This window comes from Ranitomeya imitator, chromosome 5, assembly GCF_032444005.1.
Source record: "Ranitomeya imitator isolate aRanImi1 chromosome 5, aRanImi1.pri, whole genome shotgun sequence".
Taxonomy (NCBI): domain Eukaryota; kingdom Metazoa; phylum Chordata; class Amphibia; order Anura; family Dendrobatidae; genus Ranitomeya; species Ranitomeya imitator.
Genome location: NC_091286.1, coordinates 583,370,200 through 583,441,725, shown reverse-complemented (window position 1 = coordinate 583,441,725; position 71,526 = coordinate 583,370,200). Strand labels below are relative to the sequence as shown.

General features: G+C 46.8%; 2 protein-coding genes across 4 annotated transcripts; one reads left to right on the top strand and one right to left on the bottom strand.

Moving 5' to 3' along the window:
- Positions 1-19,589: 19,589 nt before the first annotated feature.
- Positions 19,590-33,515, bottom strand: WDR53 (WD repeat domain 53). 3 transcript variants are annotated; one of them, XM_069727909.1, is made up of 3 exons: positions 33,385-33,515; positions 27,992-28,485; positions 19,590-20,646 (listed from the first exon to the last, which is right to left on the bottom strand). In XM_069727909.1, the coding sequence occupies exons 2-3, from the start codon at positions 28,469-28,471 to the stop codon at positions 20,065-20,067; spliced, it is 1,062 nt and encodes a 353-aa protein (XP_069584010.1). In that variant the 5' UTR covers positions 28,472-28,485; positions 33,385-33,515; the 3' UTR covers positions 19,590-20,064. The 3 variants fall into 3 exon arrangements, with proteins under 3 accessions (XP_069584010.1, XP_069584008.1, XP_069584009.1); XM_069727907.1 differs by lacking the exon at positions 33,385-33,515 and adding an exon at positions 32,832-32,959; XM_069727908.1 differs by lacking the exon at positions 33,385-33,515 and adding an exon at positions 32,667-32,839.
- Positions 33,170-61,036, top strand: FBXO45 (F-box protein 45). Its single transcript, XM_069727910.1, has 3 exons — positions 33,170-33,552; positions 51,512-51,868; positions 59,252-61,036. The coding sequence occupies exons 1-3, from the start codon at positions 33,268-33,270 to the stop codon at positions 59,435-59,437; spliced, it is 828 nt and encodes a 275-aa protein (XP_069584011.1). The 5' UTR covers positions 33,170-33,267; the 3' UTR covers positions 59,438-61,036.
- Positions 61,037-71,526: the final 10,490 nt, after the last annotated feature.

The window sequence follows — 71,526 nt, the reverse complement described above, 5'->3', positions numbered from 1 at the left end:
GAACAATAAGGGAGGAAGGGGCAAGAGTTCTGTTGATAGACCCATTTTGGCCCAAAATGACATGGTTTTCATGGCTCAGGGCAATGTTAATTACAGACCCTTGGATTCTGCCTCAGACCAAGGACCTGCTGTCTCAGGGACCGTTTTTCCATCCTCAGGTAAAGGGCATGAACTTGACATTTTGGAATTTGAGAGGCAGTTACTAAATCTGAGAGGGTTTTCTAGTGGGTTAGTAGATACCCTCATGAAGAGTAGAAAGCCTTCTACTACCAAAATTTATGTCAGGGTCTGGAGAAAATTTCTTGAGTTCCATACAACACAATTTTCTTCGGAGGTGCCTATATTTTCAATACTAGAGTTCTTGCAAAAAGGACTAGAGTTGGGGCTCTCTGTAAATACTCTGAAAGTTCAGATTTCAGCTTTAGGAGCCCTCTTCAGTTATGATGTTGCAGGTGATAGGTGGATATCCCGTTTTATATCTGCATGTGAACGGTCAAAACCAATAAATATACCACAGGTGCCTCAGTGGGATCTATCTTTGGTCCTGGATGCATTGACACAGAGTCTGTTTGAGCCTCTTCATACAGCCTCATTAAAGAACATCTCGTTGAAAGCGATATTATTAGTAGCATTGGTATCGGCTAGAAGAGTGAGCGATCTACAGACCTTGTCAATAGATCCTCCATTTTTATCTGTAACACCTGATAGGATAGTTTTGAAAACGGACCCATGTTATCTCCCTAAGGTAGCCACTAGTTTTCATATATCCCAGGAAATCTTATTACCTACTTTTTATAAAGACCACTCGACTCCAGAAGAAGTAAGACTTCATACCCTAGATGTTAAAAGGACTATTCTGGCCTATTTAGAGAGAACTAGGGACTGGAGGAAGAGTAGGGCCCTCTTTGTGTCTTTCCAGGGTAAAACCAAGGGATCCAGAGTCACAAAGAACACGTCTCGCTGGATCAGAGAGGCCATAATCTTGGCGTATAAAGCTAAATGAAGAGATCCTCCAATGCATGTGGGGGCACATTCTACAAGGGCCGAACGTGCCAATAGACAGAAAGAGCAGAAAGGGCGAACGTGCCAATAGACCTTATATGTAAGACCGCAACTTGGGCTTCGCCTGGTACCTTTTATAGGCACTATAGATTAGACCTACAGTTAGGGCCAGAAATATTTGGACAGTGACACAATTTTCGCGAGTTGGGCTCTGCATGCCACCACATTGGATTTGAAATGAAACCTCTACAACAGAATTCAAGTGCAGATTGTAACGTTTAATTTGAAGGGTTGAACAAAAATATCTGATAGAAAATGTAGGAATTGTACACATTTCTTTACAAACACTCCACATTTTAGGAGGTCAAAAGTAATTGGACAAATAAACATAACCCAAACAAAATATTTTTATTTTCAATATTTTGTTGCAAATCCTTTGGAGGCAATCACTGCCTTAAGTCTGGAACCCATGGACATCACCAAACGCTGGGTTTCCTCCTTCTTAATGCTTTGCCAGGCCTTTACAGCCGCAGCCTTCAGGTCTTGCTTGTTTGTGGGTCTTTCCGTCTTAAGTCTGGATTTGAGCAAGTGAAATGCATGCTCAATTGGGTTTAGATCTGGAGATTGACTTGGCCATTGCAGAATGTTCCACTTTTTGGCACTCATGAACTCCTGGGTAGCTTTGGCTGTATGCTTGGGGTCATTGTCCATCTGTACTATGAAGCGCCGTCCAATCAACTTTGCAGCATTTGGCTGAATCTGGGCTGAAAGTATATCCCGGTACACTTCAGAATTCATCCGGCTACTCTTGTCTGCTCTTATGTCATCAATAAACACAAGTGACCCAGTGCCATTGAAAGCCATGCATGCCCATGCCATCACGTTGCCTCCACCATGTTTTACAGAGGATGTGGTGTGCCTTGGATCATGTGCCGTTCCCTTTCTTCTCCAAACTTTTTTCTTCCCATCATTCTGGTACAGGTTGATCTTTGTCTCATCTGTCCATAGAATACTTTTCCAGAACTGAGCTGGCTTCTTGAGGTGTTTTTCTGCAAATTTAACTCTGGCCTGTCTATTTTTGGTATTGATGAATGGTTTGCATCTAGATGTGAACCCTTTGTATTTACTGTCATGGAGTCTTCTCTTTACTGTTGACTTAGAGACAGATACACCTACTTCACTCAGAGTGTTCTGGACTTCAGTTGATGTTGTGAACGGGTTCTTCTTCACCAAATTAAGTATGCGGCGATCATCCACCACTGTTGTCATCCGTGGACGCCCAGGCCTTTTTGAGTTCCCAAGCTCACCAGTCAATTCCTTTTTTCTCAGAATGTACCCAACTGTTGATTTTGCTACTCCAAGCATGTCTGCTATCTCTCTGATGGATTTTTTCTTTTTTTTCAGCCTCAGGATGTTCTGCTTCACCTCAATTGAGAGTTCCTTTGACCGCATGTTGTCTGCTCACAGCAACAGCTTCCAAATGCAAAACCACACACCTGGAATCCACCCCTGACCTTTTAACTACTTCATTGATTACAGGTTAACGAGGGAGACGCCTTCAGAGTTAATTGCAGCCCTTAGAGTCCATTGTCCAATTACTTTTGGTCCCTTGAAAAAGAGGACGCTATGCATTACAGAGCTATAATTCCTAAACCCTTTCTCCGATTTGGATGTGGAAACTATCATATTGCAGCTGGGAGTGTGCACTTTCAGCCCATATTATATATATAATTGTATTTCTGAACATGTTTTTGTAAACAGCTAAAATAACAAAACTTGTGTCACTGTCCAAATATTTCTGGCCCTAACTGTATCTGCTGCTTCTGATCTAACTTTTGGGGTTTCGGTTCTTGACTCAGTTAACCCACCCAATCTAGTCTCTGTAAATCTCTCTAGTGGGTGCTGTCATGGCGAATAGAAAATACCGGATTATTCACCGGTAATGCTCTTTTATAGAGCCCACGACAGCACCCATTCACATCCCTCCCTTTTCTTTATATAAATGCACGTGGTGCCTTTGTGGTGAGGTGTAAATATTAGAAAGATATAGTATAAGGTTGTAAATATGTATATATACCTGAGCCTATTAACTAAAACCTGGCGGCGGTTCCTCCTATTCTCTGTAAAACAACTGAGGAGCGAGGGGGGCTGCCCCTTTTATCTCTATGTAGGTTTCCTGTTCCTAGGGGCGGATCCCCTCTCTCTCTAGTGGGTGCTGTCGTGGGCTCTATAAAAGAGCATTACCGGTGAGTAATCCGGTATTTTTACAACACCCTTTATTTTTAGGGACCACATCACATTTGACGTCATTTTGAGGGGTCTATATGATAGAAAATAACCAAGTGTGACACCATTCTAAAAACTGCACCCCCCTCAAGGTGCTCAAAACCACATTCAAGAAGATTATTCTCCCTTCAGGTGTTTCACAGGAATTTTTGGAATGTTTAACCCCTTCCCGACCCATGACGCCACGTAGGCGTCATGAAAGTCAGTGCCAATCCGACCTATGACGCCTATGTGGCGTCATGGAAAGATCGCGTCCCTGCAGATCGGGTGAAAGGGTTAACTCCCATTTCACCCGATCTGCAGGGACAGGGGGAGTGGTAGTTTAGCCCGGGGGGGGGGGGGGGTGGCTTCACCCCCCCGTGGCTACGATCGCTCTGATTGGCTGTTGAAAGTGAAACTGCCAATCAGAGGGATTTGTAATATTTCACCTATTATAACTGGTGAAATATTACAATCCAGCCATGGCCGATGCTGCAATATCATCGGCCATGGCTGGAAACACTAATGTGCCCCCACCCCACCGATCGCCCACCCAGCCCTCCGATCTGTCCGGTACACTGCTCCGGCTCCCCTCCGTCCTGTGCTCAGCTCCCCCCGTGCTCCAATCACCCTCCCCGTGCTCCAATCACCCCCCCTGCACTCCGATCCACCCCCCCCGTGCTCCGTTCCACCCCCGTGCTCCGTTCCACCCCCGTGCTCCGTTCCACCCCCCCGTGCTCCGTTCCACCCCCCGGTGCTCCGTTCCACCCCCCCGTGCTCCGTTCCACCCCCCCGTGCTCCGTTCCACCCCCCCGTGCTCCGTTCCACCCCTCCCGCGCTCCGATCCACCCCCCCGCGCTCCGATCCACCCCATCATACTTACCGATCCTGCCGGGGTCCGTCCGTCTTCTCCCTGGGCGCCGCCATCTTCCAAAATGGCGGGCACATGCGCAGTGCGCCCGCCGAATCTGCCGGCCGGCAGATTCGTTCCAAAGTGCATTTTGATCACTGAGATATAATCTATCTCAGTGATCAAAATAAAAAAAATAATAAATGACCCCCCATCCCCCTTTGTCACCCCCATAGGTAGGGACAATAAAAAAAATAAAGTATTTTTTTTTTCCACTAATGTTAGAATAGGGTTAGGGGTAGGGGTAGGGTTAGTGGTAGGGTTTCGGTATGTGCACACGTATTCTGGTCCTCTGCGGATTTTTCCGCTGCAGATTTGATAAATCCGCAGTGCTAAACCGCTGCGGATTTATGGCGGATTTACCGCGTTTTTTCTGCGCATTTCACTGCGGTTTTACAACTGCGATTTTCTATTTGAGCAGTTGTAAAACCGCTGCGGAATCTGCACAAAGAAGTCACATGCTGCGGAATGTAAACCGCTGCGTTTCCGTGCAGTTTTTCCGCAGCATGTGTACAGCGATTTTTGTTTCCCATAGGTTTACATTGAACTGTAAACTCATGGGAAACTGCTGCGGATCCGCAGCGTTTTCCGCAGCGTGTGCACATACCTTTAGAATTAGGCTATGTGCACACGGTGCGGATTTGGCTGCGGATCCGCAGCGGAATGGCCACTGCGGATTCGCAGCAGTGTTCCATCAGGTTTACAGTCCCATGTAAACCTATGGAAAACCAAATCCGCTGTGCCCATGGTGCGGAAAATACCGCGCGGAAACGCTGCGTTGTATTTTCCGCAGCATGTCAATTCTTTGTGTGGATTCCGCAGCGTTTTACACCTGTTCCTCAATAGGAATCCACAGGTGAAATCCGCACAAAAAATACTGGAAATCCGCAGGTAAAACGCAGTGCCTTTTACCCGCGGATTTTTCAAAAATGATGCTGAAAAATCTCACACGAATCCGCAACGTGGGCACATAGCCTTAGGGTTAGGGTTGGAATTAGGGTTGTGGTTAGGGTTGGAATTAGGGTTGTGGTTAGGGTTGTGATTAGGGTTATGGCTACAGTTGGGATTAGGGTTAGGGGTGTGTTGGGGTTAGTGTTGGAGGTAGAATTGAGGGGTTACCACTGTTTAGGCACATCAAGGGTCTCCAAACGCAACATGGCGCCACCATTGATTCCAGCCAATCTCGTATTCAAAAAGTCAAATGGTGCTCCCTCAATTCCGAGCCCCGACGTGTGCCCAAACAGTGGTTTACCCCCACATATGGGGTACCAGCATACTCAGGATAAACTGCGCAACAATTACTGGGGTCCAATTGTCACGATATGGTATGAAATATCATAAGTAGTTCTCTTGCTAGCCTGCATGGGCTAAGCCCCCTTCTTGGAGTCACAGTTTGTAGCTGCGTAGTGGATGCTTTCCTGAAACGGAAAGTACTTGCAAGCAGCATAATACAAAGAATAGCAGGTTTACCCAGAATCCTTTGCAGTAGGCGGAGCTATGCAAATCATCTCTTTCCACCCCTGTCTAATCCACAGCGCTTGGAACCGCCAAGCGTGCAATGCTGCGGATTAGTTTCTAAATTTACACAGCCAACCAATTCCTACCTGTGGACACGTGTTTCGGGCTTTAGGCCCTCATCAGCACAGGGCTGGAATTGGTTGGCTGTATGGAGTGGGGCTCGGTGAGCAAGCGATACATACATGCTAGCCACCTTAGGGAGAGACCCAAGTTGTGCTAAATGTAGCGGGACGAAAGAGACCGAAAAGCCCTCTACTCAAAGGAAATACATAGTGGATGCTTTCCTGAAACGGAAAGTACTTGCAAGCAGCATAATACAAAGAATAGCAGGTTTACCCAGAATCCTTTGCAGTAGGCGGAGCTATGCAAATCATCTCTTTCCACCCGTCTAATCCACAGCGCTTGGAACCGCCAAGCGTGCAATGTTGCGGATTAGTTTCTAAATTTACACAGCCAACCAATTCCTACCTGTGGACACGTGTTTCGGGCTTTAGGCCCTCATCAGCACAGGGCTGGAATTGGTTGGCTGTATGGAATGGGGCTCGGTGAGCAAGCGATACATACATGCTAGCCACCTTAGGGAGAGACCCAAGTTGGGCTAAATGTAGCGGGACGAAAGAGACCGAAAAGCCCTCTACTCAAAGGAAATACATAGTGGATGCTTTCCTGAAACGGAAAGTACTTGCAAGCAGCATAATACAAAGAATAGCAGAATTTCCACAGGGGTGGAAAGAGATGATTTGCATAGCTCCGCCTACTGCAAAGGATTCTGGGTAAACCTGCTATTCTTTGTATTATGCTGCTTGCAAGTACTTTCCGTTTCAGGAAAGCATCCACTATGTATTTCCTTTGAGTAGAGGGCTTTTCGGTCTCTTTCGTCCCGCTACATTTAGCCCAACTTGGGTCTCTCCCTAAGGTGGCTAGCATGTATGTATCGCTTGCTCACCGAGCCCCACTCCATACAGCCAACCAATTCCAGCCCTGTGCTGATGAGGGCCTAAAGCCCGAAACACGTGTCCACAGGTAGGAATTGGTTGGCTGTGTAAATTTAGAAACTAATCCGCAGCATTGCACGCTTGGCGGTTCCAAGCGCTGTGGATTAGACAGGGGTGGAAAGAGATGATTTGCATAGCTCCGCCTACTGCAAAGGATTCTGGGTAAACCTGCTATTCTTTGTATTATGCTGCTTGCAAGTACTTTCCGTTTCAGGAAAGCATCCACTATGTATTTCCTTTGAGTAGAGGGCTTTTCGGTCTCTTTCGTCCCGCTACATTTAGCCCAACTTGGGTCTCTCCCTAAGGTGGCTAGCATGTATGTAGTTTGTAGCTGCAAATTCCTGGCTTTCCTTCTCTGAGAGTATGGGGGAAGAGAGGTTTTATTGCCGCATGGAATTTACAACTGGCATTTCCTGTGTAAGCTCTTGTTCAGCTATAAGGGAAGTAGAAACTTCAAGAATCCATGAAAGATTCTTTGTTTAGTTTTTGTTAGATATTAGGCAAACGATTTAAGCTAGGAACATGAAAATATATATTCGTAGTCTCACTCAGTGTATCTACACATCCCATGAAACTCGGGTTTCTAACTCCATCTGGTAAAGAAGTAGGGTTTTCTCTGGAAAAATGTATCCCAGATAGGACATATTTGATCTCATTAGAATGCTCACGTTAATCCGAGATGAATTATGAGTATGTTAGGACTCTGACATGTTTTGTAGTGAAGTTATAGAAATCAGAGGAAATAGTTTAAAGTTTACTCAGAATGTAGAGAGAGGAGGGTCTGGATAAGCCAGCCCTTCTGTGATGTCAAAGCCTTAAGGTATTAAGTTTGTGGCAGGCTCCCCAGCTCGCTCTGCTGATGTCTCCTTCTGGACTGCTTGTCTTCTGAAGCCAGCAGCACGTCCAAATGAGCTGGGACATATGGAAAAACTCCACTAGCCTGGATGCCTGTCATGCTTTAAACATGTGAGTGTTGCTTTTCTCATTTATTCCCTTTATGTTATAATTACCCATGTACATATTTGCAATTGTCTCATTTGTAACTTCTTTATAAAATATTTTTGATAACGCACTGCCTAATTTTTAATGGGATATACCATTATATGTTAGTTCTTCTCCATGCTCTAAAAACCGTACCCTAAGTCTTCTGAAGGGAAAACGCTACTGTTACTGTTGAGTTGGGTTAGCTTCGGACCCGTTTAATCGAAGCTGGTGGCAGCGAAAGTGTGCTGACTGTTGGATTATGCTGAAGCAACTGCGGGTTTGATAATTATTGTTCCTGCCTGAGTGGGAGTAGTTATCGCGTCGCTGCAGCGTGCCCAATAGCCAGTACATAGCAGGCAGCCTTTCTGGCGACTAATTACCCAGGGTGCAGTACCTAATCTGACCTGAGAGTAAGGGGGGGCGCCAGAGAGCTGCAAGTGTTAAGTGGAACTGTAAGCAGGATATACATAAATCCCTGCAGTTCGTGGTATATAGAAAAGCAGTGGGATACCTAGAATAAGCCCCTGCTGTAAACTAAGAGGTCAATAGCCTTGTGTGTGGTTTTTCATCACATCGTGGAGTGGAGGGATAACTAAGATAAGCCCCCCTGCACATGTGATAGCCGTCTGTTGGCCTAAAGTCACCTCAATCCGTGACGTAAGGGTGACGGTCACGGTGTGAATCCTGACCCATTGATGACAGCGGTCAGGGGAATCGTGACACCAATTTCTCCTGTTACCCTTGTGAAAATAAAAAAATGCTTGCTGAAACATCATTTTTGAGGAAAGAAAAATTATTTTTTATTTTCACGGCTCTGCGTTGTAAACGTCTGTGAAGCACTTGGGGGATCAAAGTGCTCACCACGTATCTAGATAAGTTCCTTGGGGGGTCTAGTTTCTAAAATGGGGTCACTTGTGGGGGGTTTCTACTGTTTAGGCACACCAGGGGCTCTGCAAACGCAATGTGACGCCCGCAGACTATTCCATCAAAGTCTGCATTTCAAAAGTCACTACTTCCCTTCCGAGCCCCGGCATGTGCCCAAACAGTAGTTTACCCCCACATATGGGGTATCAGCGTACTCAGGAGAAACTGGACAACAAATATTGGGGTCAAATTTCTCCTGTTACCCTTGTGAAAATTAAAAAATTCTGGGCTAAATAATTATTTTTGAGGAAAGAAAACGTATTTATTATTTTCACGGCTCTGCGTTATAAACTTCTGTGAAGCACTTGGGGGTTCAAAGTCCTCACCACACATCTAGATTAGTTCCTTTGGGGGTCTAGTTTCCATAATGGGGTCATTTCTGGGGGATCTCCAATGTTTAGGCACATAGGAGCTCTCCAAACGTGACATGGTGTCCGCTAATGATTGGAGCTAATTTTCCATTTAAAAAGCCAAATGGCGTGCCTTCCCTTCCGAGCACTGCCGTGCGCCCAAACAGTGGTTTACCCCCACATATGGGGTATCAGCGTACTCAGGACAAACTGGACAACAACATCTGGGGTCCAATTTCTCCTATTACCCTTGGCAAAATAGGAAATTCCAGGCTAAAAAAATCATTTTTGAGGAAAGAAAAATTATTTTGTATTTTCATGGCTCTGCGTTATAAACTGTGAAGCACCTGGGGGTTTAAAGTGCTCAATATGCATCTAGATAAGTTCCTTGGGGGGGGGGGTCTAGTTTCCAAAATGGGGTCACTTGTGGGGGAGCGCCAATGTTTAGGTACACAGGGGCTCTCCAAACGTGACATGGTGTCCGCTAAAGAGTGGAGCCAATTTTTCATTCAAAAAGTCAAATGGCGCTCCTTCCCTTCCGAGCCCTGCCGTGTGCCTAAACAGTGGTTTACCCCCACATATGAGGTATCGGCGTACTCGGGAGAAATTGCCCAACAAATTTTATGATCCAATTTATCCTATTGCCCATGCAAAAATGAAAAAATTGAGGCGAAAAGAATTTTTTTGTGAAAAAAAAAGTACTTTTTCATTTTTACAGATCAATTTATGAAGCACCTGAGGGTTTAAAGTGCTCACTATGCATCTAGATAAGTTCCTTGGGGGGTCTAGTTTCCAAAATGGGGTCACTTGTGGGGGAGCGCCAATGTTTAGGCACACAGGGGCTCTCCAAACGTGACATGGTGTCCGCTAAAGAGTGGAGACAATTTTTCATTCAAAAAGTCAAATGGCGCTCCTTCCCTTCCAAGCCCTGCCGTGCGCCCAAACAGTGGTTTACCCCCACATATGAGGTATCAGCGTACTCAGGACAAATTGGACAACAACTTTCGTGGTTCAGTTTCTCCTTTTACCATTGGGAAAATAAAAAAATTGTTGCTAAAAGAATTTTTGTGACTAAAAAGTTAAATGTTCATTTTTTCCTTCCATGTTGCTTCTGCTGCTGTGAAGCACCTGAACGGTTAATAAACTTCTTGAATGTGGTTTTGAGTACCACGAGGGGTGCAGTTTTTAGAATGGTGTCACTTTTGGGTATTTTCAGCCATATAGACCCCTTAAACTGACTTCAAATGTGAGGTGGTCCCTAAAAAAATGGTTTTGTAAATTTCGTTGTAAAAATGAGAAATCGCTGGTCAAATTTTAACCCTTTTAACTTCCTAGCAAAAAAAAAATTTTGTTTCCAAAATTGTGCTGATGTAAAGTATACATGTGGGAAATGTTATTTATTAACTATTTTGTGTCACATAACTCTCTGGTTTAACAGAATAAAAATTCAAAATGTGAAAATTGTGAAATTTTCAAAATTTTCGCCAAATTTCCGTTTTTATCACAAATAAACGCAGAATTTATTGACCTAAATTTACCACTAACATGAAGCCCAATATGTCACGAAAAAAAACAATCTCAGAACCGCTAGGATCCGTTGAAGCGTTCCTGAGTTATTACCTCATAAAGGGACACTGGTCAGAATTGCAAAAAACGGCAAGGTCTTTAAGGTCAAACTAGGCTGGGTCATGAAGGGGTTAAATAAAAATGAACATTTAACTTTTTTTCACACAAAATTTACTTCAGCTCCAATTTGTTTTATTTTACCAAGGGTAACTGGAGAAAATAGACGCCAAAAGTTGTTGTGCAATTTGTCCTGAGTATGCAGATACCCCATATGTGGGGGTAAACCACTGTTTGGGCGCATGGCAGAGCTCGGAAGGGAAGGAGCACCGTTTGACTTTTCAATGCAAAATTGACAGGAATTGAGATGGTACGCCATGTTGCGTTTGGAGAGCCGCTGATGTGCCTAAACATTGAAACCCCCCACAAATGACACCATTTTGGAAAGTAGACCCCCTAAGGAACTTATCTAGATGTGATATGAGAATTTTGAACCCTCAAGTGTTTCACTACAGTTTACAACGCAGAGCCGTGAAAATAAAAAATTTTTTTTTTTTTTTCACAAAAATCATTTTTTAGCCCTCAGTTTTGTATTTTCCCAAGGGTAACAGGAGAAATTGGACCCCAAAAGTTGTCGTCCAATTTGTACTGAATACGGTGATACCCCATATGTGGGGGGGGAACAGAGCAGAGCTCGGAAGGGAAGGAGCGCCATTTGGAATGCAGACTTAGATGGATTGGTCTGCAGGTGTCACATTGCATTTGCAGAGCCCCTGATGTACTTAAACAGTAGAAACCCCCAACAAGTGACCCCATATTGGAAACAAGACCCTCCCAAGGAACTTATCTAGATGTGTTGTGAGAACTTTGAACCCCCAAGTGTTTCACTAGTTTATAACGCAGAGCAGTGAAAATAAAAATCATTTTTTCCACACTAAAAGGGTTTTTTATCCCCCCAAAATTTTATTTTCCCAAGGGTAATGAGAAATTCGACCCAAAAGTTGTTGTCCAATTTGTCCTGAGTACGCTGATACCCCATATGTTGGGGTAAACTCCTGTTTGGGTGCACGGGAGAGCTCGGAAGGGAAAGAGCACTGTTTTCCTTTTTCAACGCAGAATTGGCTGGAATTGAGATCGGACGCCATGTCGCGTTTGGAGAGCCCTTGATGTGCCTAAACAGTGGAAACCCCCAATTCTAACTGAAACCCTAACCCAAACACACCCCTAACCCAAACACACCCCTAACTCTAACCATAACCCAAACATGCCCCTAACCCTAATCCCAACCACACCCCTAACCCCAATCCCAACCCTAACCATCCGCCTAAGTCCAACACACCCTTAACAGTAATCCCAACCATAACCTTAACCACACCCCTAGTCCCAACCGTAAATGTAATCCAAACCCCAACCCTAACTTTAGCCCCAACCCTAACTTTAGCCCTGTCCCTAACCCTAACTTTAGCCCCAACCCTAACTGTAGCCCTAACCCTAGCCCCAACATTAACCCTAACCCTAGCCCCAACCCTAACCCTAGCCCTTATGGGAAAATGGAAATACATTTTTTTTTATTGTATTATTTTTCCCTAACTAAGGGGGTAATGAGGGGGGGGAGTTTATGATTGGCAGCCGTCACACACTAAAAGACGCTTTTATTGCAAAAAAATAGTTTTTGCGTTTCCACATTTTGAGAGCTATAATTTTTCCCTGTTTTGGTCCACAGAGTCATGTGAGGTCTTGTTTTTTGTGGGACGAGTTGACGTTTTTATTGGTACCATTTTCGGGCACGTGACATTTTTTGATCCCTTTTTATTCCGATTTTTGTGAGGCAGAATGATCAAAAACCAGCTATTCATGAATTTCTTTTTGGGGGAGCGTTTAAACTGTTTTATGTTTGGTAAAATTGATAAAGCAGTTTTATTCTTCGGGTCAGTACGATTACAGCGATACCTCATTTATATTTTTTTATGTTTTGGTGCTTTTATACGATAAAAACTTTTATAGAAAAAATAATTATTTTTGCATCGCTTTATTCTGAAGACTACAACTTTTTTATTTTCTCGCTGATGATGCTGTATGGCGGGTCGTTTTTTGCGGGACAAGATGACGTTTTCAGTGGTACCATGGTTATTTATATCCGTATTTTTTATCGCGTGTTATTCCACATTTTGTTCGGCAGTATGATAATCAAACATGATTGCAGTGTTTGCTTGGGTTAATGTGCCAGGAGTGGTCCGTGACAGTGCCAGATGTCAGCTGAGATAGTTAGCTGACACCCGGTGGCGATCGGCTGCGCTACCCTCCCCCCCTCCCCCGTGAGCGCAGCCGATCTCATATGACGTACTATCTTGTCACTGGGAATTAAGTCCCAGGTCACCTCGACGGGATAGTACATCATATGGGATTAAGGGGTTAAAGGGAGTATGTCACCACATTTAACCTATCTGAACTATTAATATGGGCAGACAGGTTATAGACTGCTGAAAAAAATAGTCCTGTGTGTCATGTACCAGATGCCTTGTTGTTGAGAAATCATCTTTAATCACTATATATAAATGACCTCTTCCAGGCTCTGGGGAGGATATTACTTGGAAGATAACTCTGCCTCCAGAGGTGATTTTACATGATGCAATATAGCAGAGCTCAGAGTGCAGCAAAGAATGCGTTTGTAAGAAGACAATGTTAATTTCTCCTGTTCTGTGTAAAATAAGCTCTGGAGGCAGAGTTATCATCCAATCAGCGTCCTCACCAGAACCTGTAACAGCTAATTTACATATAAGACGTGGATTTCTCTGGAATAAGACATCAAATGGCAGATATCAATGTATCATTATATTCAGCTTCCCATGACCTGCGTGCCCATTTAGACGGCTTAGGGGGGTGGATCCTAATGACAGTTTCCCTTTAACCCATTACAGCTCGGTCAGACTAAAACAGCAGCTTAATTACTGTATTCGTTTAAAATGGGCCCATGGTAGTTTTAGGTTCATTCCCACAGCGTATTTTAGTTGCACAAAAAACGCAGCATCTTACAGTTACCGCCAAGTGGATGGGATTTATAGAAATCGCCTACCCACTGTACTTTTAAATTAGTCTTAGGGTAAACTGACCTGCGGTGCAAGTTTAAAATCCGCAACGTGTCAATGTCTCTCGCGGGTATGCTGTGTTTTATGTGAGGGTTTTCCTCATAAAATTGCATTCAATGCAGAAAATCTACAGGTAAAAAAATTATTTTTAGCACTTTTCTGCTGCCGAAACACAGTAAAAACCACATGTTGTCTACAGTTTTGTCAAAGCCAAATACCAGGAAGTATCAAAAACAAAGCAGCTTTATTTAAAACATGACACCTAAGGAGAGACAAAAACTGCAGCGTCAAAAATGCGATAAACACGCAAGTGGAAAAAAAAACACACAAAAATACAATATGAAAAGCGATGAAAAAACACAAGGAACCCAATAGCTGCAGAAATGCTTTAGGAAATCTGCATCAAAAATGCAACTACTCATTGTGGAAACAGGCTTGAAAGGAAAAAAAAAAAAAAAACACTCAACTACTGGTCCCTGCTTTGTCTCCATTTTGCTGGCGTCCCCAATACCAGTCTCATGACATCTTTTCCTGGAGGAGGGGTCAGGTGAATGCTTCAGTCCATTACCAGCCACTGATTGGCTGCCGTGGTCACATTCCATCTGAGTCCAAAGCTATTTAACCCCTTCCCGACCCATGACGCCACGTAGGCGTCATGAAAGTCGGTGCCAATCCGACCCATGACGCCTATGTGGCGTCATGGAAAGATCGCGTCCCTGCAGGCCGGGTGAAAGGGTTAACTCCCATTTCACCCGATCTGCAGGGACAGGGGGAGTGGTAGTTTAGCCCGGGGGGGTGGCTTCACCCCCTCGTGGCTACGATCGCTCTGATTGGCTGTTGAAAGTGAAACTGCCAATCAGAGCGATTTGTAATATTTCACCTATTATAACTGGTGAAATATTACAATCCAGCCATGGCCGATGCTGAAATATCATCGGCCATGGCTGGAAATACTAATGTGCCCCCACCCCACCCCTCCGATCGCCCCCCCAGCCCTCCGATCTGCCCCGCTAACCTCCGTGCTCTTGTCCGCTCACCCCCGTGCTCCAATCACCCCCCCGTGCTCCAATCACCCCCCCTGCACTCCGATCCACCCCCCCGGTGCTCCGTTCCACCCCCCCGTGCTCCGTTCCAGCCCCCCCGTGCTCCGTTCCACGCCCCCCCGTGCTCCGTTCCACCCCTCCCGCGCTCCGATTCCCCCCCCCCGTGCTCCGATCCCCCCCCCCCCCGTGGTCCCCCCCACCCCATCATACTTACCGATCCAGCCGGGGTCCCGTCCGTCTTCTCCCTGGGCGCCGCCATCTTCCAAAATGGCGGGCGCATGCGCAGTGCGCCCGCCGAATCTGCCGGCCGGCAGATTCGTTCCAAAGTGCATTTTGATCACTGAGATAGATTATTTCTCAGTGATCAAAATAAAAAAAAAATAATAAATGACCCCCCCCCCCCCCCCCTTTGTCACCCCCATAGGTAGGGACAATAAAAAAATAAAGAATTTTTTTTTTTCCACTAATGTTAGAATAGGGTTAGGGGTAGGGTTAGGGTTAGGGTTTCGGTATGTGCACACGTATTCTGGTCCTCTGCGGATTTTTCCGCTGCGGATTTGATAAATCCGCAGTGCTAAACCGCTGCGGATTTATGGCGGATTTACCGCGTTTTTTTCTGCGCATTTCACTGCGGTTTTACAACTGCGATTTTCTATTGGAGCAGTTGTAAAACCGCTGCGGAATCCGCACAAAGAAGTGACATGCTGCGGAATGTAAACCGCTGCGTTTCCGTGCAGTTTTTCCGCAGCATGTGTACAGCGATTTTTGTTTCCCGTAGGTTTACATTGAACTGTAAACTCATGGGAAACTGCTGCGGATCCGCAGCGTTTTCCGCAGCGTGTGCACATACCTTTAGAATTAGGCTATGTGCACACGGTGCGGATTTGGCTGCGGATCTGCAGCGGATTGGCCGCTGCGGATTCGCAGCAGTGTTCCATCAGGTTTACAGTACCATGTAAACCTATGGAAAACCAAATCCGCTGTGCCCATGGTGCGGAAAATACCGCGCGGAAACGCTGTGTTGTATTTTCCACAGCATGTCAATTCTTTGTGCGGATTCCGCAGCGTTTTACACCTGTTCCTCAATAGGAATCCGCAGGTGAAATCCGCACAAAAAACACTGGAAATCCGCGGAAAATCCGCAGGTAAAACGCAGTGCCTTTTACCCGCGGATTTTTCAAAAATGGTGCGGAAATATCTCACACGAATCCGCAACGTGGGCACATAGCCTTAGGGTTAGGGTTGGAATTAGGGTTGTGGTTAGGGGTGTGTTGGGGTTAGGGTTGGGATTAGGGTTACGGGTGTGTTGGGGTTAGGGTTGTGATTAGGGTTATGGCTACAGTTGGGATTAGGGTTAGGGGTGTGAGGGGGTTAGTGTTGGAGGTAGAATTGAGGGGTTACCACTGTTTAGGCACATCAGGGGTCTCCAAACGCAACATGGCGCCACCATTGATTCCAGCCAATCTCGTATTCAAAAAGTCAAATGGTGCTCCCTCACTTCCGAGCCCTGACGTGTGCCCAAACAGTGGTTTACCCCCACATATGGGGTACCAGCATACTCAGGACAAACTGCGCAACAATTACTGGGGTCCAATTTCTCCTGTTACCCTTGTGAATCTAAAAAAATGCTTGCTAAAACATAATTTTTGAGGAAAGAAAAATGATTTTTTATTTTCACGGCTCTGCGTTGTAAACGTCTGTGAAGCACTTGGGGGTTCAAAGTGCTCACCACATATCTAGATAAGTTCCTTGGGGGGTCTAGTTTCTAAAATGGGGTCACTTGTGGGGGTTTCTACTGTTTAGGCACACCAGGGGCTCTGCAAACGCAACGTGACACCCGCAGAGCATTCCATCAAAGTCTGCATTTCAAAACGTCACTACTTCAATTCCAAGCCCCGGCATGTGCCCAAACAGTAGTTTACCCCCACATATGGGGTATCACCGTACTCAGGAGAAACTGGACAACAAATATTGGGGTCAAATTTCTCCTGTTACCCTTGGGAAAATTAAAAAATTCTGGGCTAAATAATTATTTTTGAGGAAAGAAAACGTATTTACTATTTTCACGGCTCTGCATCATAAACTTCTATGAAGCGCTTGGGGGTTCAAAGTGCTCACCACACATCTAGATAAGTTCCTTTCGGGGTCTAGTTTCCAAAATGGGGTCACTTGTGGGGGGTTTCTACTGTTTAGCCACATCAGGGGCTCTGCAAACGCAACGTGACGCCCACAGAGCATTCCATCAAAGTCTGCATTTCAAAACGTCACTACTTCACTTCCGAGCCTCGGCATGTGCCCAAACAGTGGTTTACCCCCACATATGGGGTATCAGCGTACTCAGGAGAAATTGGACAACAACTTTTGGGGTCCAATTTCTTCTGTAACTCTTGGGAAAATAAAAAATTCTGGGCTAAATAATTATTTTTGAGGAAAGAAAACGTATTTATTATTTTCACGGCTCTGCATTATAAACTTCTATGAAGCACTTGGGGGTTCAAAGTGCTCACCACACATCTAGATAAGTTCCTTTGGGGGTCTAGTTTCCAAAATGGGGTCACTTGTGGGGGGTTTCTACTGTTAAGCCACATCAGGGGCTCTGCAAACGCAACGTGACGCCCACAGAGCATTCCATCAAAGTCTGCATTTCAAAACGTCACTACTTCACTTCCGAGCCCCGGCATGTGCCCAAACAGTCATTTACCCCCACATATGGGGTATCAGCGTACTCAGGAGAAACTGGACAACAACTTTTGGGGTCAAATTTCTCCTGTTACCCTTGGGAAAATAAAAAATTGCAGGCTAAAAGATCATTTTTGAGAAAAAATTTTTTTTTTATTTTCATGGCTCTGCGTTATAAACTTCTGTGAAGCACTTGGGGGTTCAAAGTCCTCACCACACATCTAGATTAGTTCCTTTGGGGGTCTAGTTTCTAAAATGGGGTCATTTCTGGGGGATCTCCAATGTTTAGGCACACAGGGGCTCTCCAAACGTGACATGGTGTCCGCTAATGATTGGAGCTAATTTTCCATTTAAAAAGCCAAATGGCGTGCCATCCCTTCCGAGCCCTGCCGTGCGCCCAAACAGTGGTTTACCCCCACATATGGGGTATCAGCGTACTCAGGACAAACTGGACAACAATATTTGTGGTCCAATTTCTCCTATTATCCTTGGCAAAATAGGAAATTCCAGGCTAAAAAATCATTTTTGAGGAAAGAAAAATTATTTTTTATTTTCATGGCTCTGCGTTATAAACTTCTGTGAAGCACCTGGGGGTTTAAAGTGCTCAATATGCATCTAGATAAGTTCATTGGGGGGTCTAGTTTCCAAAATGGGGTCACTTGTGGGGGAGCTCCAATGTTTAGGCACACAGGGGCTCTCCAAACGCGACATGGTGTCCGCTAACAATTGGAGCTAATTTTCCATTCAAAAAGTCAAATGGCGCGCCTTCCCTTCCGAGCCTTACCATGTGCCCAAACAGTGGTTTACCCCCACATATGAGGTATCGACGTACTCGGGAGAAATTGCCCAACAAATTTTATGATCCATTTTATCCTACTGCCCATGTGAAAATGAAAAAATTGAGGCGAAAAGAATTTTTTTGTGAAAAAAAAGTACTTTTTCATTTTTACAGATCAATTTGTGAAGCACCTGAGGGTTTAAAGTGCTCACTAGGCATCTAAATAAGTTCCTTGGGGGGTCTAGTTTCCAAAATGGGGTCACTTGTGGGGGAGCGCCAATGTTTAGGCACACAGGAGCTATCCAAACGCGACATGGTGTCCGCTAACGATGGAAATAATTTTTCATTCAAAAAGTCAAATGGCGCTCCTTCCCTTCCGAGCCTTACCATGTGCCCAAACAGTGGTTTACCCCCACATGTGAGGTATTGGTGTACTCAGGACAAATTGGACAACAACTTTCGTGGTTCAGTTTCTCCTTTTACCATTGGGAAAATAAAAAAATTGTTGCTAAAAGATAATTTTTGTGACTAAAAATTTAAATGTTCATTTTTTCCTTCCATGTTGCTTCTGCTGCTGTGAAGCACCTGAAGGGTTAATAATCTTCTTGAATGTGGTTTTGAGTACCTTGAGGGGTGCAGTTTTTAGAATGGTGTCACTTTTGGGTATTTTCAGCCATATAGACCCCTCAAACTGACTTCAAATGTGAGGTGGTCCCTAAAAAAAATGGTTTTGTAAATTTCGTTGTAAAAATGACAAATCGCTGGTCAAATTTTAACCCTTATAACTTCCTAACAAAAAAAAATTTTGTTTCCAAAATTGTGCTGATGTAAAGTAAACATGTGAGAAATGTTATTTATTAACTATTTTGTGTCACATATCTCTCTGGTTTAACAGAATAAAAATTCAAAATGTGAAAATTGCGAAATTTTCAAAATTTTCGCCAAATTTCCGTTTTTATCACAAATAAACGCAGAATTTATTGACCTAAATTTACCACTAACATGAAGCCCAATATGTCACGAAAAAACAATCTCAGAACCGCTAGGATCCGTTGAAGCGTTCCTGAGTTATTACCTCATAAAGGGACACTGGTCAGAATTGCAAAAAACGGCAAGGTCTTTAAGGTCAAAATAGGCTGGGTCATGAAGGGGTTAATCTGCATCAGCTGGAATTTGGCCACTGATTGGCTGGGGTAATGTGGGAGACCACCTGATCCTCGTGAAAGAAGAGGAAACCCAATAGTTTTCTGGGGTGAAACTACTTTGAAAAATAACCAATCCCAGCCAGCTCTATCAAGATGGGTGGAGCAATGGGAGGGAATGGATGTGGTGGCGCTAAATAGATCAAAAGTTACACTACTTTAATGACGTAACATACACCAGAATTGTTACTCCAGTTGCTGATTGGGGGTGAATTTCTGTTGCGGCGCACACCACTGAGAAGATGCACCAAATTCACCAGGTGGCGTGTGCCTCCAATAATTGGTGCATCTTACCCCATCAAGCCCCTTTATTAAGACTTGTATGGACAACATCAGCCTTAATAATTCCAGCACCGGCCCTTGTCCATTAACATTGCACATTACTGGAGGACAACTTGTGTCTATAGTGCGGGGATAGAATGTCATTATAATCACGGGCTACCGTTCTCGTGCAGAAAAAATAGAACATTTTATAAGGCACTGGCGAGTCGCATGCATGGTTTGATGTAATTTGGGTGCATACGTCTTTTGCTAATAAGTCTCCAAGGGATTATCCGGCGCCTCTTCTGTATTGGTAGGCGAGAGCCGATGTTGCGTTGACGACTGACTGACAGGTAGTAGCAGATCTCAGGCACCTTTCCAACTAGCTACAAAAGAACACATGCACAAAACCTGGCAACGGGCTAATGATGCGACACCGGTGTCTCTCCTGATGCAGAAGGTAGAGGTGCTGGATAACCCCTTATAATGTGCAGCCTCAGCTAACTAGAGCTCCCCAAGCGGATACACGGATATGGCATTGCTAGGGTCTGCGACCAGAACCACTTTTGACCCCTGGAGTTCAGCTCCAAGAATCCAGTTCACTTTTTCTCCGTGCTCAATGCATAGACTACAACCAACTCTTGAAGACGCCTCGGCCATTTGTTTCACTTTCACCTTGGATGCAGACTTTTTCGAGTGGTGAGGTTTTTGCGGTTTTTGAGGTTGAGCGGTCTCTTTTTCCAGATTCCAGACACATATTCTGCCATCATTGCCTCCAGAGAGTAGCAAAGTCGATCCAGGGTCTTGTCCTATAAAACTGATTTGGGAGACACCTTGGGTGTGAGCCTTAAAACACAGCTCTTCCTCAAAACGATGTCCGGTTATCCGAAATGATCGGATTTTTCCGTCCTCGGCCCCGCAGCAGAACACATTGCCACAGTTGGATACGGAAAGTGAATGAGCCAGCGGTGGATTAAAGAGCTGACCGGGAGACTGCTGGAGATCCAGATCTTCTTCATCTTGCGCCAAGTGTTGCAGGTTGGTTAGCCATAGGGGTCTCGCTTTCTGCACACTCCAGAGCATCACCTACAGATGACAGAACATGACATGAATGTTTCTAGTATTCTTCCTTTCACCACGTAGTAAACAGAGCAGATCCCATTTTGAATAATATGAAACATCAACTCAAACATTATCGTCAACACATTTGCAAATATCACAGGGTTACAGTATGTCAGCCATAAAGTGCCATGCAAAAGAGGAAATTCCTGGATCTACAGTTTGGTCCCGTGTAACATCCGTTATTGACCGCTGAAGTAACATTTCGCTAGGAGGAACTGTAATGGCAGTCCCGTTTTGTGGAAAGCAGAAAAATCCAGCTCACAGATGAAATCCAAAAAAAGAGATTTTTGTGTACTCACCATAAAATTTCTTTCTCTTAGCCGCTAATCGGGGGGACACAGGACCATGGGTGTTATGCTGCTGTCCACTAGGAGGCGACACTATGCATAATCTGAAAAAGATTAACTGTGGCTCCTCCTCTGCAGTATACACCCCTGGACGGCGTCAGCCTTCTCCAGTTTTGTGCAAAAGCATTAGGAGGAACGCTAGATGAATAACATAACCATGCCTTTAAGAAGGCCACTATGTACGAGCTCAAAGAACAATATAAGAACTCAACAGTAACAACAAGGGCAAAAGGGTGGGAGCGGTGTCCCCCAATTAGAGGCCAAGAGAAAGAGATTTTACGGTGCGTACACAAAAATCTCCTTTACTCTGTCGCCTCATTGGGGACACAAGACCATGGGACGTCCCAAAGCAGTCCCTGGGTGGGAAGCAATGGACGAATATTGTGCAGACAGCCCCCTAAACTTGGGGCACCGCCGCCTGCAGAACCCGTCTACCCAGGCTCACGTCGGCTGAGGACTGGGTATGAACTCTGTAGTGTTTAGTAAACGTGTGAAGGCTAGTCCAAGTGGCCGCCTTACACACTTGTTGTGCCGAAGCCTGGTGCCGCATGGCCCAGGAGGCCCCTACCGCCTGTGTAGAGTGTGCCGAAATACCGGCTGGAAGAGAATTCTTAAGGGCCTCTTGTATGGTGGATTTGATCCACCTGGCAAGGGTAGCTTTGGAAGCTGGCAGACCCTTGCGGCTGCCTTCCGGAAAAAGGAAAAGAGAATCAGACTCCGGAAGGGCGCAGTCCTAGACACATATATATGCAATGCCCTGACAAGGTCAAGCGTATGCAGAGCCTTCTCCATTCTATGAACCTGGACCAGACAAAGGGAAGGCAGAGATGTTTCCTCATTGAGGTGGAAGTTGGACACAACTTTTGGAAGGAAGGATGGGACCGTACAGAGGACTACCTTGTCCTGGTGAAAAACCAGAAAAGGCCATCTGCAGGAGAGTGCTGTCAGTTCAGACACCCTGCGTAGCGAGTTGATTGCCTCCAGGAAAACTACCTTCTGGGATAGAAGGCGAAGCGGGACCTCCTTAAGAGGTTCGAAGGGTGGTTCCTGCATTGCTGTCAGGACCAGGTTGAGGTCCCACGTTTCTAGTGGTCGTCTTTAGGGGGGAACAAGACGACCACTAATCGGGAAACCCCCTGAAGAAATGTCGTTACTTGCGACTTGGTAGCAATGCACCTTTGAAAAAGCACTGAGAGGGCTGACACCTGGCTCTTAAGCGAGCCCAGGGACAACCTGGCCTCCAGACCCGATTGAAGAAAACCAAGTAGTTTGGGGAGGGAATAAGGGAATGGGGTCTGGCCATGAGATTTGCACAAGGTAAAGAAAGCTTTCCAGGTACGGTAATAAATCTTGGCACAGGCTGGCTTCCGTGCCCTGATCATGGTCCTAATGACGTCCAGCGAGAGCCCTGCCTGGGTTGGGACCCAGGTTTCAAGGGCCGCGCCATCAAATTGAGGACCCCTGAGTTCTGGTGGTAGAACAAGCCTTGTGATAAAAGGTCCGGGCGGTCGGTGAGGCGCCAGGGGGCGTCTGCTGTAAGTTGTACGATGTCGGCGTACCATGTACGTCTGGGCCAGTCCAGTGCGATTAGGATGGTTGGAACTCCCTCTTGCTTGATCTTCCTCACCACTCTGGATATCAGGGGGAGAGGTGGAAAAATGTACAGAAGCTGGAACTGGGTCCAGTCCTGAACCAGAGCGTCTGCTCCGAGCGACCGCGGATCGTGTGTTCTGGCCATGAAGTTGGAGACCTTGGCATTGAAGTGGGATGCCATTAGGTCCACATCCAGGGTCCCCCAAAATTTTGGGATGGAGAGACCACTCTCCCGAGTCTATTCCTTGTCGGCTGAGGGAGTCTGCTTCCCAGTTGTCCACACCCGGAATGTGGACCGCTGAGAGAACCGACCCTGTGTCCTCCGCCCAGTGGAGGATGTGTGACACTTCTCGCATCGCCTGGGTACTTCGGGTGCCCCCTTGGTGATTTACATATGCCACAGCCGTGGCATTGTCCGACTGTATTCTGATGTGAGAAACTGCCAGTAAGTGATGGAAGGCCCTCAATGCCAGGAGGATGGCACGAATTTCCAGGATGTTGATGGGCATGGTCGCTTCCAATGGGGACCACTTGCCCTGTGCCCTGTGGTGTAGGTGCACCGCACCCCAACCCGTCAGGCTCGCATCGGTGGTCAGAACCTTCCATCGACCTGTGAGAAAGGATTTCCCCTTTGCAAGCGAGGGTGGCTTGAGCCACCAGTGCAGGGACCTCCTGGTTGACGACGTTAGTCGGAACTCCCTGTCGAGAGAGAAAGAGTTCTTGTCCCAGGAATTGATGATGGCTAGTTGGAGAGGCCTAAGGTGAAACTGGGCAAATAGGACCGCTTCTATTGCTGCCCCCATCCTGCCGAGGACTCTCATGGCAAACCGGAAAGATCGTGGGGATTTGCAGAGGAGGGTGCGAACTCTTAGGCGCAGAGCCAGTGCCTTGTCCTTGGGAAGGAGGACTAGACCCATGGAGGTGTTGAATAGCATTCCCAGGAAGGTCAGAGACTGACTCGGGGTTGGTGATGACTTTTGTAGGTTGACTAACTAGCCCATGCGACTCAGAGTGTCAGTTGTGATTGAGACGCTGAGCTCGCAGTCCTTGAAGGTGGGAGCCTTGATGAGTAGATTGTCCAGGTATGGAACGACTATAATGCAGGACATCCATGGTAGCTGCCATGACTTTGGTGAAAACTCTGGGAGCCGTAGCGAGTCCGAACAGGAGAGCCACGAACTGGTAGTGGTCCTGGTTGATTGCGAACCTGAGAAAACTCTGATGGGCGGGTGCAATACGTATATGCAGGTATGCGTCTTGTATGTCTATGGAGGCGAGATATTCTCCCTTCTCCATGGATGCAATGATGGACCGAAGGGACTCCATGCGGAAGTGACGGACCTGTACATATTTGTTGAACTGTTTTAGGTCTAGTATGGGCCATACGCTGCCTCATTTCTTGGGAACTACGAATAGATTGGAGTAGAACCCTCGGAAGCGCTCGGCCGTGGTGACCGGTACTATGACTCCTGCTTGAAAAAGCGAGGAGACCGCTTGGTGGAAGGCACGAGCCTTGGCTGGTGGTTTTGGGGGACAGAGAGGAAGAATCGGTCCGGTGGGTTGGAGGTGAACTCTATCTTGTATCCGGAAGACACTAGTTCCCTGACCCACCTGTCTTCTGTAATAGGCAGCCAGACTTGATGAAAGAGCAAAAGTCGGCCGCCTACGGGTGTGGTGTCTTCCGGAGTCCGTGAGTCATGATGAGGAGAAAGTCTGAGATTTTTCTCCCCTGGGCTTAGACTGGCCTGCTTTTGACTGCCAGGTCTTGTCCGACCTTTGTGTTTAACGTGAGTTGTCTCTGCATGGGGAACGGTTACGATTTTGTGCTGACGCGAGACGCACCAAACCGAGGAGTTCCGAAAGGATCGGAATATAGTTTGGTTACGCTTCTTGTAAGTGCGTTTAGGTTTCAGTTGGGGAAGAGAGGTACTCTTACCCCCGGTGGTGTTGGATATCATCGTGTCCAACTGTTCACCGAAAAGTCTCCCACTGAGGTAGGGGAGGTGCGTGAGGGACTTCTTTGAGGCTGCGTACGCTTTCCATTCCTGCAGCCAGAGGATACACCGAATTGTGATGGCGTTTGATGCTATCCCCGCTACACCCCTTGCTGAATCCAGAGCCGCATGAAGCATGTAATCTGCTGCAACTGCTATTTGAACCGCTTGGTCCGACAGCTCAGGAGCGGATGCTTGGAGACCAGCTTGTAAATTTTTGGGCCAGACCAGAATCGCCTTGGCAGCCCAAACTGAAGCGAACGCGGGAACCAGGGATGCCCCTGCAGCCTCGAATATTGAACGAGCCATGAATTCTACCTGCCGGTCTGCTGCGTCCCTGAGGGTTGAGCTATCTGGCAGTGAAAGGAGGGTCTGTGCTGCCAGCCTAGAGACTGGGGGGTCTACTTCGGGTGGATCTGTCCATTCCTTGGTGTCCTTCTGTGGAAAGGCCTCCAGATATTTGCGATTAGTAAATTTTTTCTCAGGCTGTGAGAGCTGCTTTTTAAGGATCGCCTTAAACTTTGCCTTCCGAATCCTGTGTATCACTGAGGCGTCCCCTGCTGGGTGAGCAGGGGCGGAGGCCTTCTCTGGTCAGGGATTGCGGAGATCTGCATTGTCTGCCCCTGGAAGGGGATGGTCTGGATGACCTGGAACTACGGTGTCTCTCCCTAGAAGGGGATGACCGTGTGCTATGGGATGACGCAGATGAACTTGACCTATGGGTCTGCTTGCGTCCTGACCTAGACGTGGACTGCGTCATAGATTGCGACATCTGAGTGACCCATTCCGGCGTGGCATTAGGCACCGAAGCTTTGGCAGGGGCTTCTTGGGGCTCTGACACAGTAGTCTGGATGCAGTCCTAGCAGTGCGGGTACGTGCTGCCACTGGGGAGAGCGGTCCTGCAGGCTGTGCAGAATGCTTAATAGCAGTCCTGCCTGGTTCTGTTGGACCTTGAGCCTGGCATAGTGCACAGAGAGCAGAAGGGCTGGCTATGCAGAGGACCCTACAGGGGTGGCTATGCAGAGAAACCTATAGGGGGTCTTATAGGAATATGGATTCACAGCCGAGTAAAAAAAAAACCCAGCTGTGATCTTACCCCACCAGTTTGCCCCTAGGTCCAGCGCCGAAGATCCAAAGTCCTGTGCCCCCGGAGACTGGCTGGCCTGGTCCTGCTGACCGGGAGATGCAGGGTTAATCTTGTCCTGCAGCAGAAATGGCCGCCGAGAAGAAGAGGAAGGGGGAGAAGGGGGCGGAGAGCTGGAAAAGGGCGGCAAAACTGTGAAAAAACGCGCCTTTCTGTCTCGATCCGCCCCCTGTATGACACTGTAGAGTGTCATATTTGTCATCCGGGGGGCGGAGAAGTGGCGGTGGCTTCAGCTAGGCCGTAGCCGTGGCCTAAATTAGATGCCTGGTGCCCAGAAAGGCTCCAGGCCGGCGCAGAAGTCCGGGAGGGGGTTGGATGTGAGCCGGACTTTTCCCATACCCCCGGATTTAAAGGCAGGATAGCGGTGGGGCTATAAGTGGAAGGGGGGCCCTGTTAGGGGTCCCCCTGAGGCACTATAGAGCTGGTGCTGCCACAGAGACAGGGGCGCAGGGAGCCCTGTGTCTCTATTGTGCCATGCCTGCCTGCACTCCCCCCCGGCCCCGACAGAAGCCCGCAGCTGGGCTGGGGTCCCTGGATGCAGCAGCAGTGTGCTGGCCCATGCTGGGAGCTGCAGAGTGCTGCCTGTACAGGCCCTACCTGAGGCGTCTCAACTTCATGCCCCCAGAGGCAGATTAGGGAGGGTGCTGCTGTCATCATCAGGGGGCTTTATCCTCGCCTCAACCTCAACCCAGAAACCAAAAGGAATTGGGGAAGGAGGGGGGTCTCGACTTCGAACCAGCACCTGAGGGACTGGGGAAGGAGCGACATGTGGAACAGCCATCTCGACTTCAACCGGGTACCCCCGTAATAGGGGGCCGAGGAAGGAGCCATACCGGGAGTCTCACAGGAGACCCACTTTTCTTCATCTGTAATCCCGTCGGAAAAAAACGGAGTAAAAAAAAAAAAGTTTTAGGTGTGCCTCCTATGCGACACTAAGCAAAAACTGGAGAAGGCTGACGCCGTCCAGGGGTGTGTACTGCAGAGGAGGAGCCACGGTTAATCTTTTTCAGATTATGCATAGTGTCGGCTCCTAGTGGACAGCAGCATAACACCCATGGTCCTGTGTCCCCCAATGAGGTGACAGAGTAAAGTGGATTTTATTATCCAATGTACATGAAGCAAAGATTAAAATTGTGTGTTCACAGAAAAGAGAGTACAGGCATCTTTTGACGCATTTCGAGCAACATTTGTTCTTTGTCAAATGTGAATGTCGCTCGAAACGCGTCACAGGATGCGTGTACTCTCTTTTCTGAAAACACACAATTTTTATCTTTGCTTCATGTACCTTGGAAAATAAAATGCACTTTTTTGGACTTCATGTGAGCTGGATTTTTCTGTTTTCTTCATTGGATGTTGCACCCTGCCCAGGTGCTTTCCGTGCTCCAGAAGTGTGGAATTGCAGGTGATGAGCTGGATTTTCTACTGTGATTTTGACAGTCCCCTTTTGCAGAATACGTTGTCACAGACGAGCAAAGAGTGTACACTATGTGCCGATTTCCTCATACACAGCACCTTCTTTCACAAAGGTAATATATCTCGGGTAATATGACCCCCCGCTGATCAGCAATTTGCTCCAAATTCATGAAGCACCCTGATTGGGAGTCCTGGAAGTAATTTAGAGGGTGCAGCAATATATACTGGCTCTAGGAGGAATATCACCATGACAGTCCGGCAAATTTATGAGTTAAATGCAGTCTGCCAGCACAAAACGACTGATCAAACCAAGCACATGTGCTCAGCGAGCCAAAGCAGGTCAGGGCAAATTTCCACCTACATGTTTTCCATCATCGCCCTCGTCTGCCTCCTATAAATCCAGAGCTGTCCATCAAGTAATAGGGAAGCAGGGATAGATGGAAAACAAATAGGCGAGAAGGTGCGCTGAACTGTTTGGCCATGTCCAAGGTGCACGGATTGCTCGAGCTTGATTTGAAGAGTCATTATGAGCTCACAGCCTCCTGTTAACATTAAAGCAATATTATTCCTTTAGCCAAGGACTAAAAAAAAACAAAACACCATCATTGTCAATCTTTGGAAAATAAAAGAGGGTGACAGTCCGAAAAAAAAAATTGCTGTAGGTTCCATAGTCCAACTCCAGACAGTAGTCTGCCAGACTAGAAGAACACACCATTTTTACATCTGCATCAATACCTCACAGGTTCAGACCTGACTGTCATGTCTTCAGGAAATAATTTGGACTCAAATATCAAAGAGGAGTCCGGAAAATAACTCACCTGCATGTCAAGCCCACATGAGACAAGACTCTGTGGCCGGTGGGGTCTGAAGGTAACTGCGGAGCATATATTAGTATGCCTCTGAAGGGTTCTGCAGACCTTCTTACTCTGCAGGTCAAGGACTTTCACGGTGCCAGAGTCGTCAGCGGCCGCTAGGAGGTTGTCCGTCTCATTGACGGAAATACAGTTGATCTCTTCCTTGTTGACGGTGAAGGTCTCCACTGGTTCTCCCAACGCTCTGGTGTCCAGCACGGTGATCGTCTCCCCATGAGCAGCATAAACCTTAGCGAAAGAAACTGTGGAAAACGCTAGACTCGTCACATCGTCATCTCCCTTCAGACGCACTGTGCTGATGGGAATTCCCTGCTGGTTCCAGATGGTAAGTTCCCCACTCTCGGCCCCAGAAGCAATCACTCCATCCTTGCTGATGGCCAAACTCAGCACAGGGTTGGCATGACCAGAGTCCCACTTTGCCGCCATTATTCCACTTGCAGCTAAGAGAATAAAAGTTTACAAAGTAAACATCATGTAATGATATCATTAAGTCTTTCATGCATGTTCACCAGGAGAAAAGTTTCTCTTAAGAGTACAGGTTAGCTGGCATCGGAGTCGGCTTCATTGTAAGGGAAAGTGACATTAGAAAGTGACCGATTGTTTCAATCAGGTTTGTTTGTTTGTTCAAGTAATCTTTGTTACGATAGAAAATGATTACCGTAACCCCGCAATCTTCACACTGGCCACTGAGGACATTTTAGACTCCTACTTCCTGAACTTTCAGAAAGAGTTTTCAACAGGCTCTTTATCTTCAGAGACAGGATTACAATGAAAGGTTAAAAAAAAATCATAGCAAAAAAAAAAAATGCAGCCATACTTGCCAACACCTGGTCATAATACTTTTACAACTTTGTAAAAACATTGTAAAGTCGTAAAAGCAAAAAATTAAAATTTGCTTACATCACCATATTCATATATCCGTCCATTTTTCCATCAATGGAGCTAAGTGAGGGCTTGTTTCTTGCGTGGCTGAGCTGATGTTTTTATTGATACCATTTTGGGTTATTGCATTTTTTTTTGTAATGTTCCAGCATCCAAAAAAGATAAAATAATTCTGGTGTTTTTATTTACCTTCTCTTTACAGCATTTACCAGTCGGGTTAATTATTATTTTTTGATAGATCGGACTTTTACAAACACATCGGGATGACAAAAAATAGACCTATATCTATAGTTGAAAAAGGAGGTGGAGAGTGTCATTTTATATATTTTTTATACATATTTTTAAAAATATGTATTTTTTAAATTTATTTTTAGTCCCCTTTGGGGACTTGATTGTACAAGTAGTCTGTCACTTATATACTGCAATACCATAGTGTTACAGCTTCTCATGAAGGGCAGCTATAAGCGGGTCTTCACAGAAGTACCATAATGGCAAGCAGAGGCGACCCAAGCAGACCCTGCTGCCATAGCAACCCATCAGTGCCCAGCAATCATGTTGTGTGAGGGGGCCAATAACTGAGTTGAATGGCATGTTACGCACTGCAAATGCCACTACCAGAGATTGAAAGCAGCATTTAAAAGGTTCCCAGCAGCGAACCGAGCCCACGACAGCGTATGCGGCCAATAAAGCAGACTGTAACCTTACAGTCCTTGTCAGATTACAGAGCTGTGAGATAGCAGAGCCCAGTTTTGTATCATTACAAACACTTCCAGATCTCATCTCACAGCAGTCAGTGTGGAGGGAGGGTTAGAGCTGACAGCACTGGGTGAGGAGATCTGGAAGTGTCTTTGAGGTCACGTTCACACGCTCAGTATTTGGTCAGTATTTCACATCAGTATTTGTAAGCCAAAACCAGGAGATGAATACAGAAGTGGTGACGTGTTTCTATTATACATTTCTTCAGATTGTTCTACTCCTGGTTTTAGCTTACACATATTGAGGTAAAAAAACTCACCAAATACTGAACGTGGCCTCATAATTCAAACTCAGCTCTGCTGCATCTTTACCCAGAAGCTGCATGCCATCAGTGAGGACGGTGTGTTCTTTTTCTCCCGTGTTGCTGCTTCCTTATAATTGGTCATCCTCATGCAGGAGAAGGAGACCACACCCCTAGTGACATTTCTGGTAACGCCCAGTTAAAACGATCACAAATTATAACCTAAACATTACACGCTAATATCTGAGCAATGCAGAGGAGAAATTACTATTTTTAAAAGTCGTGTTATTCAGCTCTGCGGCCGCAATTCCATGACGTGGACAGTTATTCATGCTTGAACTGATGTACGTCCACTTTAAGGAGAGTGTTAAACTGGCATAGCAGACTTATTAGCCATGCAACGCTCTACTGGGAAGGAATATATGCAAATAACCTTGTCACAAAGCAGAACAGGCTCTTTGGAAGCCTCTTTCACATCGCAACAATCCCCTTTATGGTTTTCATGTGTTAAACCTGTGTGAAGGTATATGTAGTGTAGGTACTATACTCCCCCGGACCACACAGGGGTCTATGTGTGAGCAGGAAGTTGCTATTAGGGAACAGAAGGACATACACCTGGGACAAGGATCACACCGCAATGCTCAGACTGGCCGGTGGCCCTCCAGACAGCAGCACTGAAACATAGGTTGTCGGCCAGTCCGAGCACCGCATTGTGACCATCGTCCAAGTATATGGCCACGTTGTGACCCTCGTCCCAGGTGTATGGCCGCGTTTTACTTAACTATATACGAGTTGGCGACTCTAGGTTCAGCACCTGTTCACACTTAGTCTATGTTTGGATGTGCCGGTCAGGTTTTTGAAATGTATTCTCTAGCCTTCTGATCGTGCACTCCGCCTCCTAGCCACAGGTGTTTTAATTACAGCAGGTCCAATACCCCTCCACAGAGAGAGAGAATTTTAGTCTAGGAAGAGGTTTCACATGTACCCACTCAGATGTAGACGTTTATTCTCAGCGAGGTAAGGCAAGTGTAGGACCTGGTATAAGAGAGATGCCGTAAAGGGGCTACCAGGTACACATAAATTTGGCCATTTTTATGCGCTAAACGCTCTCATTTTTCATATTTCTAGTGCAGCAATGCAGCTCAAATTACGTGTTTCAAGTTTGCATGTTTCAGCGCTGCAGTGTGCTGCCTTATTTACTTAACTATGGCCGCGTTGTGACCCTCGTCCCAGGTATATGGCCGGGTTGTGACCCTCGTCCCAGGTATATGGCCGGGTTGTGACCCTCGTCCCAGGTGTATGGCCGCGCTGTGACCCTCGTCCCAGGTATATGGCCGCGTTGTGACCCTCGTCCCAGGTATATGGCCGCGTTGTGGCCCTCGTCCCAGGTATATGGCCGCGTTGTGGCCCTCGACCCAGGTATATGGCCGCGTTGTGGCCCTCGTCCCAGGTATATGGCCGCGTTGTGACCCTCGTCCCAGATATATGGCCGCGTTGTGGCCCTCGTCCCCGGTATATGGCCGCGTTGTGACCCTCGTCCCAGGTATATGGCCGCGTTGTGGCCCTCGTCCCAGGTATATGGCCGCGTTGTGACCCTCGTCCCCGGTATATGGCCGCGTTGTGGCCCTCGTCCCAGGTATATGGCCGCGTTGTGGCCCTCGTCCCAGGTATATGGCCGCGTTGTGGCCCTCGTCCCAGGTATATGGCCGCGTTGTGACCCTCGTCCCCGGTATATGGCCGCGTTGTGACCCTCGTCCCAGGTATATGGCCGCGTTGTGACCCTCGTCCCCGGTATATGGCCGCGTTGTGACCCTCGTCCCAGGTATATGGCCGCGTTGTGACCCTCGTCCCAGGTATATGGCCGCGTTGTGACCCTCGTCCCAGGTATATGGCCGCGTTGTGACCCTCGTCCCAGGTATAAGGCCGCGTTGTGACCCTCGTCCCAGGTATATGGCCGCGTTGTGACCCTCGTCCCAGGTATATGGCCGCGTTGTGACCCTCGTCCCCGGTATATGGCCGCGTTGTGACCCTCGTCCCAGGTATAAGGCCGCGTTGTGACCCTCGTCCCAGGTATATGGCCGCGTTGTGACCCTCGTCCCAGGTATATGGCCGCGTTGTGACCCTCGTCCCAGGTATATGGCCGCGTTGTGACCCTCGTCCCAGGTATATGGCCGCGTTGTGACCCTCGTCCCAGGTATATGGCCGCGTTGTGGCCCTCGTCCCAGGTATATGGCCGCGTTGTGGCCCTCGTCCCAGGTATATGGCCGCGTTGTGGCCCTCGTCCCAGGTATATGGCCGCGTTGTGGCCCTCGTCCCAGGTATATGGCCGCGTTGTGGCCCTCGTCCCAGGTATATGGCCGCGTTGTGGCCCTCGTCCCAGGTATATGGCCGCGTTGTGACCCTCGTCCCCGGTATATGGCCGCGTTGTGACCCTCGTCCCAGGTATATGGCCGTCTGACTCTTTACTTACAATGTAACCCTACAGTCTCCGGCTGACGTTTTTTATGCAGCACCCTGGGGTCATTAATAAAGGGGATGTTCGCTAGTGCACAACCACTTTAAAATTGAAATAGCTCAGAGATAACAGCAGCTGCTGCGCATGCGCTGGGGCCACCTGGAGTGGTCACGTGCAGGTGTGACATGCCTCCGCATGCAGCCTGTGTACTCCAGCTGCTCCACATTTCTCCGCTCTACCTCCGGACCTGCCGTGTGATCGCTATAGAGCTCCCCCACTATACCTACACTGCACACCGGGGCTTCACTATTCCAGTGTAACACAAGGTGGAGCACACGGACACTTTACCGGACAAGGCGGAAGAACAGCAGCAACACGGCAAGCCCCAGCATGCACTGCTGCCCTGAAGTACGTGATAGGGGCACTGCCCCGGCCCGTGTGACAGCACGCACCTCACTCTGCACAGTCCGCGGCGCCTGCCTCACTCATAGAAGAGCGACCACAAACGATAGGCCATAGTCTTCCAGCAAAAGTAAAAAGCCGCACTCCGATTGGCTACAGTGATGTAACTCACTGAATGCGGGGCGTGGTTATTAATTGAGGCGCATGCGCGGCTGAGCTTCTCGCTGTGATTGGGCCCCGCACTGTCATAAGGAGGCAGGCTCTACCTGTGATTGGTGCAGGCCAACAGGGTGGAGACAGAACAGGAAGACTGCTGGAGCCCGCGGTTATCGCACACGTGATTGGATCGCCTTCTATTTATTTTTGTGCCCGCCGCCGCTGATTGGCTAGTGATTACGTGATGCAGCAGGATGTTGCTGCTCGGCGCTGGGTGATGAGGGAGGGTGGCGGGGTCTGAGTAGCCGGTAACCGGGAAAAACGGAGGGAATGGCTGCGGCCGCCGCTCCCTCTGCGGCTCCCGCCGTGCCTCCTCCTCCACCACCGCCTCCTGCCGCGGGCTCCGGGAGATTACCCAGCCGGGTGCTGGAGCTGGTCTTCTCCTACCTTGACCTGTCAGACCTCCGGAGCTGCGGCCTGGTCTGTAAACACTGGCATCGCTGCCTGCACGGGGACGAGAATAACGAAGTGTGGCGGAGCCTGTGCCTGCGGACCGTCAGCGAGGAGGCGCTGCGCACCGACGTCCTGTGCAACCTGCCCACGTACAAGGCGAAGGTGAGCGGAGCCTCCCAGCCAATCACATCACTGCTCTTATGTCTGAGGCGGGTGTGGAGATGTCAGTGGCCAGCTGATTGGTGGCTGCAGTCTCTGCATGTTTCCAGTGTGGCCTCCATTCATTCCCTGCTGCTCAGTGTGATTGGTGCAGAACATGGCCCCTTTATTGGGAGGACCCTCCTGGGCGGATCCCCTCTGCAGGTGACGCTGACATTAGATGCCTGGACAGCTGCAGAACATGGCCCCGTTATTGGGAGGGCCCCTCCTGGGCGGATCCCCTCTGCAGGTGACACTGACATTAGATGCCTGCACAGCTGCAGAACATGGCCCCGTTATTGGGGGGCCCCTCCTGGGCGGATCCCCTCTGCAGGTGACACTGACATTAGATGCCTGGACAGCTGCAGAACATGGCCCGCTATTGGGAGGCTCCTCCTGGGCGGATCCCCTCTGCAGGTGACACTGACATTAGATGCCTGCACAGCTGCAGAACATGGCCCCGTTATTGGGGGGCCCCTCCTGGGCGGATCCCCTCTGCAGGTGACGCTTACATTAGATGCCTGGACAGCTGCAGAACATGGCCCGCTATTGGGAGGTCTCTCCTGGGCGGATCCCCTCTGCAGGTGACACTGACATTAGATGCCTGCACAGCTGCAGAACATGGCCCGCTATTGGGGGGCCCCTCCTGGGCGGATCCCCTCTGCAGGTGACGCTGACATTAGACGCCTGCACAGCTGCAGAACATGGCCCGCTATTGGGAGGTCTCTCCTGGGCGGATCCCCTCTGCAGGTGACACTGACATTAGATGCCTGCACAGCTGCAGAACATGGCCCGCTATTGGGGGGCCCCTCCTGGGCGGATCCCCTCTGCAGGTGACGCTGACATTAGATGCCTGCACAGCTGCAGAACATCGGCACCGTTATTGGGAGGCCCCTCCTGGGCGGATCCCCTCTGCAGGTGACGCTGACATTAGATGCCTGCACAGCTGCAGAACATGGCCCGCTATTGGGGGGCCCCTCCTGGGCGGATCCCCTCTGCAGGTGACGCTGACATTAGATGCCTGCACAGCTGCAGAACATCGGCACCGTTATTGGGAGGCCCCTCCTGGGCGGATCCCCTCTGCAGGTGACGCTGACATTAGATGCCTGCACAGCTGCAGAACATGGCCCGCTATTGGGGGGCCCCTCCTGGGCGGATCCCCTCTGCAGGTGACGCTGACATTAGATGCCTGCACAGCTGCAGAACATCGGCACCGTTATTGGGAGGCCCCTCCTGGGCGGATCCCCTCTGCAGGTGACGCTGACATTAGATGCCTGGACAGCTGCAGAACATGGCCCGCTATTGGGGGGCCCCTCCTGGGCGGATCCCCTCTGCAGGTGACGCTGACATTAGATGCCTGCACAGCTGCAGAACATGGCCCGCTATTGGGGGGTCCCTCCTGGGCGGATCCCCTCTGCAGGTGACGCTGACATTAGATGCCTGCACAGCTGCAGAACATGGCCCCGCTATTGGGAGGCTCCTCCTGGGCGGATCCCCTCTGCAGGTGACGCTGACATTAGATGCCTGCACAGCTGCAGAACATGGCCCCGCTATTGGGAGGCTCCTCCTGGGCGGATCCCCTCTGCAGGTGACGCTGACATTAGATGCCTACACAGCTGCAGAACATGGCCCCTTTATTGGGGGGCCCCTCCTGGGCGGATCCCCTCTGCAGGTGACGCTGACATTAGATGCCTGCACAGCTAGGTGTCCTACTCCAACCCTTCACCATGCAACGGGTGTGGGGTCCGTACAGTCATCGGAGAGCCGTGCTGATCCTCTCCCTTTCACCTTGTGACGCGGATCCGGCCTTCGCTCTCCTGTTATTCCCCTGACCATTCCGTTGTTTCTTCTTAATCCTACTATAACGTTCCAGCATTTTGGCTTTTTATTTAGTGCTACTTATGGTCTTTACCAAGCAGGCGGAGCTCGCAGGATTCTCTGGGGTGTGGATTGTTTGCTTTGCATTACTACTCAAGCCACACCCACTTGGTAAAGACCATAAAACTAGCACACATTAAAAATGTCCATCTGTGTCTCTACAGCAGGTCCAGAACCTGAATAGTCAGGTGCAGTGAGAACAGGAGCGGGGAACAGACACTTATGACCGGGCGACCGCTCTGCTTTAAAGCCTTTTTCCCCTTCCCTGCATTGCTGAGATGGGCTTTTGAATGTTCCTGTGCCCATCATGCAGATGTCCCTTAAACCAAAGGGGCGTTGACAGTCTTCATTGGGGCGTTTTGTTCCCTTGTACGATATAGCCCAATCATAATTGGCGGCATTGTACAGGGAGAAAAGAGCAGCCGTCCCCAGGGAAGGCCCAAACCGTCATCTGGTAAGACCCGTAGATCAGGGGTGTCAAACTGCATTCCTCGAGGGCCGCAAACCGTGCAGGTCTTCAAGATTTCCGTAGCTTTGCACAAGGTGCTTGAATCATTCTCTGTGCAGGTGATTAAATTATCACCTGTGCAATACAAGGAAATCCGAAAAACATGACCTGTTTGCGGCCCTTGAGGAATGCAGTTTGACACCCCTGCCATAGATCTCACTGCTGACACCAAATTCTCCGGTGCCCCCCGCTGCAGATCTCTCCTGATGCTGCAGGAGTGAGACGTAGTTAAGGGGGAACACTTAAAGGGTTTGTCCATTACTAGGTCAGCCCCTTTTCTATCTGAATATTCGCCTCTGTGAAATTTAAAAAAGAGCGAGTGCTGACATTGCTGGAATGGCTCCGTCCCTGGAGGAGAGTAGAAGTGTGTGGTTTTTCTTTTTTTATAAATCTCCACAAGGGCAAACCTTCAGATGGAGAAGTGGCTGTCCTAGTAGTGGGCAACCCCCTTAAATCTCGCCAGACCACTCTGAAAATGCTTGTCTTGTCCTTCTGCCCCACCACTACAATGTTCTGCATTAACCCCTTCACGATGTATTTCTGGCGTTTTATTTTTTTCTCACAATGCCGTTTAGCAATCAGGTTAATCTTTTTTTTTTTTTTTTTTTTTTTTTTTTTTATTGATCGGGCGATTCTGAACGTGGCGATACCAAATATGTGTAGGTTCGTTTTTTTTTTTTTTTTTTTTTTTTTTTTACTTGAATGGGGAAATGGGGGGTGATTTAAACTTTTGTTTTTTTTTTTTTTTTTCATATTTTTTAAAACATTTTTTAACCCCTTCATGACCCAGCCTATTTTGACCTTAAAGACCTTGCCGTTTTTTGCAATTCTGACCAGTGTCCCTTTATGAGGTAATAACTCAGGAACGCTTCAATGGATCCTAGCGGTTCTGAGATTGTATTTTCGTGACATATTGGGCTTCGTGTTAGTGGTAAATTTAGGTCAATAAATTCTGTATTTATTTGTGATAAAAACGGAAATTTGGCGAAAATTTTGAAAATTTCGCAATTTTCACATTTTGAATTTTTATTCTGTTAAACCAGAGAGGTATGTGACACAAAATAGTTAATAAATAACATTTCCCACACGTCTACTTTACATCAGCACAATTTTGGAAACAAAATTTTTTTTTGCTAGGAAGTTATAAGGGTTAAAATTTGACCAGCGATTTCTCATTTTTACAACGAAATTTACAAAACCATTTTTTTTAGGTACCACGTCACATTTGAAGTCAGTTTGAGGGGTCTATATGGCTGAAAATACCCAAAAGTGACACCATTCTAAAAACTGCACCCCTCAAGGTGCACAAAACCACATTCCAGAAGTTTATTAACCCTTCAGGTGCTTCACAGCAGCAGAAGCAACATGGAAGGAAAAAATGAACATTTAACTTTTTCTATTCGCCACGACAGCACCCACTAGAGAGAGGGGATCCGCCCCTAGGAACAGGAAACCTACAGAGAGATAAAAGGGGCGGCCCCCCCTCGCTCCTCAGTTGGTTTCCTGTTCCTAGAAGGGAACCCACAGAGAAAAACTCTATGGCTAAGAAGAGGAAGACCTGCCTGGGCTACCGCCTGTATCGACTCTGCTGAGCGACAGGGGTCCCAGAGCAGGTAGACAGTGTCGGGGGAATGTTCCTGCGGGCTCCCCCCTCATCTGGTGCGGCTAACAGGGAAGCCTGAAGGTACCAACGGTCTCCCTGCTGGGACACCGTTGGGTAAGTGCTAATGAAAGGCACGGCGCAGTGTGGATACCTGTGGTAGTGCCCTCCTGAGTGGAGCTGAGCAGCGGTGTGGTGTCCCTGGGCGGAATCTTCCCTCCGGTCCCTCCAGAGGTAAGAGGCGACATGGTGGGAAGCAGCGCTGAGAGCGCTTCCGGTTTGCAGAGACGCGGGCGCATGCGCAGTAGCGTCGGCGTCCCATGGAAGGAAGCTTGAACTTCCGGGGTCGCGGTGTCAGAGTACCATTTCCGGGGGAACCGCCATATTGGATTCCCCCATGCGATCCCAGCGTCTGGATGCCGGACTTGTGAGTAAAAAAAAAAAAAAAAAACAGGATGGGGATGTATGCAGGAGTGGCTACACTATAAAAGTCAGGATGAAAGTGCAGTCAGTGTGCATTATGTCATCCCAAGAGGAGGTCCGTGTGCACTCCATGGAAGAGCCACTAGTACCTAGTAGCGAAACCAGGAAAAACAGCAGTGGACACTTTAAGTTAAGTGACTCCACTGATAAATCGGGAAGAAAATCATCCCGTTCCACATCCCAAACTAAGACAACCCCGCAGCCGGTAAAATTAATACGCTGGGTGAGTGTAAGCATACTTCACTGAAGTATATATTGATTCCTTTGCTTGTATTATTTTAGGCAAAAAGGACGGGAAAGAGTAAGCACAAACAATGTGCTATATGTACCGAACCCCTGCCTGACTCCTATACTAAGAGTCTATGTCAGGCATGTATAGATAACACCTTACGGCAGGAGGAATCGGTGAAAATGAACGAGATACGGCTCATAATTAGGGAAGAACTTCAGTCGTTAGGAGGCGGTTCTTCCTCGATTAATACCGAGAAAAAGAAAAGAGTATCCTCACCTAGAGCTGACACGTCAGCAGAGAGTGGGGAGGTCGACTCTGAGGTCTCTCAACTGTCTGATTCTTCAGGGGAAGAAGACTTTGTTTGCTTTCCAACTGAAGGCATAAACAACTTGGTTAAATCGGTGAGAAATACGATGGGGGTATCGGAGTCAAAAGAACCCCAAACACCACAGGAAATCATGTTTGCTGGTCTTTCCCAACGGAAAGGCCACGTGTTTCCAATAAACCAGGCCATAAAGGACCTCGTTAAGAAGGAATGGGGTAAAGGTCAAAAAGGTTTTGTACCAATACCCTGTAAGAGGCGCTACCCATTTGATGACGAAGATTTAAGTACATGGACCAAAATACCAAAGGTCGATGCTGCAGTTGCATCTACATCTCGCCGGTTCTCCTTGCCCGTGGAAGATGCAGGTTCCTTAACAGATCCCATGGACCGAAAATCAGATGCGCTCCTTAAAAAATCGTGGGAGGCCTGTGTCACGGCATTCAAACCGGCAATTGCAGCCACATGTACTGGCAGATCAATGTTAGTCTGGCTGGATCAGCTGGAGCAAAATATTAAAAATGGTGTATCCAGGGAGAAGTTACGAGCGTCTATCCCTTTGATTAAGGGTGCGGCTGCCTTTATATCGGATGCCTCTATTGACTCCCTACGACTGGCGGCCAGAACAGCTAATATCTCCAACACGGCTAGGCGGGCTTTATGGCTAAAAAACTGGAAAGGAGATGCCCAATCTAGATCCAAATTATGTGCCATACCCTGTCAGGGTGAGTACCTGTTTGGAACAGTCCTTGACGATATACTCAAGAAGGCAGGTGAAAGGAAAAAAGGATTCCCTAATCCCTTTGTTCCATCTTACAGAAGGGCCTTCAGGAAGCCACCATTCGGAAAGAAGGGAGGCTTCAGAGACAGATGGAACAATAAGGATTTTAAACAAAAAGGAAACCTGTTTAATAAACGTCCATTCAAGCCAGCCGACAAATTCCAGTAATTATATTCCTCCAGTGGGTGGAAGATTAAAACAGTTTAGGCAACAATGGGAAGAGATAACAATAAATACTTGGGCCATTAAATTAATATCTTCAGGCCTCACATTAGACTTTATTAGAACTCCACCGGACTCTTTCCTCCTTACCACCTTAAGATCCAGGCCTCAGCAAGAGGCACTTGAAACAGAGGTTAAAACCCTCCTACGCAAACAAGTCCTAGTGGAAGTCCCATCTTCCCAGAGGGGGAGGGGATTTTATTCTCCCTTGTTTCTGATTAATAAGCCGGATGGCTCTTTCAGAACCATAATTAATTTAAGAAAGCTGAACTCCTTTATAAGGCCTAAAACATTCAAAATGGAATCCATTCGTTCAGCCATAAAGAATTTATTTCCAAACTGTTACATGGTAGTATTGGATCTTAAGGATGCTTACTATCATATTCCTATACATCATTTATTCCAGCAGTTCCTTCGGGTAGCAGTCTGTATAGAGGGACAAATTCGTCATCTACAATATAAGGCGATGCCCTTCGGATTATCCATGGCCCCAAGGGTTTTCACAAAATTGCTATTGGAAGTTATGTCTTTCCTAAGAGTAAAAGATACTTTAGTCATTCCATATCTAGATGACCTATTGATTGTGGGTAAAGACCCCCTACAGTGTGAGCAGAGGTTACGGGAAGTAGTGGTTTCCTTACAATCCCTGGGGTGGCTGGTTAATTGGGAAAAATCTAGACTTCAGCCGGTTAAGTGTCAGAAATTCCTAGGGCTCCTTCTAGATTCAGCTGACCAGATTTGTAAGCTGCCTGAGGATAAGAAAATCTCAATAGTTGATAAGGTATCTTTAGCAATAGAAAATCGTAGTATGTCACTCAGACAGAGCATGTCATTACTAGGTTCTCTGACATCGTGTATCCCTGCGGTCCAGTGGGCACAGGCTCATACTAGGCCTCTACAAAAATTTATATTAGAGGAGGACATAAAGAATAGAGGCTGTCTGGATAGAACAGTTTTTCTAACAACGGAAGTATTACACTCCCTTAGGTGGTGGTTAAATCAGAAAAACCTTTCAAAAGGGGTTCTCTGGATAATTTCCCCCTCTAGTATAGTGACCACAGACGCTGGTCCTAAAGGCTGGGGGGCACATTTTAAGGATCAGTGGGTTCAGGATCTTTGGTCTAGTTCGGAACTGGATAGTTCTTCAAATGTCAAAGAGTTGAGGGCGATATATTATTCCCTACTTCACTTTCTTCCTCAGCTCAGCGGCTCTCACACAAGAGTGTTCTCCGACAACACCACGGCAGTAGCTTACTTAAAACATCAAGGAGGTACGCGGTCGGACAGACTCAGGCAGCTGGCATCAGACATCATGGAATTAGCCGAAGGTCATCTGCTATCACTATCAGCAGTTCACATCAGGGGCACAGACAACTTTCGTGCCGATTTTCTGAGCCGTCACACCCTTCATCAAGGGGAATGGATGCTAAACAGAAAAATTTTCAAAATGATAACAGCGCAATGGGGTATTCCTCAAATAGACTTGTTTGCCACAAGAGCCAACCGACAGGTCAGGATGTTTGCCTCTCTAAACAGAGAGGACAAGCCGGACATACTCGATGCCCTCCAAGTGCCCTGGACTTTCGACCTGGCATATGCTTTTCCTCCATGGAATCTACTACCTTTGGTAATAAGAAAAATAAGAGAAGAAGGAGCAAGAATTCTATTAATAGCCCCGTTCTGGCCCAAAAGGCCATGGTTCTCATGGCTGAGGGCGATGTCAGTGTCGGACCCGTGGATTCTGCCTCAATCCAAGGACCTGCTCTCTCAGGGTCCGTTCCTTCATCCTCAGGCAAAGGGCATGAATTTAACTGCATGGAGTTTGAAAGGCAGTTACTAAATCTCAGGGGGTTTTCTAGTGGGTTAATAGATACTCTGATGAAAAGTAGAAAACCCTCAACTACCAGGATTTATGTCAGAATTTGAAGAAATTCCTTCAATTCCATACTACACAACTTTCCGCTGATATTCCTATATTTCCAATATTGGAATTTCTACAAAAAGGTCTGGAATTAGGACTCTCTGTAAGCACTCTGAAAGTGCAGGTGTCAGCCTTAGGAGCTCTTTTTAATTTTGATGTAGCAGGAAATAAATGGATATCCCGGTTTATATCAGCCTGTGAGAGATCGAGACCAATTAGCATACCTCGGGTTCCTCAGTGGGCTCTATCAATAGTCCTAAATGCATTGACTCAATCACCTTTTGAGCCTCTCCATGCAGCCTCACTAAAAAATATTTCTTTAAAAACGGTATTATTAGTGGCATTAGTTTCTGCCAGAAGAGTAAGTGATCTTCATGCTTTATCTATAGATCCTCCCTTTTTTGTGGTAACATCAGATAGGATACTTTTAAAAACAGATCCTTGTTATCTCCCTAAGGTGGCTTCTACCTTTCATAGATCCCAGGAGATCCATTTACCTACCTTTTTATGAGAACCACTCAACTCCAGAAGAAGAAAGACTTCACACCCTAGACGTAAAAAGGACTGTCTTAGCCTATTTAGAGAGAACTAGGGACTGGAGGAAGAGTAGGGCTCTCTTTGTGTCTTTTCAGGGTAAAACCAAGGGTGCCGGAGTCACAAAGAACACATTATCTCGCTGGATCAGAGAGGCAATAATCTTGGCGTATAAGGCTGGAGGGAAAGATCCTCCAATCCATGTGGGAGCACACTCTACAAGAGCCTTGTCGACTTCCTGGGCAGAAAGGGCGAATGTGCCAATAGACCTTATATGTAAGGCTGCAACTTGGTCTTCACCGAATACCTTCTATAAGCATTATAGATTAGATCTATCCTCTACTTCTGATCTCACCTTTGGTGTATCGGTCCTTGACTCAGTAAACCCACCCAGTCTATAGTCTCTGCAATTCTCTCTAGTGGGTGCTGTCGTGGCGAATAGAAAATACCGGATTACGTACCGGTAATGCTCTTTTATAGAGCCCACGACAGCACCCGTTCACATCCCTCCCTTTTCTGTATATAGTTGCACATGGTGCTTTTTTGGTGAGGTGTAAATATTAGAAAATATAGTATGAGGTTGTAAATATGTATATATATGGATATACCCGAACCTGTTAACTAAAACCTGGCGGCGGTTCCTCCTATTCTCTGTAAAACTGAGGAGCGAGGGGGGGCCGCCCCTTTTATCTCTCTGTAGGTTTCCTGTTCCTAGGGGCGGATCCCCTCTCTCTAGTGGGTGCTGTCGTGGGCTCTATAAAAGAGCATTACCGGTACGTAATCCGGTATTTTAGTCACAAAAATGATTTTTCAGCAACAATTTTTTTATTTTCCCAATGGTAAAAGGAGAAACTGAACCACGAAAGTTGTTGTCCAATTTGTCCTGAGTACGCTGATACCTCATATGTGGGGGTAAACCACTGTTTGGGCGCACGGCAGGGCTTGGAAGGGAAGGAGCGCCATTTGACTTTTTGAATGAAAAATTGGCTGCACTCTTTAGCGGACACCATGTCACGTTTGGAGAGACCCGGTGTGCCTAAACATTGGAGCTCCCCCACAAGTGACCCCATTTTGGAAACTGGACCCCCCAAGGAACTTATCTAGATGCCTAGTGAGCCCTTTAAACCCCCAGGTGCTTCACAAATTGATCCGTAAAAATGAAAAAGTACTTTTTTTCACAAAAAATTTCTTTTCGCCTCAATTTTTTCATTTTCACATGGGCAATAGGATAAAATGGATCCTAAAATTTGTTGAGCAATTTCTCCCGAGTACGCCGATACCTCATATGTGGGGGTAAATTACTGTTTGGGCACACGGCAGGGCTAGGAAGGGAAGGCGCGCCTTTTGACTTTTTGAATGGAAAATTAGCTCCAATTGTTAGCGGACACCATGTCGCGTTTGGAGAGCCCCTGTGTGCCTAAACATTGGAGATCCCCCACAAATGACCCCATTTTGGAAACTAGACCCCCAAAGGAACTAATCTAGATGTGTGGTGAGCACTTTGAACCCTCAAGTGCTTCACAGAAGTTTATAACGCAGAGCCATGAAAATTTAAAAAAAAAATTCTTTTCTCAAAAATGATTTTTTAGCCCGCAATTTTTTATTTTCCCAAGGGTAACAGGAGAAATTTGACCCCAATATTTGTTGTCCAGTTTCTCCTGAGTACGCTGATACCCCATATGTGGGGGTAAACCACTGTTTGGGCACACGTCGGGGCTCAGAAGGGAAGTAATAATAAATAAATAATCTTTATTTTTATATAGCGCTAACATATTCCGCAGCGCTTTACAGTTTTGCACACATTATCACCACTGTCCCCGATGGGGCTCACAATCTAGAATCCCTATCAGTATGTCTTTGGAATGTGGGAGGAAACCGGAGTGCCCGGAGGAAACCCACGCAAACACAGAGAGAACATACAAACTCTTTGCAGATGTTGTCCTGGGTGGGATTAGAACCCAGGACTCCAGCGCTGCAAGGCTGCTGTGCTATCCACTGTGCCACCCATCGTAGTGACTTTTGAAATGCAGACTTTGATGGAATGGTCTGCGGGCGTCACGTTGCGTTTGCAGAGCCCCTGGTGTGCCTAAACAGTAGAAACCCCCCACAGGTGACCCCATTTTGGAAACTAGACCCCCAAAGGAACTTATCTAGATATGTGGTGAGCACTTTCAACCCCCAAGTGCTTTACAGAAGTTTATAACGCAGAGCCGTGAAAATAAAAAATCATTTTTCTTTCCTCAAAAATTATGTTTTAGCAAGCAATTTTTTATTTTCTCAAGGGTAACAGGAGAAATTGGACCCCAATAATTGTTGCGCAGTTTGTCCTGAGTATGCTGGTACCCCATATGTGGGGGTAAACCACTGTTTGGGCGCACGTTGGGGCTCGGAAGTGAGGGAGCACCATTTGACCTTTTGAATACAAGATTGGCTGGAATCAATGGTGGCGCCATGTTGCGTTTGGAGACCCCCTGATGTGCCTAAACAGTGGTAACCCCTCAATTCTAACTCCAACACACCCCTAACCCTTATCCCAACTGTAGCCGTAACCCTAATTACAACCCTAACCCTAACCACAACCCTAATTCCAACCCTAAGGCTATGTGCCCACGTTGCGGATTCGTGTGAGATTTTTCAGCACCATTTTTTGAAAAATCCGCGGGTAAAAGGCACTGCGTTTTACCTGCGGATTTACCTCGGATTTCCAGTGTTTTTTGTGCGGATTTCACCTGCGGATTCCTATTGAGGAACAGGTGTAAAACGCTGCGGAATCCGCACAAAGAATTGACATGCTGCGGAAAATACAACGCAGCATTTCCACATGGTATTTTCCACACCATGGGCACAGCGGATTTGGTTTTCCATATGTTTACATGGTACTGTAAACCTGATGGAACACTGCTGCGAATCCGCAGCCAAATCCGCACCGTGTGCACAAAGCCTAATTCTAAAGGTATGTGCACACGCTGCGGAAAACGCTGCGGATCCGCAGCAGTTTCCCATGAGTTTACAGTTCAATGTAAACCTATGGGAAACAAAAATCGCTGTACACATGCTGCGGAAAAACTGCACGGAAACGCAGCGGTTTACATTCCGCAGCATGTCACTTTTCTGCGGATTCCGCAGCGGTTTTACAACTGCTCCAATAGAAAATCGCAATTGTAAAACCGCAGTGAAATGCGCAGAAAAACCACGGTTAATCTGCGATAAATCCACAGCGGTTTAGCACTGCGGATTTATCAAATCCTCTGCGGAATAATCCGCAGAGGACCAGAATACGTGTGCACATTCCTAACCCTACCCCTAACCCTACTCCTACCCCTAACCCTAGTTCTTACCCCAACATTAGTGGAACAAAAAAAAAAATAATAATAATTCTTTATTTTTTTTTTATTGTCCCTACCTATGGGGGTGACAAAGGGGGGGGGGTCATTTACTATTTTTTTTTTTTTTTTATTTTGATCACTGAGAGGTTATATCTCAGTGATCAAAACTCACTTTGGAACGAATCTGCCGGCCGGCAGATTCGGCGGGCGCACTGCACATGCGCCCGCCATTTTGCAAGATGGCGGCGCCCAGGAAAGAAGACGGACGGACCCCGGGAGGCTAGGTAAGTATAAGGGGGGGAGATCAGGGCACGGGGGAGGGAGGGCGTCGGAGCCAGGGGGGGGTGGATCGGAACACGGGGTGGGGGATTGGAGCACGGGGGGGGGGGGGGGGATCGCTGTGCGGGGGGGTGGATCGGAGCACAGGGGGGGGATCGCAGTGCGGGGGGGTTTGATTGGAGCACGGGGGGAGCGGACAGGAGGACGGGGGAGCGGAGCACAGGACGGAGGGGAGCGGACCACAGATCGGGGGGCTGGGGGGGCGATCGGTGGGGTGGGTGCACATAAGTGTTTCCAGCCATGGCCGATGATTTTGCAGCATCGGCCATGGCTGGATTGTAATATTTCACCAGTTTTTTAGGTGAAATATTACAAATCGCTCTGATTGGCAGTTTCACTTTCAACAGCCAATCGGAGCGATCGTAGCCACGGGGGGGTGAAGCCACCCCCCCCTGGGCTAAACTACCACTTCCCCCGTCCCTGCAGGCCGGGTGAAATTGGAGTTAACCCTTTCACCCGATCTGCAGGGACGCGATCTTTCTGTGACACAGCATATGCGTCACAGGTCGGATTGGCACCGACTTTCATGACGCATACGCTGTGTCACAGGTCGGGAAGGGGATAAACTTTTGCCATGCTTCAATAGCCTCCATGGGAGGCTAGAAGGTGGCACAACGCGATCGGCTCTGCTACATAGCAGTGATCATCAGATTGCTGCTATGTAGTTTAATAACAAACTTGCTATGAGCGCTGACCACAGGGTGGCGCTCACAGCAGGCCGGCCTCAGTAACCATAGAGGTCATAAGGACCTCTATGGTTACCATCCTGATGCATCGCCCACCCCTGATCATGTGACCGGGGGTCAGCGATGCGATAAATTCCGTCCGGAAGCGCCGGTTAGCTTTTGACAGCGGCATTTAACTGGTTAATAGCGGCGGGTGGATCGTGATTTCACCTGCCGCTATTGCCGACACATGTCAGCTGTTCAAAACAGCTGACATGTCCCGGCTTTGAGGTGGGCTCACCGCCGGAGCCCACATCAAAGCAGGTGACCCGACCTCCGCAGTAATAGTATGGCAGAGGCCGTGAAGGGGCATACAGGCGCATCTCTGATACACATCTGATTTGCATCCAGAAAACCTGCTGGTGTTTTGTTTTTGTTTTTTACACTTTAAAAAAAAAAAAAACAGCAAAATTGACCTGTGGATTTCAGCTTTGCAGCCTGTCAGTTTATGCTGCAGATTTCACCCCCTTCATAATGCAAAGAACAGCTTCTGCCAAAAATGTGCAATATTTCTGCACCTAAATCTGCCCTGGGTTTAGCAGCGCGTCCTTTTCAGCAGTAATCAGAACGGTGATGGCGATGGTGGGTTTTATAATGGACGTAGATCAGCGCATTAGGAGTGAATTAAAACTGGACCTTTAATCAAGAAGCTATTAAAATATAAAATGACGTGTAACAAATAGGAGGGAGACAAACATGTCCCGTCCACATGAACACTGGTAGTAGACAAGGATCGTCACCGTCACTTTTGCTAAAAGTTTTCATTTGACATTTGTGTCGATTCTTGTCTTATCTGTCTCTTCCTGTGGACTGGACGTTTGTCTCTCACCTGTTTTACAGGTCATCTTTGTATGAATTTATTTTAGTATTCTTGTTTTTTTTTTTTTGTTTGTTTTTTTGTTTTGTTTTTTTTTAAAGGTTGTTTTAATCTGTTTAGTGTGCTGATCTACATTATATATTAGTAAGGTATTTGAAAGACATTTTATCCTTGACCCCCTTTATTGCTTATTTTTTGGGTTTTTATAATATACAAAATTCAGCTGACTGCTTCCCTTAAAATGGGTTCTCCTCCTTTATGGATGTCTTGATTACCTCTACAGCTGGTGTTTTTTTTTTTTTTTTTTTGTTTGTTTTTTTTTTTCTTCCTGTGTTTGGCCTTCCCAATGGTACAGCATATAATTGCTATCACCACTCTGCCATGGGAGCCCTGATGCCAATGATATGGCAGATGCCCTCTGCACTGTCACTGCTGGAGGATCAGCACTGGATCCAAAGGGCAAAGAAGACTCATGTACACATTCAGTAAATGTCAGCCAGATCGGTTGAATTTGGTGGCATTTGCCACCTTTCTGGTGTGTATGCGGAGCCGAGCGCTCCTGTGTATAGGCTGGCCAGAAAGATGGCAGATCAGCTGAATGGTGCCATACACATCTTCTGGGCCTTCTTTGAGCACCGTTAGTCACTTTCATAAGCCTGACATGACAGGTTATGGAGAACAATATACTTGTAGGAAAATCATCAGAAAATGACCTTTTGCCTAAAGCACCGCTCCAGTGTTTGTTGGAATGATGCTACCACTCCACGTTTCCTGGTATTGCCCTCACCCCCTGCCATCTTCACCTTCCATCACTTCTGTCAGTCTTCAGCAGATTGTGACCTGCTGGATCGCTCCAGTGTCTGCTGGGTGAGCCCGAGGTCACTTTTTTCAATGTAAGAGCCTTGTTCTACTAATGCATTGAGTGCATGTGACTGTTACTGTCACAAGATGGCGCCATGGAACCAGAGCAGCGTCGTGGACTAAGTATAAAGGTATGTGCACATGTAGATGGAACCTCTGCGGATTTTTCCGCACCTGTTTTTTTTTAGAAATCCGCAGTTAAAAAGCACTGCGTTTTACCTGCGGATTTACCGTGGATTTCATGCGGTTTTTGTGCGGATTCCCCATGTGGTTTTACACCTGCAGATTCCTATTGAGGAGCAGGTGTAAACTGCTGCGGAAACCGCACAAAGAATTGACATGCTGCAGAATAAACAGCGCAGCTTTTCCGCGTGTTTTTTTTTCCGCAGAATGTGCACTGTGGATTTTGTTTTCCATAGGTTTACATGGTACTGTAAACACATGGAAAACTGCTGCGAATCCGCAGCGTCCAGTTCGCTGTGGATCCGCAGCAAAATCCGCAGCGTGGGCACATACCCTTGGACTAAGATCCAGAACCTTGGATTAGGAGCACCACTCCAGCACTGAAAAACAAACTAAGTTGGAGTGGTGCTTTAAATCAGGTTTTTGTGTGAATAGATCTTTAAAGGGAATCTGTCCCCAGATTTTTGCCACATAATGTGATATCAGCATAATGTAGAGACGGGGAGCCTGATTCCAGGGATGTTACTTATGGAGCTGCTTAGTGTAGTTTTGATAATCTCCTGCTGATAAAACAATGATGTTATCACTAGAAAACCTGTCATATTCATGAGCTCTGTATAACCCCATTTCTAACTGACAGCTTTTTCTGTGCATAGGCAGAAAGCTGCCAATCAGTGGTGTTTTTTCTCAATCTTGCAATTCTCTGGCCACTGAAGAGATTTTAGACTTGTATTCCCTGTCCTTTCAGGAAGCCTAATCAGCAGAGGCAGGATTAGTGACTGATGTCACAGCTGACCCAGCTCCCCTTCTGTCAGTGACTTTTGCACACACTCATCAGATGCCTCAATATTAGAGGGCTGGGGTCTGACCATTGTGACTAATGTACATGTTCTGGCTGTCTGAGATAGGAAGTCAGTCTAATGAAAAAAAAAAGAAAAAAAAACCTCAGTAGCCAGTGTGAAAACTGCAAGATTTCAATGAATTATGATTAAAATGGGAGGAGAAAAAAATGTCATGTGCCCAAATGGCTGATCTAGGCAATGGGGCAGTCTCTGCTGATAGTTTCCCCTTTACTCAGCTGCAAGGGTGGATTAGGTACCCAGAGCTTGTCAGAGTGTAGAAGGAGGGGAAAAAACAGGAATTGTGCTAAAATCTGAGTAAATGGTGCTCATTTGTTCCGGTTTCCAGTGATCTGGCGCAGATGCTATGTTTCCCCACCAGTCTTTTAGTCTTCCCGCGATGACCTGATGTATGTGACTGCTGCCAGCAATCAATGGCCTCATGTCATCACTGAGCAGCCTGTAAAGGAGGACCGGGGGGACACCAGAGCATCTGTGCTAAATCACTGGGGGCCGCAAATATTGATGACCTCACTGACACCATTTCCTAGCCGAACACTGCAGCTCTGCCCATCTAATGCCGCCGTCATAGTGCTGTCATGTCTTCATTCACTCAATACATTGCTTGCATGCCACTGCTGCCGGAGCAGACACTAGCTGAGCAGGGGGTTTTCTGGGTGTCTGACCCCCACCAAGGTTATCCTTTTAGATAGATCATCAGTATGTACATTCTGGACAACTCCTTTAAAGGGAATCTGTCAATAGGTCTACCCTGTAAGCCAGCTATATGGACATGTAGGTCATAGGTAGCTGGCTAAAGTGATACGTGCGGTCTATGATCCAATGTCTTATTCCAGAGAAATCCCACATTGTTCTTGTATGTAAATGGGCTGTTAAGACTAGTCCCGGGAGATAAAAATGTTTACTGTTCCTGCACACATACACTATATAAATGAGCTGCTCAGTGCACTTCAGTCATCTGTATGACCCTTGTAATTCCATGTGACAGAAGCTGCTCCCCCTCCTGTCTGTGACATTACATGGCACACCAGTGTGAGGCTCCCAGCTGTGAGGAACAGCCAGTTCCCTGATAATGGCAAAGGCGTGGACAGCTCCAGGCTGTTCCTAACTGCATTGTCCATGATATCTGTCTCTATTTAGTCCACGAACAGGGGCTCCCTAGTAGTGGCAGTCATGTCAACAAGGAGATGCAAATACACACTGTGATCCCATGACGGTGCATAATGCCACGTGTCATACAGACAGAATAGATGCCATAAATGCATAGATATTTTATAAGCCCATGTATGTTTGGTGCCCAATATAGGGAACAGAGCAATGGGACCTGGGGGTTTATACCATGCCTGACAGATGCTGCCGCACATGGCTGGATGCTTTCCATAGGCTGAGCAGTCACGTGACCATCCAGAGTGATGAACTTGCAGGCGACAGGACACTACCAAGTTGATATGGGGGATAAATGACTGTACCAGTGCTCTGCTTTCTGTATGACACGTGGCAGTATGCACCCTTCATGGGTTGTGCAGCAGAGGATCACGGGGTGTTTTAGCATTTTCTTGTTGGTGTGGCAGCTACTAGAAGGGAGCATGCCCCCTGTTCTTTGACTAGAGACAGACATGGGGCGGGTAGCTAGAAACAGCCTGCTACAGGCCACGCCCCCTGCTATTCGCTGGGAACTGGCTGTTCCTCACAGGGAGAGCCTGACCCATGTAGGTGTGTGTTGTAATGTCAGACAAGATTGGGGGGAGCAGTGAGGAGCAGCTGCTGTCACACATAAGTTTATGGGTTCTAAAGATAATTGAAGTGCACTGGGTATCTCTCCTTTATAGTGAGTGCAGGAACAGTACTGTATGTATAATCAATCTGTATATCATCTCCCTGGCGTACACCATTTATGGTCTGGATCCAAATTTCCTTGAGAATCTGAAAATGAAAGGGGGGTGTTACCAGTGTGATATGTAATGGTTACCAGTGTGACGTGTAGTGGCCGCTCTCCTGATCTCCCTACAGAGCTGTGCCAGACTACAACTAACACTACTTCAGCTACCATGTCACAGGTAGCCAGTGTGGGGGAGGGTGTACAGCTGAACTGACAGAGCAATGAGAGGAGAGTTACAACTGTTTATTAGACAAAGGTCGGCTGCGCTCCCCACCCCCATCGCACTGGCTGCCTAAGAGATTGATACTGAAGTTGCAGTTGGGCACAGCTCTGCAGCAGAGGTGTAAGAACTGAGGAGAGCTGCAAATGTGTTTGTAATACGATGTGCCTCGGCTCTGCTGTACTGTTAGACTGAGCCAAGATTGGTTATTACTATCGGTATCTCTCTGCAGATGCGAGCCTTCCAGCATGGCTTCAGCTCCAATGACTGCTCTAGGAATGTATATATTAAGAAGAATGGTTTTACTCTGCATCGCAATCCAATCGCGCAGAGCACGGACGGGGCACGCACCAAAATTGGCTTCAGTGAGGGACGCCATGCCTGGGAAGTGTGGTGGGAAGGGCCACTTGGCACAGTGGCGGTCATTGGCATTGCAACAAAGCGTGCTCCCATGCAGTGCCAGGGATACGTGGCGCTCCTTGGTAGTGACGACCAGAGTTGGGGCTGGAACCTAGTTGATAATAACCTATTGCACAATGGAGAAGTGAATGGAAGTTTTCCACAGTGCAACAATGCACCCAAATATCAGGTAAGTGAAAAGTAACCTTTACCATTAACGTATATTCTAAGCTGGCTACTGAACGGACTACTGTAAAGGGACCTATTTCTGCTTAAAGGGACTGACAAATAATTTAGAAAAATGGTAATCGTAAACTTTGTTTTAATATTTAAAAAAAACATATTTAGTCATTAAATGTTGTAAAATTAGTACCTATAATGCAATGGCAGAATTATGTATTTTGTCTTTATATTTTTTTTTTTTCCCCTACCATTCGGCCTTAAGGCCATGTTCACACCATCCTTTTTTTTTAATGCGGAATCGCCGTGATTTTCCCGCTGCGAGTCCGCAGCTGTTTTCCATGCAGGGTACATTACAATGTACCCTATGGAAAACAGGAACTGCTGTGCCCACATTGCGGAAAATCGCAAAAAAAGCCGCGCTGAATAGCCGCGGTAAAAATGAAGTACCATGTCACTACTTTTACCCTTCGCCACGACAGCACCCCACATGAGAGAGAGGGATCCGCCCATAGGAACAGGAAACCTACAGAATAAAAGGAGGCGGTCCCCTCTCCTCCTCAGTTTAGGTTTCCTGTTCCTACAGGGACCCGGCTTACCTACAGATGAAGAGGATCCCTGGGCCATGCACCCGCCTGCGCCGGTTTCTGTGGGAACGGCAGGGGCTGCGGTACCAGAAGCAGCGGCGGGGGAGCCCCTGCTTGCAGCCTCCCCCCTCGTCTGGCCAAACATCCACGGTCCGGGTCCGGTCACCGTAGGTCCGGCCGGCACTGTGAGGACGCGCGCGCTGCAGCGGCCGGCTTAATAGCCTCTGGCGGCCGCATGGTGAGTGAGAGCGGCGCGTCTAACCCGGAAGTCGCGGGAGCACTTCCGGGTTGGTCCGGGGAGGCAGGAGAATGGGCGGCAAGTTTAAAAATGCAGCGCTAGCGTCAGGCCGGTGTGTGTGAAATGGCTTCACCGGCCGACGAAGCGCACCTGCCCGCAGTGCAACAGCGCTCTCCCAGCAGGGAGAGAAGCACGAGGAGCAGCACAAAGAGTGGTGGCCGACCTCCAGAGAAGAGTTCTACCACCAAACGAATTCCGCCTCCAGAACCGGTACCTGTCAGCTTCACTGGGTGAGTTTTTGAAAGAGTCTCTTCCTATATGCTGATATATGTTCCTCCTGTATCCTTCCTCTAGACTAAGAAAAGGACACACAAATCTAAGCATAAAGAGTGTGCTTTATGTACGCAGCCCCTCCCGGATGATTATGCCAAAAAACTGTGTGCAGAGTGTATCATGCAAACTCTACGGCAGGAAAATATCATGACTCCCTCAGATGTCAGAGCTATTATCCAAGAAGAGATGCAGGGTTTGGCGCAGACAAGTAGCGCCAGTACCCGTCAGCCTAGCAGGTCCCGGTCTCCGGTTAGTTCGGAGTCAGAGGGTGTATGTATTTCTTCAGACGAAGAGGGATCTCAGCCGAGCTCATCCGAGACTGAAGGGGGACTTTGTCTTCCCAACAGTAATGTGGACAATTTAATAAAATCTGTCAGGAGCACGATGGGGTGCCCAGATGGGAAAGAAAAGAAATCAGCACAGGACATAATGTTTGCGGGGTTAGGACAGAGGAAACGTAGGTCCTTCCCCGTCATACAAACCATCAAAGATATTGTTAAAAAGGAGTGGGACAAGCAGAATAGAGGGTTTTTACCATCATCCTCTAAAAGGCGCTATCCCTTCAGCGATGAAGACCTAAACACCTGGTCAAAGGTGCCAAAAGTTGATGCTGCGGTAGCCTCCACAACCAAACAGTCGGTCCTACCAGTGGAGGATTCAGGGGTCCTGACAGACCCGCTGGACCGTAAAGCAGAAGCTTTACTAAAGAGGTCATGGGAAGTCAATACGGGGGCGTTCAGGCCCGCCATATCTAGTACCTGTACTGCAAGATCTCTACTAGTATGGACGGAGCAATTGGAGGAACAGATTAGAGGCAAAACTTCGAGGGAATCTATCCTGCTGAAATTGCCTCAAATTAAAGAAGCAGTAGCATTCCTAGCTGATGCCTCAGTGGACTCGCTACGTCTTGCAGCCAGGTCAGCCGGCCTAGTCAACACAGCCCGGCGTGCACTCTGGCTAAAGAATTGGAAGGGGGACGCACAAGCTAAAGCGAAACTTTGTGCGATTCCCTGTCAGGGTGAGTTCCTTTTTGGGAAGACGCTGGATGAACTCCTGAATAAAGCAGGTGAAAGGAAGAAAGGCTTCCCTAACCAATATCTCCCATCCTACAGGAGAGCCTTCAGGAGACGCCCCTTTACTAGGAACAAGCCGCTTGAACAAAGAGAGCGATGGGAGTCGAAGGACCCAAAGCAAAAAGGTGCCTTTTTTAGCGGGTCCCATAATCCGAGACGTAAATACCGCTAACCAGGAAGTAGGCGGCAGATTAAAATTTTTTCTTCCCCAATGGGAACAGATAACATCCAGCCAGTGGATTCTGGACATTGTGCAATACGGCCTTAAATTAGAATTTGATCGAATCCCTTGGGATTCCTTCATAATAACATCTCCAAAAGGTCAGGACCAACAGAGGGCTCTAGAAATAGAGATCCTATCTCTTCTATCTAAGAAAGTCCTGATTGAAGTTCCCCAGGATCAAAAAGGGAAAGGGTTCTACTCCCCTTTATTCCTGATTAATAAACCAGATGGTTCATTTAGAACCATCATAAATCTTAAAAAATTAAATTCTTTCCTGCGTAATCATACCTTCAAAATGGAATCCATTAGTTCTACCATAAAACTCTTATTCCCTAGGTGTGTCATGGCCGGAATAGACTTAAAGGACGCCTATTACCATCTTCCCATACATGCCGAACATCAGCAGTACCTAAGGGTAGCAGTCACCCTGGAGGGGAAGGTTCGTCACTTTCAATATGTTGCAATGCCATTTGGGCTTTCTATGGCTCCCCGCGTCTTCACTAAGGTGATACTAGAAGTGATGGCTCATCTACGCCAACGAGATACCTTGATAATACCCTACCTAGATGACTTTCTAGTGGTAGGAAGCTCTGCACTTCAATGTAAAACTCGTTTATCTAATACGATCTCGTCCCTACAGGAGTTAGGTTGGATCGTCAACTTCGAAAAATCTCGGCTGAATCCAGAAACCGTTCAGACATTTCTAGGAATCCAGCTAGACTCCGTAAGTCAGAAATGCTTTCTTCCTCAGTCAAAGAGGTTGACTATACAATCAAAGGTATCAGACGCAATACGCAAACCCTACATGACACTAAGGAAGGCCATGTCCTTACTGGGGTCATTATCATCATGTATCCCTGCTGTACCTTGGGCACAATTCCATACCCGTCAATTGCAGTACGAAGTATTGTCGGCTCAGGGGAAAGACGGTTATCTAGAAAGTAGAATAACTCTTTCCAGTAATGTCTTAGAATCGCTATCCTGGTGGCTAGACATGGACCACCTATCACGGGGTGTGCCATGGATAATAGACCCGTCTAAAATAATTACCACCGACGCCAGCCCTATTGGGTGGGGAGCACATATGGAAGACAATCTGGCCCAAAATACTTGGGATCAGACAGAATTAATATGTTCCTCCAACTGGAAGGAGTTAAAAGCAATAGAATGTGCCTTATATCATTTTCTTCCGCAGATTCATGGAACAAATGTAAGAATTTACTCAGACAATTCCACCGCAGTGGCATACTTGAACCGTCAGGGTGGTACAAAGTCAGGAAGTCTGATGACCATAGTTGCAAACATCTTTCAGCTGGCAGAGGCTCATCTAACATCCTTAACAGCCCTGCACATCAAAGGTGTAGAGAACATCAGGGCAGACTACCTCAGCAGAAACGAGTTGCGTCAAGGAGAATGGACCTTAAACAAATCCATATTCAGAAGGATAACAGAAGCATGGGGGATACCACAAATCGACCTATTTGCCACAAGAGACAACCGGCAAGTACAAAGGTTCGCTTCCCTGAACACCAGGGATCACCCAGATATGTTGGACTCTCTCCACCATCCTTGGCGGTTCAGACTGGCATATGCCTTTCCTCCAATGTCTCTGATTCCTCTAGTGATCAGAAAGATCAGGAGGGAACAGGCAAGAGTAATCCTCATTGCACCATTCTGGCCGAAAAGACCATGGTTCTCTTGTCTCCAGACCATGTGCCTATGCGATCCTTGGATCCTCCCATCAGACAAGGAGCTGCTGTACCAAGGCCCCTTTTTCCACCCGCAAGTGAAAGGTCTTCACTTGACGGCGTGGAATTTGAGAGGCAACTATTAAGTTCCAGAGGGTTCTCAACAGAACTAGTAAACACCCTCTTATTGAGCAGGAAAAGATCTACCACCCTAATATATAGTAGGGTATGGAATAAATTTTTAGACTTCTACACGGTACCGTTCACTAAGCAAGTTCCACTCACACCTATCCTAGAGTTCTTGCAAAAAGGCCGAGAGTTAGGACTATCTGTAAATACCTTAAGAGTTCAGGTCTCGGCATTAGGAGCCCTATATGGATGCAATATAGCAGCTAATAGGTGGATCTCCAGATTCATAAAATCTTGTGAACGTAGTAAACCGGTCCATATTCCCCGTCTACCTCCGTGGGATTTAAATCTAGTATTAGAGGCCTTAACAAGCTCTCCATTTGAACCATTAGATTCAATACCTTTAAAAATCCTAACATATAAAGTAGCCTTACTAGTAGCCCTAACCTCAGCTAGACGGGTTAGTGACATCCAGGCCCTATCAGTAGACCCACCTTTCTTACTGATATTTCATGATCGGATAGTCCTGAAACCAGACCCCTCATACCTCCCTAAGGTAGCGTCCACCTACCACAGGTCACAAGAAATATTTCTCCCTTCCTTTTTTGATTCACCTGTAACTCCAGAACATCATAAGTTCCACACCTTAGATGTCAGAAGAGCCATCCTGACTTATATAGAAAGGTGTCAGACATGGAGGGAGAGTAGGGCTCTGTTTATCTCCTTTCAGGGCCACAAGAAAGGACATGGGGTCACGAGAGCTACCATATCTCGGTGGATCAGAAAGGCTATCTGCTTGGCCTATACGTCAAAAGGCGAGATTCCTCCAGTGGGTATAAAAGCGCACTCAACACGAGCCATGGCTTCCTCCTGGGCGGAACAAGCGGATGTACCGATCCATTTAATATGTAAGGCTGCAACTTGGTCTACACCTTCTACCTTCTACAACCATTATAGACTTGATCTGTCCACGTCTTCTGATCTGACCTTTGGTAGAGCTGTTCTTAATACAGTAATCCCACCCAAATAATGACTCTCTGAAAATCTCTCATGTGGGGTGCTGTCGTGGCGAAGGGTAAAAAGCCGGATTACGTACCGGTAATGCTCTTTTAATGAGTCCACGACAGCACCCATGTATTACCCTCCCTAAATTATGCACAGCTCTTTCCTTTAAGGTCACAAATAATGGTTGTATAGAGTTAAGAAATTTATGTGACTGAATAAGAATGAATACTAACACTTTTGCGGTTCCCCTTTTTATACTCTGTAACTAAACTGAGGAGGAGAGGGGACCGCCTCCTTTTATTCTGTAGGTTTCCTGTTCCTATGGGCGGATCCCTCTCTCTCATGTGGGGTGCTGTCGTGGACTCATTAAAAGAGCATTACCGGTACGTAATCCGGCTTTTTTGCGGAACTGCAGCGGTTCTGCACCCATAGACCTCCATTGTGAGGTCAAACCCGCAGTAAAACCACAAACCGCAGTGTGGCTGCCCCCCCATGCTCCGATGCCACCCCCCGTGCTCCGAGGCCCCCCCTTCCCCCCCCCCCCCCCCCGTGCCCTCATCTCCCCCCCCCTTATACTTACCCAGCCTCCCGGTGTCCGTCCGGCTGTCTTCTCCCTGGGCACCGCCATCTTGCAAAATGGCGGGCGCATGCGCAGTGTGCCCGCCGAATCGGCCGGCAGATTCGTTCCAAAGTGCATTTTGATCACTGAGATATAACCTCTCCGTGATCAAAATAAAAAAAATAGTAAGTGACCCCCCCCCCTTTGTCACCCCCATAGGTAGGGACAATAAAAAAATTAAGAATTTTTTTTTTTTTTTTTTTTTTCCCACTAAGGTTAGAATAGGGGTAGGGGTAGGGTTAGGGTATTTTCAGCCATTTTAACCCTAAAAAACTTCCTAGAAAACACACAGACTCTGCATAGAAAACTGCATCAAAAAACGCATCAAAAAAGCACCAAAAAAAGGACCTGCGTTTTCTGCCAAGAGCTGCGGTTTTTAGTCCTGAAAAAAAGAGGGAAATCAGGAACGTGTGAACATAGCCTAAAACTTGCCCCTTACCTCTTTGACTGGTGTCATTCAAAACATGTTTTTCCCGCAAAAAAGTAAATATTGTGAAACTGGCATGAAAATTGTCCCGTCAGTAAGGGATTCGAGGGACTCTATGCACAGAATGACTGATCAAACCAAGCACATGTTCTCGTTGCTTCATGGTGGGTCCAAACTTCTATCTCCCTGCTTCATACCTGCTTTGTTTCCATCTATCTCCACCTGAGCTGTCAGAGGTGGGGAAGATGTACATAAATGATTGAAACCTGCCGTGAATCACCAAGTGGTGGAACTTGGTTTGAACAGTCATCCTGTGCTGAGTCCCTATAAAGGGAATCTGTCAGCAGATGTTTTTTTCTGTTTTAATGTGGGAGCAGCAGAATATAGTGCACAAGAGCCTGATTCCAGGGATGTCACTTACTAGGCTGTGTTGTGCTGTAGCTACAATAATTGTCTTATCAGCAGGAGGTTTATCACTAGAGGGACTTGTTCTCATGTGCAGATTAGTCAGGGTAATCTGTACAACCCCATTCCCGCCACCAATTGGCAGCTGTGTACATTGTCATCAATCTGCCAATCTGGGTTATACAGAGCTCCGCATTCTAATCACTGCCACATCTACAGCAGAGAAAAGAGGGATTCTATCAGAAAAGCAGCTTAAGTGACCCATGGATGGAATCGGGCTTTCTTGCCCTATGGTATGCTCCTCTCAGATTATATAGCAAAAACCTGCTGACAGATTCCCTGTAAAGACTGTCAGCACAGAATGACTGTTCAAACGAAGTCCCGCCGCTCAGTGCTTCATGGTGGGGCCAAGCATTTACATACACCTGCCCACATGCTTGTCTTCCCTCTATCTCCACCCTCTTCTTCTTTGACAGCTGTCTTCATAGGGACACAGAAGGGAGGAGATGGGTGGGAAGGTGTATGGCTCCACCATGATGGACTGAGTGCGTGTGCTTGGTTTGAACAGTCATTCTGTGCTGATGGTCCCTACAGACACTGACTTTGGTGATGTTGCCCTGTGTTAGCGGTCGTGCCGCCTGTACTCACCTTGTTTCTCTTTTGCAGATAGGTGAAAGGATCAGAGTCATCCTGGACATGGAAGACAAGACGCTGGCCTTCGAGCGCGGCTATGAGTTTTTAGGTGTGGCATTTAGGGGACTTCCCAAGGCCAGTCTATATCCAGCAGTTTCTGCGGTGTACGGGAACACAGAAGTGACACTGGTCTACTTAGGGAAGCCGCTGGATGGATGATGTGCCTCCTCCGGTGGGTGGCTGTGCATGCGATGGGCAGAAGACGTGGCCCGATCGGTGGGACCCACGGGACAGAAGTGATCAGGGGATCCTCCTTCCTTACTCAAGACTTAGAAGGCTTTCCACCTCATCTCCATGTGATCGGAGAGTCTGTGGGTTGTGGCTGTGTGGAGATCATGGCTTTTATTTTTTTTTTATCCCAGTTGTTGACAGTTTGGTATTGTCGGTTTGGTGATTGTGCAATGGAAACCAGTGTTCTTAGCTAATGGATATGGGGAGCAGCGTGAGCTGCGCCTTCTTTCCAGAGAGGGGTCTTGCATGGTGTGTAGTGTGGTTTTATTTTATTCTTTTAGGAACTGTAACCCAATCAGTAATATCTGTTCTAGGGTTACCCAAACCTCAGCTGTACCGTCTGGCACAGGGTTAACTGATGGTTTTTATCCATACCACTGTTTTTAAGCCTCCATTTTTAAGTGGTAACTGTAGGGTACTTTTTTTACACAAATTGAGCTGCCATCCCTGCCAGTCTTTACTGATGGCTCACTCAGGTCTGGTTTTGTTAAAGGGAAGTTATGATGATATCCTTTTTATTGTTGACCATACATCTTGTTTTATGGAGTAAGAATTCATATCCTCATCTTACAGGAACCTCAAGGGCAAAAGGTTGAGAAGTGTCTAATGGAGGGAAGCTGTGCCGAATACACGTTACCACACTTGTGCCATCCTCCACAGGTCAGCACTAGACACATTTCACACTTGCCCTGCACGCTCCTTTAAAGGGATCCTGTCAAGTGATTCATACTGCCCAAGGCACTAGCGGACAGCATGAATCCGTGCTGGATGGCACAATTGCAGACGGGTATTTTTTTTTTTTTTTTCTGAAATGTTCTGTCAGACTGTGAACTATAGCAGAGATGAGACTAATCCAATACCACCCTCTGTCAGCTGTTCCCAGTGCCACTGCAGTGATTGACAGGTCTGTCGCTCTGGTGGAGGTCTGTCTGACATCTGGAGCAGTGCTGGGAGTAGCCGGCCGGGGACATTAGCCAGTGATGGGACTTGCATAGTCTTTGAACTGTATTTTCTAATGCCTCATTCACACTTCAGTCTTTTGAGCTCCGTCACAATCCGTCGTTTTGGGAAAAAAACTGATCCTGCAAATGTGCTTGCCACATGTCACATCCGTCATGCGATGGATCCGTCGTGTTTTGGTGGACTGTCGGCACAAAAACGTTCCATGTAACTTTTTTTTTTTTTTTTGTCTGTCGGAACCGCCATTTCCAACCGTGCATGCGCGGCCAGAACTCCTCCCCCTCCTCCCGGGACTTTAGACTGGGCAGCGGATGCGTTGAAAAACTGCATCTGTTGCCCACGTCGGGCACAAATTTCACAACGTCCGTTGGCCTGACACATAGCAACGGACCTTTACCGGCAGAAATGTGAGAGGCCTTAGATGTCAAAATGTTTTGGAGAAAATATACCTGTCTGCGATTGCAGTTTGGGCAGCAGGAATCGCAGGACAGGTTCCCTTTAATGCATGCCACTTGTACAAAAAAAAGTACACCTTGTAGTACAATAAATTTCCTTGACTGATAAAGCAGTTCTGAGACTTCTTGCTTCAGTGTGCAGTATAAAAAGGAATATTCAGGATTACGCCTTGGTTGGAAGTGGCTTTTACTTTTGTTACATAAACCACTGCCTTTAGTAATACAATATGTAGCAAAATCCTAACATTGTGATTGTCTGCCATGGAGTGTCTGTTATATTGTATATTTTCTCCACCGCACAGGACAGATGGGGGCTCAGTATAGCTATCTGATGGGCTTGTGTAAGGGTACCGTCACACTATAACATTTTGATCGCTACGACGGTACGATTCGTGACGTTCCAGCGATATCGTTACGATATCGCTGTGTCTGACACGCAGCAGCGATCAGGGATCCTGCTGAGAATCGTACGTCGTAGCAGATCGTATGGAACTTTCTTTCATCGCTGGATCTCCCGCTGTCATCGCTAGATCGGTGTGTGTGACACCGATCTAGCGATGCGATCCAGCGATGCGTTCGCTTGTAACCAGGGTAAACATCGGGTAACTAAGTGCAGGACCGCGCTTAGTTACCCGATGTTTACCCTGGTTACAAGCGTTAAACTAAAAAAAAAACAAACAGCACATACTTACATTCTGGTGTCCGTCAGGTCCCTTGCCGTCTCTGCTTCCCGCACTGTGACTGCCGGCCGTAAAGTGAAAGCAGAGCACAGCGGCTGTGCTTTCACTTTCACTTTACGGCCGGCAGTCACTGAGTGCGGGAAGCAGACTGCAAGGGACCTGACGGACACCAGAATGTAAGTATGTGCTGTTTGTTTTTTTTTTAGTTTAACGCTTGTAACCAGGGTAAACATCGGGTAACTAAGCGCGGTCCTGCGCTTAGTTACCCGATGTTTACCCTGGTTACCCAGGGACCTCGGCATCGTTGGTCGCTGGAGAGCTGTCTGTGTGACAGCTCCCCAGCGACCACACTACGATTTACCTACGATCACGGCCAGGTCATATCGCTGGTCGTGATCGTAGGTAAATCGTATAGTGTGACGGTACCCTTAGTGTCTTTCTATAAAGCGCCCCTCCCAGGCCTCCCCTACTGAGGCTCCTTCCTCTAATGTGGGTGACAGTTTCACATTTTTTGTTCTCTGTATCCTATAACCATTACGCCTTTGCTATACAGGAAATGTGCTCTCCAATCTCTAACTTCCTAGTGATCATGTGACTTGTCTTCATACACAGCAGCCAATCAGAAGAGGCAGTGCTGCAGTAGGAGGAACAGGAGAAGCCTGAACCAATGATGAGACAGAGGGGCGTGTCTCAGACTACCTCAGATTCCCTTTAGGCACTGTAACTAAACTGTAGTCACAGATCATGGTTCTGCCCTAATGAAAATGAGGTAAAATGCAGCCAAAAAGCAAGATGTAGGAAAACGGCGGGTGAGCTTCCTTGTAGGTCAGATTTGCTGAATGGTTTTGAAAATCAGAACTGGACAGTTGCTTTAAAAATTGTAGCTAAGACTTTGCCACAGGGGCAGGGGACAATTTTTCAATTTTTTTCTTTTCTGTGTAGCGGAATGGCTTACGCAGTATTAGGACTAAAGAGCCTATCCTATGTCCACTTTGCTTTTATTGCTCCAATGCACCTACAATGCCCATTTTGCTCGTTTAGCTGCTGTATGACCCAGGTGTAACAAGGCGCCGCTGCATCTGCGGCTCGGGATTCAGACGGAGCCCAGGCCACGGACCAGTTCTGCATGGTTTACGTCTGCTGTTCCTAAACTAATCCTCAGCACTATACAGGCATCCTAAGGTTGGTCATTTAGTCAAAATATATGGTGTTTAGGAGACTTAAGCTGAATTTTCTCAAAATAAGACCAGAAGAGGTGCACAGGGGACGCCCACTGAGCTCCGAACACGCAGCTTTATAAGGCCGGGTTCACACTAGTGTATACCTGCGTACCGATCCGCATGCGTCTCGTGTACATATATTTAACATTGTGTACGCTGGGACATGCGTTGGCATCAGTTCGCCTGTGGACGCGTCCGCATGCGTCATTTCGCGGTGTGCAGCCAACGCAACATGTTGCTTTTTTTTTTTTTTTTGAGGTGTCAATTTTAGCGCAGACATACGCATGCGGATGAGTGATTCAAAACACCTTACGGTCTATGGGAACACATTTGTACGCAGGACACGCATTCGATGCGCATGTGTACTTCAGACTGCGCATGTCCAGGAACAAGCCCATTGAGACACGCCCTCCTGGAAATATCGAACGCATGCGCATAAACAAACGCAAGCAAACAAACACATGCACACGTAGCTCTTTTTTTCTTGCGTCAAGCGTAAGCTGATGCGGATAATAAACACAGCGTAAGCATGCGTTTGTGTCTTGACACGCGTTTGCGCATGCAGATGATACGCTGCGCACGGAAGCTAATGTGAACTTAGCGTGTCGGATAACTGCTTTGAAAAATTGCAGGAACCATGAAACGGGAACACCCGCCATTGCGGGGTCCTGATGGGTATGATTTGACATTTCTCAGAATACAAGCCTCTGGCTCTTTTCCATGGGAGACTGATTTCTAGTATTGCAGTAGTTCTTGGGGTAAGTTCACACAGGGTGTTTTTTTTGCAGCTTTTTTTTTCTGCAGCAAAACCTGATCTTTGCAGGAAAGAAGCTGCGCCAAAAACGCAGGTTTAGGTGTGTTTTTGTTCTGTTTTTTTTTTTTGTTGCATAGTTGGTGCGTTTTTTGTTTGTTTTTCCCCTTTGTCCATTCTGATGTCCTTGAATTTTCAGCAGCAAATACCTGCGCTCTTGCTGCATTTTTTTTTTTTTCAACACCCATTCAAGTCAGTGGGTAAAAACCGCTGAAAGTGACATGCTCTGTCCAAAAAACGCAGCAAAGCACAAAACACTGATCACACAAAAAACCAATGTGTGCTTGAGATTTCTGAAGTCGCGTAGGCTTTGCTGGTACTGTAAAAAGCAGCTGAAAATTATCATAAACGCAGCAAAAAAGCCCTGTGTGAACTTACCCTTAAACTCCCATGTTGCCATCATTGCTCTGATGTATGGGCTATGCACTTTTATGCTTGTACTTTTTTTTTTTTTTTGTGTGTGTTTTTAAATTCTGGGTTTTACCTACAACACATGGTATTAGCATTCCTGCACTGCTAGTTTAACTTGTTACACATTAAAAGCCTTTGGGGCGTGCAAAATACCGGCTTTACCCAAAATCTGTTTTCACTGCCAAGATTATTTAAAGGCAAATTACCATAAGTGGCATCTAAAGGTTACTTTTTTTTTTTTTAAAGTGTGGTATTATGGGTACCGTCACACAGTGGCATTTTGATCGCTACGACGGCACGATCCGTGACGTTCCAGCAATATACTTACGATCTCGCTGTGTCTGACACGCTCCTGCGATCAGGGACCCCGCTGAGAATCGTACGTCGTAGCAGATCGTTTGAAACTTTCTTTCGTCGTCTAGTGTCCCGCTGTGGCGGCATGATCGCATGGTGTAACAAAGGTGTGCACGATATTGTATACGATGTGCGCATAGTAACCAACGGCTTCTACATCGCACATACATCATGAAATTATCGCTCCAGCGTCGTACATTGCAAAGTGTGACAGCAGTCTACGACGCTGGAGCGATAATGGAGCGATGCTGGAGCGTCACGGATCGTGCCGTCGTAGCGATCAATATGCCACTGTGTGACGGTACCCTAAGTCTATGGACCTTCTTCAATGTACAACTGCCCCATGGGCTGGCAACTCGCCATTGCAAAAGTTTATTGAAAAACTGGCTTGTATGATTCTAGAAGTCAGATATATATTTTTTTTTTCTTGACAGTTTTGAAGTGTCTTGGGGCAGGGTGTGAATAGGAGTCATAACCTGCATGCCATTATTTTAATGTAAAGTAAGCCATCCAAGAGTTGGGGTGTGAAAGAGAAGGGTCAAGATGTGTCCCGTATACATAGAACTATGTATGGAGCCATGAAGTGCTGGCACAGACCTGTTTTCCACCTCAATATAGGTGGATAGTTTGAAGAATAGAATGTTTACTACTTTTGTCCCCTAAAAACCTAATTCTCCAGTCCCCCGATCTAGGGCTCATATACCGAAACCATTTGTGATATGTGCACACAGTGGGTTCCTGAGCACTTAATGCTAAAAACAACGAACGTATGCACTTCAGTGTCATGTATGGAGTTTTTGAGGTGTTTCTAGTCCTATGTAGTATGAGGGGTCTCCATGCTTTTAGAGGAGTTGCTTGGTTTATAAAATTAGTTTTCAAAAACGTAATCCAGGAAATGATCTAAAAGAAGGTTCGTAAATGAGAGAAACTGTGCACGCATGTTTTTGCTCTGTTCTGACCGCACAATCATGTAGGGGCAGAGCCCCTGTTCTCAGCAATGTATCACTTAGTTTACGGCGTGCAGCAGTTGATAGTCGGTTTTCTAACTGCGGAGCTCTGAATGCCGAGTCCTTTGTAACCCCGCCCACTCCGCTGATTAGCAGCTTCCTGTCACTATACAATGTACACTGCTGTCAATCAGACATGAGACTGTCCTGCAGTGATTAGCTCCTGTTGATAAAACAATGATTTTGTATAGAAATGGCAAAGCACAGCCCAGTAAGTGACACATCTGCTCTAGTTGTGGTCTTATCCCCCTACATCAAGGTTCTTGCAGATTACATGGCAAAAACCTGCTCGGGACTGTTTGTTCTTCCTGCATGTGTGCATCATGCAACCTATGTTAGATTAGTCACTGAGTACTTAGACTTTTTGTTTGTTGTTTTTTTTTTTTTTTTTTTTTTTTTTTTTTTTTACACTGTGGGGATTTGAGTTTTAACACGTTAGCAGTTACTTGGCTAATAGAGCTGCGCTACGCTTTAGTCTGCAGTCTCCGTTCCCGAACTCGGATCACTCACTCCCCTAATGTGCGGTTTGTAGCCTGATTGAAGCTTCTGGGTTTTTTTGGTGTTTTTTTTTTTTTTTTTTTTTTTTTTTTTTTAATCTTTTGAGTACCTCTTCCTGTAAATTAGGCTGGGTATCTGCGAGGTGCTGAGGTTTCCATGGACAAGGTTAAGGTTGTCCACTACTTTATCATAGATCTCCTATCAGGATGGGTGATCAATATCTGATCGGTCGGGGTCTGACACCTGGACCCCCTACATGCACACTTCTCCCCTGATTAGCCGCTGGTAGTGTCAGCAGCCGCCAGCCAGAACTACTCTATTGCGGAGCTGCTCTGTCTTCGGATAGTGGCTGGGTTCTGCACATCCGCCTCCTGATGGTGCTCAGCCACCGCCACGATCAGAAGATGGCGCAGCTCTACAATTGGGCAGTAACAACTTGCAGAGGCCACCAGCTGACTGGCAATCGGGTTTTGGACCCTGACCGATCAGACATTGATATCTTCCCAGAATTGGTCATCAATAATAGACAGCCTCCTTTTTATTCCTATATCAGCACAATTTCTATCCTTCAATTTCTTCATGTGGTTTCATCTTTCTCTGTAGTATTTTTCTGCCCATGGAGATGTGGTGTTCTTTCCAAATTATGGACATCGGTGTACAGCCCCCTCCCTGTTAGGGCTCCTTTTCACTTGCGAGAAATATATGCGAGTCTCGCATGTTAAACCAAGCTCTGGTGCCGGCACTCCAGAGCGGAGCGTGCGGCTCTATGTAAATCTCCATGTATTGCTACGCAGCTGCACGCTCCGCTCTGTGGTCCCGGCACCAGAGCTTGGTTTTAACATGTGAGACTCACACGTATTTCTCGCACGTGAAAAGGAGCCCTTATCTCTAACACAGAAGGGAGGGTGCGCAAGGAGGAAGCGGGAGGCTGCGCAAGGAGGAAGCGGGAGCGCCGATGGATTTGTAACATTTTTGCATAGCACTTAGTAGCTACCGAATGGTAGAATAATTTTAATGGTGGTTTGGAAAGTTTCTAAACTCTGCATGCAAGGAACAAGCAAAATCTGTGCAAAAGTGTACATAGCCTTTATAATTACCCCTGTGATGGCGCTGCAGAACAATGTGACTGTTTGCTACATTGTTGCCAACGGACTACTAGTGATAGAGATACCTGCAAAAGGGGTGGTGGTCTACTCTGCCTATTAGAGACCCTTTTTAACAAAGACTATTGAGGGGTCCCTTTGCCTAATTTTCAATATTTTTTTTTTTTCGTTTTTTAAAGTAGAATGTACTGCCTAAGTGTAAGGAAGACTAATGCTGGTATGATTACCCCTAGTGGTAATTGCTTATGTATATTGGAGGCAGAGAATGTAATAGTTAACGTGCATATGTGATGGACAAATGATGCCCTGTACATACAGAGATCCTGTATTTATGAAAGTCTTATATTTAATAGGAGCTGCATGGAAGTTAGCGGTGTTGACATTGTATCCTCCTCCGATCGCTTGAATTTTATAAATTGATCATTAGTCCCAAGAAAGAAATGTATTATATATGGAAGTTTCTCTACAGAATAATCAGGATTGGTTGTTTGTAACTTTCCAGAAGTTTGTATCGCATCTTTTAATGCGGCCATGTGTATAAGCTGCTGTCATGGAAATAAGATAATGGCAGAAAAAAGCCTTAGTGCTACAGTGGGTGGCTTTATAGTAAACTCTCCTAGATATCGTGTAAGGTGGCCTATCCTTAGGATTGGGCATCAAGGTCTGATCTGTGTGGCTGTGACACTCAACATCTCCTCCAGTCTACAGTTCCTGGTGTGAGCAGTGGTTGGAACTCCATTACGGAAGAAGGTCCACGGCCGGGTGCTGTAAATCGGTCCTTTATTGATATGGACGGGGGCAGCTGTGCAGTACCCGGCCGCGGCCACTACAGTTGTCGTAGTTGCACTGTGGCTCCATACTGAGCAGTTCCTGCCAACACCAGGACGGCTGATCGGCGAGGGTGCCGGTTCTCTCACTCACCGATCAGACATTGATAACCCATTCTAAGGATGGGCCATCAATGTTAAAGTCCCAGACAACCCTTTAGTTAAATCTGGTAGATCCAAGTCTGATATCTGGAGCTCACTGCGTAGCTAGTAGTTGGCTGTCGAGTCTGAAATGTTTTGGTGACTTTTTTTTTTTTTTGTCAACATTTATATGCATGTGTAATAAATATATATATATATATATATATGTTGTCCTTGGTGGGATTTGAACCCAGGACCCCAGCGCTGCAAGGCTGTAGTGCTAACCACTGAGCCACCGTGCTGCCCAATATGCACCAGTCTTACTCCTGTATGTCGGATGACACTCGTATAGTTAAATCTATGGGTGTGCAAAAGAAATGTAATGGTGATATATAAAATGCGCTACAAGTAATGGGAAGGTGGGGGTTGTTGTTTTTATTTCCTTCCCCAAAAACGCTTATTTTGGGTTTGGTGTTGCATAGCAAAGCCTTTAGATATGCCAGGAAAAAGACTCCTATGAGGCCCCATATTCGGATTGGCAGGATGTGCATTTTTATTGTATACAGTGAATGCGATAAGCTGCCACTAATCCCCGAACAGCATTTAAAGGGTGGTCCTCTACTAGGTTAACCCCTTTTCAATCTGAGGGTTTGGCCCTGCTGAAATAAAAAAAAGTGTATATATATGTGTGTGTATGTATATATATATATATATATATATATATATATATATATATATATATATATATATATATATATATATATATATATATATATATATATATATATATATATATATAAATTTATTTTTCCCCACGCTATTCCAGCAGTGCTGGCACTTACGTGTGGTTGTCACGTGAGCCCAGTGCCCAGTCAACACCTTCAGACATGTACCTAATGGGAAGTGAGACCTGTGGCTGGCCACTCACTTGCTGTTAGTTGAACAGTGGGGGGAAAAAAGTATTTAGTCAGGCACCAATTGTACAAGTTCACCCACTTTAATTGACGTCATAGGTAGACCACAACTATGAGAGTCAAAATGAGAAAACAAATCCAGAAAATCGCCTTGTCCGATTTGGCAAGATTTATTTTGCAAATTATAGTGGAAAATAAGTATTTGATCATTAACAAAAGTTCATCTCAATATTTTGTTATATATCCTTTGTTGGCAAGGAGAGGTCAAACGTTTTCTGTAAGTCTTCACAAGGTTGGCATACACTGTTGGTGGTATGTTGGCCCATTCCTCCATGCAGATCTCCAGAGCAGTGATGTTTTGGGCCTGTCGCTGGGTAACACGGACTTTCAAATCCCAAAGGTTTTCTATGGGGTTGAGATCTGGAGACTGGCTAGGCCACTCCTGGACCTTCATATGCTTCTTACGAAGCCACTCCTTCATTGCCCTGGCGGTGTGCTTGGGATCATTATCATGCTGAAAGTCCCTTCCACATTTCATCTTCAATGCCCTTGCTGATGGAAGGAGGTTTGCACTTTGCCCCATTCATTCTTTCATGTACACGAATCAGTTGTCCTGGCCCCTTTGCAGAGAAACGACCCCAAAGCATGATGTTGCCACCCCCATGCTTCACAGTAGGTATGGTGTTCTTTCGAAGCAACTCAGCATTCTGTCTCCTAATACGACGAGTTTTCGTTCTACCAAACAGTTCTACTTTGATTTCATCAGACCAAATGACATTCTCCCAATACTCTTCTGGATAATCCAAATGCTCTCCAGCAAACTTCAGACGGGCCCGGACATGTACTGGCTTAAACAGGGAGACACGTCTGGCACTGCAGGATCTGAGTCCCTGGTGGCGTAGTGTTACTGATGGTAGCCTTTTTACGGTGGTCCCAGCTCTATGCAGGTCATTCACTACGTTCCCCTGTGTGGTTCGGGGGTTTTTGCTCACTAACTGTGATCATTTTGACCCCACGGGGTGAGATCTTGTGTGGAGCCCCAGATCGAGGGGGATTCAGAGGTCTTGTATGTCTTCCATTTTCTTATTATTGCTCACAGTTGATTTCATCACACCAAGCTGCTTGCCTATTGCAGATTCAGTCTTTCCAGCCTGGTGCAGGGCTACAAATTTGTTTCTGGTGTCATTCGACAGCTCTTTGGTCTTCACCATAGTGGAGTTTGGAGTGTGACTGTTTTAGGTTGTGGACAGGTGTCTGTTATACTGATAACAAGTTCCAGCGGGTGCCATTACTACAGGTAATGAGTAGAGGACAGAGGAGCCTCTTAAAGAGGTTGTTACAGGTCTGTGAGACAGAAATCTTGCATGTTTTTAGGTGACCAAATACTTATTTTCCACCGTAATTTGCAAAACAAATCTTGCCAAAGCAGACAAGGTGATTTTCTGGATTTGTTTTCTCATTTTGACTCATAGTTGTGGTCTACCTATGATGCCAATTACAGGCCTCCTCTTTTTAGTGGGAGAACTTGCACAATTGGTGGCTGATTAAATACTTTTTTTTTTTTTTTTTCCCCACTGTACGGAGGTGGGGACAGTGACCCCAGCACTGACTTGGCGCTGAGCTCACGTGACAAAACCTCACGTAAGCCCACAGAGACTGAGTGCAGACTCTTATTTTAACAGGAACAAGCATGCGGAATGAGAGAGGGGTTGTCGAGTCACTTATATTCTGCGAATGTTAAGTACCCAATACACCTGTAAATTGTCTCAACCTCAGGTGTCGGAAAGTCGGGCTCCGAACAATTCCTTTCAGGGTTTGGCCATCTGAAGCCTCAAAGTGCACAGGACCTTAGTGGTATCAGTTGTCCTAGCTGTTTCATCTTGAGAAGCTGTAGGCATATTCCTTGAAACAATGGAGTAGACTTTTCAATACTAACTTTTAGCCTAGACCAAGTTGGATTTTTTTTTTTTTGTTTGGTTTTTTTTTTCTATACTGTGGTTAATTCTGGATAGTTTGATGTAACTTCCACACCAATTAGTCTGTTTATACTACTTGTTGGTTTACTTTGACCAAGCTTTTGGTGCAGTGTTGCATTTTAAGTTGCACCCCATTGTTCAGCGAGGAACATCGTTACTTTTAGTGTATCTCCTCAGGTCTAGTGGAGAATTCCGCTAATATGTCATTTTGAGGGGACAGGTCTCCATTTATTTTGCATTGATTTCAGAGTCCATGAGAAAAATCAAAGTGAAACTGGTCATTGATGGATACTGTGTGGGCAGATGAGACTTCCATGTAAAGGTAATGCTTATGACATATTCTCAATTCTTTTGCAGTCTTGAGGTACTTTTGGTATCTGCTGTATAGATGGTAATGGAATAGACCTATAAGGCACCCACTACATTATGCATGGTTACCAATTTGTTCGAAACCATATAATTCTATTAAAATAAATGGTGATTTTTTAATGTTCATGTGAAGATGCAATGTAGTATTAAAACTCTGATCGCTACCATTTTACCAATAGAGGCAATGATGCAGACTCTAGATGTTCCCGACTTGTGATACCCTACCTTTTTTAGATATTTTGTATTTTTCAAGTTCTTCAACTATATAAGGAGGTAACAGCTCATCTGCTGGGTACAACACAGGGGGAGACTTCCTCAGAAAGGTCAGGTCCTGTACAGGCTTCTTCTCCC

What these genes read in the sequence shown, in the direction of transcription:
- WDR53 (XM_069727909.1), bottom strand. Translation starts at nt 28,471, where the DNA reads ATGGCGGCAAAGTGGGACTCTGGTCATGCCAACCCTGTGCTGAGTTTG. An exon ending in CATGTGGGCTTGACATGCAG is followed by an intron (nt 20,647 to 27,991) that starts GTGAGTTATTTT and finishes TGTCATCTGTAG; the next exon opens with GTGATGCTCTGGAGTGTGCA.
- FBXO45 (XM_069727910.1), top strand. Translation starts at nt 33,268, where the DNA reads ATGGCTGCGGCCGCCGCTCCCTCTGCGGCTCCCGCCGTGCCTCCTCCT. An exon ending in TGCCCACGTACAAGGCGAAG is followed by an intron (nt 33,553 to 51,511) that starts GTGAGCGGAGCC and finishes ATCTCTCTGCAG; the next exon opens with ATGCGAGCCTTCCAGCATGG. An exon ending in ACAATGCACCCAAATATCAG is followed by an intron (nt 51,869 to 59,251) that starts GTAAGTGAAAAG and finishes TCTCTTTTGCAG; the next exon opens with ATAGGTGAAAGGATCAGAGT.